Below are 72,089 nucleotides of genomic sequence, written 5' to 3'. Positions count from 1 at the left end.
TTCTTTTTCTGCCTAGTAATTGATGCTCAGAGCCTTGGGCTATGTTCTTTTTTTTTTCTTTTTTTTTTTTTGCTGCTTCTTGGATCAATAAGTGTTTGAGAGTCTCCATAATACTTCTTTGAACTCTAGTTCCTGCCTATGAGCTCCCATGCAAGTTTTCACAAACATGAAACCTCAATACACAATCATACAACTAGAACCACCACTTCTCTTAATCTTTTGCTTGCCTCAAAATAGAATTTTTTTACTCCTCAATCATTCTTTTTCAAAGAAATGTTCTCTGTTTGCATTTTCATAGGTATTGAGTGCAAGCAATTTCAAGAGTATGGTGTTATGACACATCAAACATCTTAGTTATTGAACTAAAAAGAAGTTATACTAAGCAGACAAACAGAGGTACAATATCACTTTCAATCATAGTAGTTTGAATACAAGACAATCACTCAACAATACAACCTTTTTGAGTTTATTTGCTTTACTCCTTGTCATCATCATTGTTGGTCTTTATATCCCTCTTTGTCTCTTTGGTTGATGATGCTTGATCCTTTTCAAGATTGAAGTGATCGCCTACAATGAATTTTGAAAGTTGCTTGTCCCCAAGCACTTGAGAGATGGTTAGCATGCATGTATGCTTGTGATCTTCTAGACATAAGTTGGTGTGGGGACACCAAACTTAGTTCCTTTCTTACTTTTATATGCAGTGGAATGAATACATGTAAGAAACATCAAGTACTTCTATTAAGGAAATAAAATCTAAATTAAAAGTAGCAATTGTTAAGTAATTTTTCTGATTGTTTGGAGCTAGTGACTAATCATGCAAAGGGTTAAAATGTGTCTTTAATGAAACTTTTTGGTGGAACACCAAACTTAGCACCTCACATTCACCTTTGAATTCTGTTGGTGTGTAACACCAAACTTAGCTCCTTGCAATGCAGATAAATATACTTAACTCTTTTATTGAATTAACTAAGAGAAGAAGACTACCTTTGGTTGGGTTGCCTCCCAACAAGCGCTTTTTTATCGTCATTAGCTTGACGGTTGTCCCTCTTTAGGGCGGATGATGATCATAGTGCCTTAATCCTTCCCCTCTCACCGTGAGCTTCCTTCCAGTATCATTCTTGGTGATTTCCACATGTTCAAGTGAGAGGATTTTGTTCACTGTGTAGTATCCAGAAAAGTGTGGAGATGTCTCTATTGGTTGGTAAGTTAGCATCACTTTATCCCCTGGTGAGAAGTCTTCAGTGGGGATTTTCTTGTTTCTCCATCCTCTTGGCATTTTCTTCTTGGGACTCTCTTCTTTTCCAGGAGATAGTTCAGGTTTTGGGATCTCAATTTTTGGACTGTCCTTGCTATGAATCTTAAATGCTGACTTTGATTGCAGCTTCTCCTCTATTCTTTGAGCTTGTTGCAGCACCTCCACCTCTTCATTTTCTTTCCAGCATGAGCTTGGAAGTGCCTCATCAGGTGCCTCTTTCAAGTTTGGATCTATGGAATCAATCTTCATACACTCTTCCTCTTGGGTGGAGTCTTGCAAATTCTTGAAGACATGGAATACTATATGCTCATCATGCACCCTTAGCATTAATTCTCCTTTTTCGACATCTATCAATGCCCTGGCAGTGGCTAAAAAGGGCCTCCCTAGAATAATGGGAGTGTTGTCATCTTCCTCTATGTCTAGGATGACAAAGTCAACTGGGAGGAAAAATTTGTCCACCTTTACTAATACATTCTCTACAACCCCAAGTGCTTGTTGAATAGATTTATCCGCCATTTGAAGGGCTATCTTTGTAGGTTTCAATTCATGAATCTGAAGCTTCCTCATCAAAGATAGAGGCATCAAATTTATGCTTGCACCAAGATCACAAAATGCTCTCTCAATCATCATGTTACCTATTGTGCAGGGGATGTGAAAGCTCCCTGGGTCTTTCATCTTCTTTGGCAACTTTTTCTGGATGATGGCACTACACTCCCTGGTCATCACAACCGTTTGTCCCTCTTTCAAGGATCTTTTCTTTGTTAACAATTCCTTCATGAACTTAGCATATAGGGGCATTTGTTCAAGTGCTTCAATGAAGGGGATGTTGATGTGTAGTGTCTTGAATATTTCCAAGAATTTGGAATATTGCTTCTCTTTGTTCTCTTCTTTAAACCTTTGAGGGTATGGGAGTATTGGTTGGTATGCTTTCACTGCCTCCTTCTTAGCTAATTTATCACTTTGTGTATAGGTTTCTTGCTCCTGCTTTTGTTCCTTCACCTCTTCTTTTAAGCCTTCTTTGATGTGCTCTTCCTGAGTAATGGCTTCTGTCTCCACTTTCTTCCCACTTCTCAGGGTGATTGCTTTACACTCCTCCCATTTTATGGCTTTTTCTGTGTCTCTAGGGTTGGGTATCGTATCACTTGGAAGAACATTGGTTGGTCGCTCTGCTTGTTTGGCTATTTGTCCCACTTGTCTCTCAATATTCTTCATGATGACCTCATGTTCCTTGTGTCCCTTAGCTAAGGCTTGAGTGGTTTGAGCAAGTGCTTGCAAGGTTGCTTCAAGACTTGAGATTCTAGTCTCATGATGGTCAATTGGGGATATGATGGGGGTTGATTGTTGTTGGAAGTTGTTGGGTGGATTAGTGTGGTAATTCTGTGTGTTGGATGTTGGTGCAGGGAAGTTGTTTTGGTGAGTTTGTGAGTTATTGTGAGGGTGTTGATATGTGTTTTGTGTTTTTCTATATTGGTTAGTGTTGTTGGCATGGTGGTTTTGGTTATTTGTGGTGCGGGTGTGATTGTGGTTGTTGTTCTTTTGCCAATGGTTTTCACCCCACTTTAGATTGGGATGATTTCTCCAAGATGAATTGTATGTATCACCATGAAATTCATCCTGAGAATTTGAAGTGTTCTGCATGTATTGAACTTGTTCTTGTGGTTGCTCAACCGTGGCCCCTTCACCTTGGCTCCATTCAAGTGATGGTTGATTTGTTGTGTTCACTAATGCTAGCTGGAAACCATCCATTCTCTTTGTCATCATTTCCATTTGTTGTTGGATTTGTTGGTGCATCAACTTGTTTTGTGCCAAGATAGCATCAACACCTTCAAGCTCCATTACACCTTTCTTTGGGGGTGGATTGTGCTGCCTCTCTGATGAGTAATAATATTGATTGTTTGCCACAATCTCAATGAGGTCTTGGGCCTCCTCGGCAGTTTTCATCATGTTGAGTGATCCTCCTGACGAGTAGTCAAGTCCCTTCCTTGCTTCTAGACTTAGGCCTTCATAGAAGTTTTGGAGTTTGACCCAATCACTAAACATGTCAGGTGGGCACCTTCTCATTAGTGCCTTGTACCTTTCCCAGGCTTCATATAATGACTCCCCATCCATTTGCTTAAAAGTCTGAACCTCTGTTTTCAACTTGATGATCTTTTGAGGTGGGTAGAACTTTGCTAGAAATCTTCTCATCACCTCATTCCAATCATTGAGGCTTTCCTTGGGGAATGACTCTAGCCATTGAGTGGCTTTGTCCCTCAAAGAGAATGGAAATAGTAACAACTTGTAGACATCTGGATGCACTCCATTTGTCTTCACTGTGTTGCATATCCTCAGAAAAACAGATAGATGTTGATTTGGGTCTTCAAGAGGTCCCCCTCCATAAGAGCAATTGTTCTGTACCAAAGTGATGAGCTGAGGTTTCAACTCAAAGTTATTGGCCTGAACTGGAGGAGTGGCAATACTACTCCCACAATGTCTTGGATCAGGGATGGTATAGGAGGATAGCACCCTTCTAGGTGGTCTATCATTGTTGTTGACCCCTCCAGGATTGTGCATCTCATCCTCCATGACTTGATCTTCTCCCTCTGAATCCTCTTCACCAACTATTCCCTTTCCTCTTTCTGCTCTCCTTATCCTTCGGCGGGTTCTCTCGTCCTCAGTATTGAGTCTATTAACTCCTGACATACACAAACAAAACCAAAATCACAAGTGAAATATTCTAGGACTAGAGTGAAATTGGAGTTAGTGAAACAAAGTATCAAACAGTTAGTGGGCTTAGCAAAAATAAGAAAAAAAATGCTTAATCTAAACCACCTTTTACTTAATCATTGTCAATCTTTCCAATCCCCGGCAACGGCGCCAAAAACTTGATACGTAAAAATTAGATTCCACGTATGACCGGCAAGTATACCGGGTCGTATCAAGTAATAAAACTCACAAAGAGTGAGGTCGATCCCACGGAGATTGGTAGATTAAGCAACTTTAGTTAAATGGTAGATTTAGTTAAGCGAATAAGATTTTGATTTTGTGATTAATGTAACTTTTGAACATAAGTGCAGGAATTTAAATTGCAAGGAATTTAAGAACAAGACAATAGAAATATAATGAAGGTAAATGACGGAAACTTAAATTGCAAGAAACTTAAATGACATCAAAAGTAAATTGCAATAAAATAAAGTGCTGAATTCTAAAGAGCATAAGAGTAAATAGCAAGAAATAAAGAAACAGAATGTAAATAACAAGAATAATAAATTGCAAGAGTGTAGAAGGGGATTGGAAATGGGTAATCAAATAACTAGAGCAAGAGAAATGAGAATTAATGATAGAGAAGATCATTAGGGATCAGAGATGCTAATTTTCATGAATTGATGTTAGTCAAATCTTCCTCAATCATGGGTATAGATCCATGGCAAGTGGTTGATTGAACCCCAATCTCTTGGTGATTCAATCTCTCTCAACATAGCCAATTGCCACTCTCGTGATCTAATTGTTCATGAGAAGAGATGAAGCTTAAGTCTAATCCAGCCACACAATTCCCAGAATCTCAACCATGGAGAGTTACATCTCACATACTAACCAAGGTATATTGATTGAGAGAATCATGAAAGGATGAACTCTAAACTGAATTATGTGGCTCATTTCTCAAATTCACCACACAATTCTCATAGATTAACCCCTCTCTCGATGGTGGTTGAATCTTTGAAGAACAAGAGTTTCCTCTTTGGATCAACCTCATGAATTGAGGAGAAAAGAGGAGTTCATCAATCCATTGTAACTAGCAGAGCTCTTCCCCCTAATGAATGTGGGGTTTAGTGAGTCATTGCTCCAATTTCAACAACAATTGCCATAAAAACAAAATTAAACAAAGTGTAAAAGAAAGATGAAGAAGAAGAAGAAAATGCTTTAAAACTTGAAAATGAAGAAGAAGAATTCCAATAGAAAACCAAAGATGAGCTTTCCGGGAGAGTGCCCGGAAGTTCTAACAAAAGCCAAAATAAAAGTGCTAAAAGTGTCTGAAAATTCTAAGTGTTAAAAAGTACTCAAAAGTGTAAAAAAGTCCCCTCAAAGTACAAACTCAATCTCTATTTATACTAGTCCTAAAGATCTTCAAGTGGGTTAGCAATGTGGGCTTTCTCATTGTTCAATTCTTGGCTCAATTGAAGAAGTTGTTAGCCTTTGTGATGAATAAGGGAAGCAAAGCAAGTTGGCACCAATTCTGGCCCATTGAGGGGCGTTGTTGGCAATAACTCAGGCCTTAGTGCACGTTGGCAACGTGCATGCCAATTTCCTGGAAGTGAGTTTGAGACTTGGGCGTTGCTAGCCCAAGTTGTTGCAAACAACTTGCTCTTCCTCTTCTTGGCTCTACTCTCATGCCTAATGTTGCCCAGAATTTGAGTATCTATCCTTTGCTTCAATATGGACTATCATACATCATTGGAAAGCTCTTGATGTCTTCTTTCCAACGCAACTGGAATCACTCAATTTGGATCTCTGTAGCTCAAGTTATGCTCCATTGAAGGGGACATGGTCAGGCTGCTAAAATCGCAGGCGTTTTTGGCAAAAACGCCTTTGTATTTCCACGTTGCCAACGTGCTCAGATTCTGAAGCTCTAAATGAAGCCATCTTTTGAAGCTTCAAATGAATGCCAACCCCATACTATGATATATGGTTGGAAAGCTCTGGATGTCTACTTTCAAATGCCGTTGGAATCACCTCATTTGGATCTTTGTAGCTCAAGATATACTCCATTGAAGGAGGTAAGGTCAGGCTGTCCAGCTCTCCAGCGTTGGCAACTTGGTTGGTGCCTTGTCTTGGCGTTGGCAACGTGAATGATGCATGTCCCTGGCGTTGGCAACGTGGCTGGTGCATGTTTTTGGCGTTGGCAACTTGCATGGCATGGCATATGGGCGTTTGGAACTTGGTTGGCACGCCATTGGGCGTTTGCAACGCGGTTGGTGCGCCATTGGGCGTTTGGCAGCCTGGTTGGTGCGCCAAGACTTGGTGCCAAAATTTGCTTGTGTGTGGCGTTAGCAACGCCAGATTCAAGTTGGCAACGCCAACTTTGCTTCTTCCAGGGCCAAGCTTGATAGTGTGGCGTTGTTAGCCTGCGTTGTCCTCAAACACGCCAATGCTTCCTAGCTCAAACAACGTGCTCGAGCTTCCATATTAGTGCCAAAATTGCTTGTGTGTGGCGTTGGCAACGCCACTCTCAAGTTGGCAACACCAACTTTGCTTCTTGTCTTCCTCCAGGGCCAAGTTCCTTGCTTGTGTCTTGTGTGTGTGGCGTTGGCAACTTGGTTCTAGAGTTGGCAACGCCAACCTTGCTTCCAGGGCCAAGTTTGCTTGCTTGTGGCTTGTGTGTGGCGTTGGCAACTTGGTTCTAGAGTTGGCAACGCCAACCTTGCTTCCAGGGCCAAGTTTGCTTGCTTGTGGCTTCTGGCGTTGCCAACTTGGTGTTCAAGTTGGCAACTTGCAATGCTTCATTTCCTTGCATTTGGGGCTTAAGTTTCCCTCTGATTTGAGCTTCCATTCCTTGCCACATTATGGACTATTGTATATCGTTGGAAAGCTCTTGATGTCAGCTTCTCAACGCAATTGGAATCATGTCAATTGGATCCTTGTGGTTCGAGATATTCATCCTTGAAGAGGGGAAGGTCAGGCTGCCATTTCTGCTGATCATGCACTAGCACGTTGCCAACTTGGTTTCCAAGTTGCCAACGTGCTACACCTCCTGGCAGCACCAATTTGGGCGTTGGCAACTTGGAAACCAAGTTGCCAACGTGCTCTCTCATCCTGGTTGCATCAATTGGGCGTTGCCAACTTGAGGATCAAGTTGGCAACATACATCTCCTTCTTGCTCCAAGATTTCCTTGCATCATGACCTTGTTGCTTCATAACCTATCATTAACCAAAGAATTTGCTTCAAAGTTTTGCCATTCTATGCAACAATTTTCAAGAGATTCATTCATGCTAATTCATTTGTCAACTCCTTGAATTCTTTGCACAAGTATGGCCAAATTCCACCTAGTTCTTGGTTCATGAATGCATGGAGAGAAAATTCACACAAATGCTTGTTTATCTCAAAGAAAGTGAATGAAATTAAGCTAAAACTACTTAAACTAACTAGCTAATATAGCAAAGATGCAAATGCATCAGTGGTTCCCATAACATCCAAGCCAGTGATGATAACATTGAATCTTTCAAACATTACATCAATTATTTTTCCTTCCTTCATTGAGAACATTTCGTACTCTTTATTTAGCATGTCCATTCTGGTTCTTTTGACTTGGATTATGCCTTCATGAGTAACTTGAAACTTGTCCCAGATTTTCTTTGCTGTTTTGCATCTTGATACCTTTCGGTATTATTCAAATCTGATTGCACAGTTGAGCATGTTAATAGCTTTAGCATTGAGCTCCATCTTCTTTTTGTCATCGTCATTCCAATTAGCCTCAGCCTTAGGAACAACTACACCATAGCTCTTGATATGGTTGGGACTTGTGGACCATTTAAGATTATCTTCTATATGTTGTAGTCTATTGACTGTGCAAAGATCTTCATTCTCTCCTTCTAGTAGCTGTAGTTCTTTCCATTGAAGAATGGAGGTCTATTATTAGATTGCCCTTCAGTCAGAGTATAGTCCACCAGATTTGAACCATTGTTGTTCGCCATCAGGATCTTTCCTTCAAGTTGCAAAGCTTGATCTCTGTGAGACCAAGCTCTGATACCAATTGATAGTTATCAGTGGCTAAGGGAAGGGAGGGGTTGAATCTTAGCTTCTTTTTCTGCTAAATAGTACTTTTGATTTTTCAAAGAAACTTAGGAGATATTTTTGCTTTTGTCTCGTAATAAGTTGAGAGACATTTTTATTTTGCCTCCTGAACAACAGAAACAGAAACAAAACAGAGAAGAAGAAGTAACACCAGATGTATCCTAGTTCAGCTACTCAGTGCAATGCAGCCTATATCCAGTTTTCATCACAACTATGATGGAATTTCACTATCTCTTTTTCAAGATTACAAACGCCAAGGCTTCCCTAGCAACTACCCAATCTTATCATGGATAAATTCAGATTCTAACTCAATCCAAATTTGATTAGGACTCAAACCTAACTTTCAACAGTAAAGTGCTAACCCAACTTGTAAGAAAATCTCCACAGGATCATGAAACAAAACAGAAAGATGTACAAAGCATATCTAAAACATCTTTTGGCTTTTTCTTTAATTTTACTCACTGCCTTTTTTTTCTCATTGGCTCTTTCTTACAAACCTCACCATGTTTGCCTTTTACTATGAGACTCAGACAGACAAAACTAAGAAAAAGAAATACTAAATGAACACCATGAAGGAGAAAAATTCAAACAACTCTGGATAGCTATGAGAGTGAACTCTGTGCTTTTCACTTACTCTCCTTGTCTTCAACCCTTGGTCGTTCATCCTTAATATAGAAGGGTGAAGCTTCCAAGGTTGAATCAAGTTTAACCCTAACACTATCTTCTTCTTCAACATCAGAGTTTGTTGCGGCTTCATCAGAGAGGAGAGAGAGAGCCGTGTCTGTTTCATGCATGTCAAATGTTTTCTCTCATCCTTTTTCTTCTAGCTTATTCCATACTTGTAACCTTGTGGATTTTCTTCTTGGTTCCTCAGCGTAGCACAAATAAGGAAATAAACTTTGGATGTGCTTTGACCGAGAGATACTAGCTACTTAGTTGTATCCCCTTTTCTTTGCTTTAATTTGGTAGATTTCTTTTTGCCTTTCAATATTCCATAGCCTCTGTGCTTTCCTTTTTTTTTTCTTTCTTCCTTTCTTGGATGAATGGGTGATGTGATAACGAAGCAAAGAGAGAGAGAGGAGAGAAACTTTCTGTGGAAGCTTCAAGATTTAATTGAAGTGAATTTCAAATTCCAGTTACCAAGGGTGAGAGAACCGTATGAAACTTGTGGTCTCTTTACTAGTTGGACTTGGTTTCTTTCTTTGGGCCCTTTTGTTTTCTTTCTCCAACCACTAGTTTGAATCAATTTGGTATAAGGCTGAATTTGTGCTTTGATTAAGATGGGCTTGCTTAATTGGGCCAAAACTTAAATTGCTTTTTTGCACACACTAAACCAAATTCATTACACAAACAATTGGTAGCAATTAATAATAATTTTAATAATATTTGTTCATCATTTTAATTGAATATTAGTTTTCAAACTCAACACTTTCCATTTCTGTTTTACACAGTTGTTCAAATGGTGTAATGATATTACCTGAACTTTGAACTCTCACAGAAGTTAGAGTTCACTATTCTTTTTGTGAGATTTTAGTCTTACTATCATTATTTTCAGGTTCTTCCTTGGTCATGTTCTTGGGATCTCAACAGTTCACATTACATGTATGCTGGACTTTAGGTCAGTACTGTAGTTTTGTATTCATGGGATGTAGGAACTTCAAATGCTAATCATTATATTTATCTATCTGTCCTGTAGAATGATTTTGTCTTGGTGTTTGATATATGACAAATTATAGGACCCATGAATTCTTTAGTTGGATTGACTAGCAACCCTGTTCATACTGTTCATTCTCTTCTGCAAACTTCATGTCTTCCTTTTATCTGCATCTGCCATTAGCCTTTTTTTAGTCCAACTGATGTTATGTATCAAAATTGTAACTGATCAATTTTGAAGGGAAGTTGTGAAATTTTTAATTTTTATTCTGTAATTGTTTTCTAAGCTATAATGAAGTCAGAAAAAAATAAAATTTTTCCAATGTTTACTCCATCTCTGTTCGTTTCGATGTTTCTTTTGTTAGTGTCAATTTTCCTTTCTGTTGGGTTTTGGAAATGCATTACTTTACCATAAATTAATACTCAAGTATGGGAAACTTCTGCATGTTTTACTGAGCATTTAAAGCTTGGTATGAGATAGTATATGATGAGTTATACCAAATTTATGCTACATAATATCTCGTGAGGAAATGTCTTCTTATGGAGTTCCATAGGTATTGGAATGAGCCCTATTTCAAGTCTTAGTTATTCTCTTCCTTATATATAGCATACATAGTCAATTTCATATCTCTTAAGTTTATTGATTCTAATCCTTATAAGTCTTAAATGGCACTTGCAATTTCTTTATGTAGATTTGAGAAATCTTTGTTAGCTGATAAGTTGAAAATTATATTATTTTCTTAATTAGAATTTCATGCATTCTGGTTGCAGGACTATTCTTAAATCAAGATTTAGTGTCTGCACTGTTTTTTATTGTGGAACAGAATCTTTGCAGACATGAAGAAAGAAAATAGTGTCACTTTGAAAGTTGGAGAGCTCCCTTGTCAATTGAATCGTGCTTGAGCTGCGGAATTTTGTGCATCAGGACAACTTCCACCACTAAAGGAACTAGCTGATGAGCGGATATTTTATACGCTTTTTGGGGTAATTTCATGTAAATTTTAGTATGTTTTAGTTAGTTCTTAGTATAATTTTATTAGTTTTTAGGCAAAATTCATATTTCTGGACTTTACTATGAGTTTGTGTATTTTTCTATAATTTCAGGTATTTTCTGGCTGAAATTGAGGGTGCTGAGTTAAAATCTGATTTAGGCTGAAAAAGGACTACTGATGCTGTTGGATTCTGATCTCCCTGCACTCGGAATGGATTTTTTGGAGATACAAGAGTCCAATTGGCGCGCTCTCAATTGGGTTGAAAAGTAGACATTCAGGGCTTTCCATCAATATATAATAGTCCATATTTTGCGTGAAGATAGATGATGTAAACTAGCGTTTAACGTCAGTTCTATGTTGCAGTCTAGCGTTCAGCGCCAGAAACAGGTTGCAAGTTGGAGCTCAATGCTAGAAATAGGTTACAACCTGGCGTTCAACTCTAGAAACTGCCCAGGCACGTGAGAAGCTTAACTCTCAGCCCCAGCACACACCAAGTGGGCCCCAGAAGTGGATTTCTGCACTATCCATCTTAGTTTACTCATTTTCTGTAAACCTAGGTTACTAGTTTAGTATTTAAACAATTTTTAGAGACTTATTTTGTATCTCATGACATTTTTAGATCTGCATTATATACCTTTTGATGGCATGAGACTCTAAACTCCATTGTTGGGGGTGAGGAGCTCTGCAGCGTCTCGACGAATTAATGCAATTATTTCTGTTTTCCATTCAAATACGCTTGTTCCTATCTAAGATGTTCATTTGCGCTTCACTATGAAGAAGGTGATGATCCGTGACACTCATCACCTTCCTCAATCCATGAACGTGTGCCTGAAAACCACCTCCGTTCTACATTAGATTGAATGAGTATCTCTTAGATTCCTTAATCAGAATCTTCGTGGTATAGGCTAGAATCCATTAGCAGCATCCTTGAGAATCTGAAAAGTCTAAACCTTGTCTGTGGTATTCCGAGTAGGATTCTGGGATTGGATGATTGTGACGAGCTTCAAACTCGCGAGTGTTGGTCGTAGTGACAGACGCAAAAGGATCAAGGGATCCTATTCCGGCATGATCGAGAACCAACAGATGAGTAGCCGTACTGTGATAGAGCATTTAGACCATTTTCACTGAGAGGATGGGAAGTAGCCATTGACAACGGTGATGCCCTACATACAACTTGCCATGGAAGGAGCCTTGCATTTATGAAAGTGAGAAAGCATTATGTTGCAGGAATTCAGAGGACAAAGCATCTCCAAAACTCCAACATATTCTCCATTATTGCGTAAAAATTATTTATTTTATGCCCTTTCACTTTTTACAATTAAAACTAAGAATCATTATTGATATTATATCCTGACTAAGAGTTACAGGATAACCATAGCTTGCTTCAAGCCAACAATCTCCGTGGGATTCGACCCTTACTCACGTAAGGTATTACTTGGATGACCCAGTGCACTTGCTGGTTAGTTGTGCGAAGTTGTGAAGAATTGTGATTTCCAATTTCGTGCACCACTAGAAAAGCAGGACAATCAGAAGCAGCTACATCTGTGAGCCAATCCAAAAAGAGCAGTTTCTAATAATGCTTGTCTTCAGCGCAAGAAGAGAGTTGTTCTTCAGGATGTTACCAATGTTTTCTATGAGAATACATATAGGAGCTGTTTCAATTCAACTAAAGTTCAGGTTCTTAACAAAAGTATTTTCTTGTTGGTTGGTTGATGCTGCATTCATGGAAAGTTTCTCAGTATCATTGTCCTTGATGAAGACTGATGTTTGTGTCTACTGCCAGGGTAAGAAGAGCAAGCTGGCTAAGGCTAGTCAAATCGATGTATCCAAAGTGGCGCCTTCTACTGCTGTGCAGCAACATGTGTGAGTTCACTGCAAAACAAAGAGTTTTTCGAAGCCAGGTCTTAAATCAGAAGATGCATCTTGTTCAATTAATACTAAGTGTGAAAGAGAGTGGCAAGGATGATAAAATTCATGCGTCAGGAATCTCTCCTCTGCCTTTGATTTCTCAGAAGAAAGGTTTTTGCTATCTTTTTTATCGCAGTCCAAGTCTATAATGTTTATATGTTACCCTGTATATTAAGTAGGATATGGTGTATGCATTGCTCAAGCCTCAAAATTCAAATACTCTAACTTTAGTGATTTTAGTTACCATATTGAATATTGTCTTTTTCATGTCTTTTTTTCTACCGTATACTTTTACTAACATTAAGGGCCAGTTTGGCTAAACTTTTTAAATAAGTTCTTTTGAAAAAGGAGCTTAAAATATAAGGACTTTTATTAATAACAACTTTTAAATAAGTTATTTTGTGTTTGAAAAGTTATTATAGAAGTCCTTATTTTAAAGTTGTGCATTGAATAGGAGTGATATAATAGCTTTTGAAAATAGGAGAAGTCACATTTTTTAACTTCTTCAAAAGCTCTTAAATAATTTTTTGGAAAGTTAAAAGTTTATCTAAAAAATTGTACCAAACACTATTAATGTAACTTTTTATAAGTCAAAAGTTAAAAAGTAGCTTATTGGTGTTTCCCAAACGGACCCTAAGGGATCCAGAGATCACTAACATAGATATGATAACAAAGATCCTCAGCTGTGTAGCCTTTATGCTGCTAATATCTATAACACCATGCGAGTTTATGAGGTTTGTGTTATAAATTTCATGCCACCATATGCAGCACTCTTCTGCTTTATGATAATTTCTAATTACCTTGGTGTTCTCATTTGTCTGTACGTCGCATACCAAATTTTCTGAAGGAATACTTGTAATATAATCACAAAAAGGTAGTGAATTGTGTATCGAAATGAACCTTGTACATCTTTGTACATCTTATTGCCTCTATCACCCTAAGAAACATTGCTCTTAATAGGCAGAAGATAGTTATAAACTTTATAATTGACATTATGAGTCTCATGACATTGTGAGTTTCCTGGATTCTAATAGTTTCATACAATTGGAATAATTAGCATAATTATTCTATCATATCATATGCCTTTCTTATATATATATATATATATATATATTGTCTTGAACTTGCTTGTCTAACATATTTTTATTTTCCAACTTTCAAGAAGGCCAAATCCTAACTTTGTGGACACAAAGCAACACGACATTACTCAAAATATGCGCCGGATACTAGTTGATTGGCTTGTAGAAGTTTGCATAATTTAATTTTTTTTCACATAATACAATGTTGGACTTTGAAGTGTAGCTAAAGATACTAGTGTTATAAATATCATAATGCTCGAAAAAAAATGTGAAAATATTAGAGATTTCATGAGTACAATAGAGATTTTAATTTACTTTGGAGGCATGTAACTTAACACATTCATGAGGAAAAAGAAAAGGAATGGATCTTTTTCTTTGTATTACATAAGCCAAATTGTGTTCTTTCTCCTTCCAATGTTACTTTTTTAGATTTTTGAGGAATACAGATTGGGACTAGACACTCTTTATTTCACTGGGTATCTTATAGATTGGTTTCTCTCCTGAAATTACATTACGTGCATGTCGTGAGTTCTCGAATTCAATGAAAACTTTTCATGACTTTGTATTTATATTCTTCAAATGAGCCCTTTTATCAGGATATTGAAATTGAGTTTTTCATTTAAGTTGATGCTGTTGTGATTCCAAATTTAGCCATTGGTGAAACATTCTTCTTATGCTAATTGACATCAATTATAACAAGTATTCTCAGTACTCTTGATTTTGCTATGTATGATTACTAATCTTGAAGAATTTTTATCAATTATTTTAATGTATTTGAAGATGTCAATTTGTCTTTTGTTTTTTTATGATTGAAGTAAGTATACAATACACTGAGATTTATAGTTGATGTATCAATATATTTTGTTTATGTTTTGAATTGACTTGCTTGTTTATGGTACTTTTCTTCTAGTTTGATAATACAATGAACTTATTTATTTTTTGAAATACTATGAATGATCGAATACAAGTTAGATGAAAATTTGTTTTGATTATGAAATTAAGTTTATTTTGCAATGGAAAATCTAAAAAAAATCCATTTGCATTTAGGGTTGTGAATGCTTTTCCAGGTTCCAATTACTGACAAAAAATTTATCGAAAAGTTTGACGTTGGTTATCGATAGAAAATCCGTTAACGCGAGGCTTTTACTAATAGACAAAATCCATTGATAATTAAAAATCCGTTTTTAATAAAGACTAAATTTATCTGTAATAAACAATTTTTTAGTAATGTTCAAATTTACTTTAGAGTTCAGAATTTTTCACATATGAAATCAATTGTTCAGATTGCTTCAAGTCGTTCTGAATGTGTCCCAAATATAAGAATTTTTTTGGGAAGATACTTACTGTTTTCTCATTATTCCTTCCTTCAATCCTTCTTATACATTTCAAATACATTACCCTTTCATAGAGCCGTTTTTTCCGACCTTAATGACTTTTAGCCGTTACAAGATTTTCACATTGAATTTCTTGTTATCGGATTCTCGGATAATTAAGCCTCTTTATTACGGCGGTTCTTCCATTGAAATCATATTTGATATATGGAGCTTTTTTATTCGTGTTATTTGGGTAGTATCTAGAATAAATATAGTACTGATCTCTCAAATTAAAGCACCAATAAAGTTTAGGTTTATTAGTGTTGTTCAAGGGTGGATATTATAATAGTCCCTTAATATTTGGAGTTTTAAAATTCCATATAATTTTAACAAAAAAACACTATTAAAATTTAAAATTTAATTTACTTTGCGTTGATTTAGGTTAACATTTAATGCATACTGATGAAATCAATAAACAATTAATATTTTTTTTAAAAAACTACAAACATATTAATTACAACTTATAAAATATATTTTTAATAAATGATAATTATAATTATTATAAAAAATTTAATATGCTCTATTAGTATATAAGTTATTTAATTAGTTAATAAAATTTAATTAATTAATAATTTTATATTTTATTTATTTTAATTATTTATTTAAAATGATAATTTATTTCATAAAGTTTATTTAATATACTATCTTCTTTTGTTCATTGAAAATAATGAATTTGTTCACCGACAAATTTATTCCTATTTCTGTACAATTTAAATCGTATTCGTATATTTTTATTTTTTTATTAATCTAATTTTATTCTCATATTTGAATTTTAAACTTTTAAAATTTTTTATTTAAAATTTAGATAGATATAATTTAAATTAATAATTTAATTTAATAAAAATAAACGTATTCGTATTATTTTTATTATCTTAAGCAAAAAATATCTCTAACTATATTTTCTAGGTAAGATTTATTAATCTTTTCAGATATTATGTACTTATATATACACTCTAATATTATTAATTTGAAAGATTACATATATCTATTTCTTTTGTTGAGATATTAAAAATCATGTTTAGCCGCTTTAAAAAAATAATACGAGAATATTTATTTAAAATAAGATGAATATATTTATTTAAAATTTAAAAATTTTAAATAAATTTATTCGTATTAATTTTAAAATAATATGAATATGCTTGTTTAAATAAAAAAATTTTAGAATAATAAGAGTATTATATCTTTTTAATTCTTTTTAATTTTTATTTTTATCATAATTTTATAATAATTTAATATCAATCTAAAAATAAAATAAATTTAAATTAAACCAAAAAAATTTAACCTAAATAGAATTTAATGCTAATTCTTTTCTCTTTCTTTAATAATTAAATGATGATTCTTCTCTCTCTTCTTAATTAAGAAGTACTAAAACTCCAAATACGTTAACTTTTGTTTAACTCTTTAAAAAAAATTTTAATACTCCAAATTTTTTAGGAGTATTAAATCAGGCGCCTTGTTCAAACTAGGTAAAGAAAACAATGTCTAAACCATGTAAACGAGATTTGTTAGGAACTTAGGATGGCCTTTTGATTGTTAATCTTATACAATAATTGGCTGTATTCTGCTAATTAAACGGGTGATCCAAAAGTTTTCTTGCAAAGGTGAAATTGATGTCAAAATTCAACAAATTCCATATTATTAATTATAACTACATGGCATGAATTCCTATTTCCCATCCTTGTTAAATAAAAAAATGTTATTTATACATTAAAATTAATTATTAAAATCAATTACGATATATATATATATATATATATATTGTTTAATTTATTTTTAATATATATTTTATGTTAGTAGTGGATTTTAATAGTTGATTTTAGTATCCAGTTACTATAGTTAAATTAAAGATAAAGCTAGCATAGGATTGGATTAGGATTAGCTTTTTTTACTTTATTATATGCAACTTTTCATTAGCATGCCCAAACGTCCAAAATACAATACCTCTCATACACTTTAATTTTACGCATTGCTAATTGCTATAGTTCACTTTCTGCTAGATCATTCGGTAGATAGGATTAGGAAAGAAAAAAGCACACCAAAACCCAACTCCTCATAGCCACCATCATCATTTCCATAAAATAATATTAATATCTATCTATATCTATATATATGTATATAATATATATCAACCCAACCTAATGAATTTTCACCGATTGTTATCTCCAATGTCAATGTCTCAACATTAAACAATAACCCATCTCCCAAATATGGATCTTTCCCATTCAACCATCTTCATCATCCTCTTCCTCACTTTCTTGCTTCTTCCATTTTCTTCAAGATCATCTTCCCATTACAGCACACTAGTCTACAAAACCTGTTCAAACAGAACCTCATTCAACAACAATAATAATCAATTATTGTTATCATCTCGGTCTTATTCACAAACACTCACTTCTCTGTTCAACCAACTCATTGCCCAGTCTTCCCAGTCCAAGTTCTTTAGAACCAAGGAACTCGCTTTAGACGAAAGCGCCGTCATCTCCGGCCTTTTCCAATGCAGAGAGGACATTGCCATAGAAGATTGTTTTAGCTGTGTGAACTCTCTTCCTCCTTACATTTCATCAAACACATTGTGCACCGGTTCCACGTCTGCAAGGGTACAACTTCAGGGTTGCCACATTCAATATAATACCGAAAATCTTTCAGCAGAGACAACAAATGGTGATGAAACTGAGGGCCGTAACAATGGTAATAGTAACAATAATCAATATATGGTTCACACATATTTTTTTAATTTTGTTTACCTTTTTACATGATGTGCGCGCTATCTAACATTTCTTACTTTGTGTCTTAATTTTTTGAAAAGTTTCCATTCCATTTCTAAAGTAGTGTCTATTCTTTGGATAACCTGAAAATACCTAAAATAATTGTTTAAAAATCTACTATAAATATTTTGATGTGTGTCTATTGACACGCCCTTTTTAATTTTGATTATTGATATAAATTCTTTAAAGTGAATATGTTTTGTGACTATTCTTTAAAGTACATTGACAACCATAAATGTTATTTGAAATAAAATTGTGAAAGTGACAGGTTTTATGATTTTATATATGGCAAAAAGGATAAATATTTTGTACATAAATACTCTAGTTATTACATATGTTTCGAGAGTTACTTGAAATTGGGTTGTATTTGGGTCTAGACGTGAGGTCTAAATTCCTTTTGAGACAGTGTTCGACTTCTTCTGGTATCGAGGTGCCACCGTCCGAGTTCCTCGTGAGGAGGTGAGGTTGTACCCGTAAGAAACTCCAATGATTAAGTTAGCAAGGATTTAAAGCAGATTTTTAGTAGATTGCGTCTTGAACATACTTGAGGAATGTCAATATATTAATAGTAGAATAGACAACCATCTTTTAGTGTAGTTCCACCTTTGATGGTGGATAGCCATTCCTTTTTTCTAGGAAAGTTATTGAGACCTCATTCTAGATAAATGAGAGATATCTTAGGAGTTAGTTACTTATTCATATAAGTAGAGCTGAGTTGTTGTTGTTGCATCTGACCTCTTTGAGGTCGGGTAGGTGTAGTGAAGGCGGATTTCTGTGTTGGGCCTTTATTTGTTTTGAGCCTGGCTTTATCTTTGGGCCAGGGTATAAACAGTGCCTCTAATTGAGTCCGAGCTTTACGAGGTTAGACTCGAGCATTTGTAGATTTGCCTAATCTTTGGGATGTGGTCACGCCATGTCGGGTATGCCGCCTTTTTAAGGTAAGTCGGGTGCTCGATGTATTTTTCAAAAATTCAAAACGTTGCATCTTTTCGTAGTACTGCACACGTTACCCTATGATTACCTTGATAACTGGTGCGGAATTTATAACCGACAAACTAACCGGCAAGTGCACCGGGTCGTACCAAGTAGTACCTCAAGTGAATGAGGGTCGATCCCACGAGGATTGATGTACTAAGCAACAATGGTTATGTGATATACTTAGTTAGACAAACAAAAATGGTGTTTGAGAGTTCAAAAAGCATTAAATAAGAAACTCAGAATATCAGAAGACAGGCAAATAAATAAGTTGAAAATAAAATATGGAGAAAGCAGTTAAGGCTTCAGAGTTATCTATTTTTTGGATTGACTTTTCTTATTAATTTATTTTAATCATGCAAGATTTAATTCCTGGAAAACTATATATGACTAAACCCTAATTCCTTAGACCTTTTTAGTCTCCTCTAAAATTCATCAACCGCCAATTCCTTGGTCAATTAATTCCAATTAGAGGGTGAAGATCAATTCTAGTTATATGCCACAGAAATCCTAATTACCCAAATATAAGAGGATTATATGTCATGTATCCCGTTAAATCTAGATAATTAGAAATTTAAGAGAATATATTTTCAAGCTGTTGTTTAAGTAAAGAGCTTTTCCTAGAACTAAATTAGAAAGAGGGTCATACTTCTGTTCCACCCAATTTCATAAAATAAGGAACGAAAACAATTCTTGAAATATAAATCAGTACATAAATTAAAATAGAAAAAAAACAAGAAACAAAATCAATCCATACAATAGACAGAGCTCCTAACCTTAACAGTGGAGGGTTAGTTGCTCATGGTTCAGAGTGGAAACTAGGATTCTCTTAGAAAAATTTGGAATGAGGTGGAATACTCCCCAGAAGAGAAGTTTCTTTTCTCTTTTATATCTAATCCTAATTAATTTAAAATCTAATTTCTAAAATTAAAATAATACCTTTTCCTATTTAAAAATAAATAAAATTTAAATTTAAATCAGAATTAATTAAAGATCTTCGCATTGTAACGTGAGGACCACTTGGCTTCACTAGGATCCACGCCTAACTTGGAGGAACCAACCAATCTTGCGTGTTGTTGTTGTGTCTTGCGCCTAACTTGAGAAATCTCAAGTTAGGCACAGCCTTGGCAGCGTGTTTGGAGAAGAAGTATGGACTATTAGAAATCGTTGAAAAGTTCTAAAAGTTAGCTTTTCAACGCCACTGAAACCATGTCAATTGGACCTTTGTAGCTCGAATTATTCAGGTTTGAGTGTAGAGAGGTCAGGGTTGACAGCATCATTCGCTTTCTTCTCTTTTTCTGTAGAAACTCCATCAAATCCATCAGAATACTACCTACTACTTAAAATAAACAAAATTGCACACGACTCAAAGTAGCCTCCATAGTGGCTAAAAGATAATTAATTCTTGATTAAACTCAACAAATTAAATACAAATTCACTAGGAAAAGATAGGAAAGATGCTCACGCATCACAACACCAAACTTGAATTGTTACTTGTCCTCAAGCAACCAAAACTAATATATGCTTAGGATGTGAATTTGCATGAGAATGAGAGTTCGATTAAGCTCATGTCTCTTCTTATAGTGGGGTTTACAACTGCAATCCTGAATAATTTTGGCATCTCACTCTCCTTTGAATCAGAAGGATGTTACTGTCATCTAGAATTAGAATTTGGATAATATTATGAATTTTCTAGTCTTTTAGACTTTAGTTTAATCCTTGAACACCGTAAAATTTACTTTAATTCTCTTTTCTTTGGTGCTTTGCACCTTTAGTCTTGCCGTGACTTTAAATGTTTTGTCTCAAGTTTTACTTGACACAAAAATACCACAAGCACTTGACTGGGAAACTCTTTCTAAGTTCTTATTGCTTATTCAGTTTCTCCCAGACAGTGGTGCTCAAAACCCTTGGCATACTCTGCTGAATGCATTTGGTCACGACTCTAAATATTCTGTCTCAAAGGTTACTTGAAACAAGAATATCACAAGCATATAACAAGGAAAACAACTCTTTGAGCTTTTGATTATTTCAGACTCTCTTGTCATTGATGCTCAGAGCCTTGGACCTTGCTTTTATGCTTATTTTGCTGTCTTTTTTGCTTCAAGGATTAAATTTTTGTTTATTTCAGAGAAGTCATAATAATTCTCTAAATCCATGTTCCTCAAACATCAACATCCCTTAATTCAACTTCAAATATGTTCTGTTTATGTCATTCATTCAGAGTTACAAATAACACCACCACAATTAAGTAAATATGATTACTCTTAAATATAAACTCAATTTCTCATACGATACATCACTTGTTTTTTTTATTCAAGCTCAGTGAGCAATAAATGAGGCAAATTTTTTTAACTAAAAGCAAATGACATAATGAAACTAAACTAAGAACTGAAAGTACTAAAGATCATGCAGGCAATCAAAGCAACAGAAAATAGAAGACAACAAAATAAGAACGGAAGAGAAATAGAATAAAAAGAACTCAACCACCTTAGTTATGCTGGTGGCCATCTCATTCCTCCATGAAAAATATTCATCTCCCTTTGGTGCTATTAAAATAAAGAGAAAAGGCCAAAAGCGAAGCGACAACACCAAACTTAAAAGTTTGCTTGTCCTCAAGCAAAGGAAATCTGAAAACAGGGTGTCAAAAATTCTTCTTAATTGCTCCTGTTCCTATTCTAATCATTCTGCATGACTAGAACACATGTAAAACAAGAAAAATTCTTAAAAAAAAGAGATAAAGTAATTTAAAATCAACACTAAAATAACTATAATGCTAAAATCAAAATAATTATAAAGTTAAAACCACAGTAACTGCAAAAACAAGGATACTAGTAGTTGGGTTGCCTCCCAACAAGCGCTTTTTTAATGTCACTAGCTTGACACTTGATTGTTGAATTTTCTTCCTCTTCTTCCAGTTGGTTAAAATGTCTCCAAGGGGGGAGAGGTGAAAATTAGTGGCCCCTGAAATAAATTCCTCCTAACAAGCTTTCTTTTATTGTGATTAGCTTGATTCACCTTGCTTGTTGGGGTAGAAGTTGGATTGTTCCAAAAATTTGGTGCGGAATTTATAACCCACAAACTAACCGGTAAGTGCACTGGGTCGTACCAAGTAGTACCTCAAGTGAATGAGGGTCGATCCCACGAGGATTGATGGACTAAGCAACAATGGTTAAGTGATTTACTTAATTAGGCAAATAGAAAATGGTGTTTGAGAGTTCAAAAAGCATTAAACAAGAAACTCAGAATATCAAAAGACAGGCAAATAAATAAGTTGGGAATAAAATATGGAGAAAGCAGTTAAGGTTTCAGAGTTATCTATTTTTCGGATTGACTTTTCTTATTAATTTATTTTAATCATGCAAGATTTAATTCCTGAAAAACTATATATGACTAAACCCTAATTCCTTAGACCTTTTTAGTCTCCTCTAAAATTCATCAACCGCCAATTTCTTGGTCAATTAATTCCAATTAGAGGGTGAAGATCAATTCTAGTTATATGCCACAGAAATCCTAATTACCCAAATATAAGAGGATTATATGTCATGTATCCCGTTAAATCCAGATAATTAGAAATTTAAGAGAATATGTTTTCAAGCTGTTCTTCAAGTAAAGAGTTTTTCCAAGAACTCAATTAGAAAGATGGTCATACTTCCGTTCCACCCAATTTCATAAAATAAGGAACGAAAACAATTTTTGAAATATAAATCATTACATAAATTAAAATAGAAAAAACAAGAAACAGAATCAATCCATACAATAGACAGAACTCCTAACCTTAACAGTGGAGGGCTAGTTGCTCATGGTTCAGAGTGAAAACTAGGATTCTCTTAGAAAAACTTGGAATGAGGTGGAATAATCCCCAGAAGAGAAGTTTCTTTTCTCTTTTATATCTAATCCTAATTAATTTAAAATCTAATTTCTAAAATTAAAATAATATCTTTTACTATTTTAAAAAAATAAAATTTAAATTTAAATAAGAATTAATTAAAGATCTTCACATTGTAACGTGGGGACCACTTGGCTTCACTAGGATCCACGCCTAACTTGGAGGAACCAACCAATCTTGCATGTTGTTGTTGTGTCTTACGCCTAACTTGAGAAGCTCACAGATACATCGTTGAAAAGAAGTATGAACTATTATACATCGTTGAAAAGCTCTAGAAGTTCGCTTTCCAACGCCACTAAAACCATGTCAATTGGACCTTTGTAGCTTGAGTTATTCAGGTTTGAGTGCAGAGAGGTCAGGGTTGACAACATCATTCGCCTTCTTCTCTTTTTCTGCAGAAACTCCATCAAATCCATCCGAATGCTACCTAAAATAAACAGAATTGTAGACAACTCAAAGTAGCCTCCATAGTGGCTAAAAGATAATTAATTCTTGATTAAACTCAACAAATTAAATGCAAATTCACTAGGAAAAGATAGGAAAGATGCTCACGTATCAATAACCGTGCACTATAAACGAGGGGGTGTGGAATTACTCTTTTTCTCCTAGTGCCTTATAAATACCCAAACTCATTTCTCTTTTCTCTTTTCTCTTTCCGCTCCTTCCTGAAATGTTTGCACTCTTTGTTTTCTCTCAGGTTTCTCCATAACTCCTTTTGCATTTTAAAATTTGAATTTCTGCTTGGAAATTTTTCTTTGTTCATTGGAGGTTCTTGGATTGTCCATGTCTTGCTGTTCAAGTGTCCTTTTCTTGCTTTTAATTCCTTTAAGGTTGGCGTTTTATCCCTTTGGAATTTCGGTTTCTACTTTTACGCTCTAGGTGATGCTTTTGCTTTATTATTTTTGTTGGCTTTGGCAATGTTTCTTTGTTTGCTTTGAAAAATGAAGTTTCAAAAACTTTGCTTCTTTCTTGACTTTGAACTTTTGTTGCTGCCGCTATGAATCTGAGTGTGGGGGGTTCTATTCTATGTTGCCCTCAAATGGTGTCTTTTTTGCGTTTTTGAAGATGGCGTCATTTTCACACTTGATAACGTGATTTGTTTGTTTTGCATACGAGAGGTTGTAACTTTCTTTTGTGTTTGATGAAGACGACCCGACATTTTGCAATTTTATCCGAATGCTTTTGTTTTCTCCAACTTGTCGTGATGAATTTCCCTTTGTTTTATTTGTAGGTATAGATTTTATGTCTTGTTCAGTAATTCACAACATATCTTCTAAAGTTCTGTCCGACCTGACCTGGGTAGATATATCTGTTCTTACTCCCATCCTTGATATTAATAAAATGTATGCCGAGACCTTTCGTATGCATCATAGGTTATGTTTGAGTCGGGAGAATAAGAGAAAATATGAGATTGTGGTTACTGACCCAGAAGAGAGGGTTGGTTTTCTCCGACTTGATAAGTCAGAACATCATTTTATATATGTGTATGATTGTTTTTTTAACAAAATTGGGAGTCAGCCTTCCTTTCTATGACTTTAAATCCAAGGTCCTTAGGATCTATAATGTTGCCCCTTCCCACCTTCATCCCAATTCTTGCAGTTTTCTTGAAATTTATCAACTTTTTTGTCAAAAACTTGACGTCTGTCCTTCTATTAAAGTTTTCTTTTACCTTTTTGTTTTTACAAAACTTTTTAGCTCTAAGAAATGGGGCTGAGTTTCCTTCCGAACTTTTCAAGGGAGGACATCTTTGCTATTTTTGATGATTCTTTTCATGACTTCAAAAAGTAATTTTTTTAAGATCCAATCTGTTGAAAGTGTTTGATCTTTCTTTCTGGATGTGAGGGATGAGCCTATTTTTAGTTTGTATTGGGAGGAGAATCTTGTAGTTGTTAAGTACGACTTGGATGACTTGGATGTAGTTGAGGAGAGTGTAGTCGCCTTATTTCAGGAGTGTTGAGGCTAAGCTCCCTACCTGGATATGAAGAAATTTTTAGAAAATCCAAGCAAATAACGTCCGAGCTAGGTAGCATTTCCTTTTAACTTTTTAAATACACTTTCTTGATTATTTTACTAGCTTGTCATAACCCGACTTTGATGCCTTACAGAAAAAATGGTTCCTAAGTCAATTGACACGAAAACTCTTTGGACTGCCAAGAAGAATATTATTGCTCATACTATCTAGTTAAAAGAAGTCGGCGAGTCAGGCAACCTTCCTTCTCTTTTCAAATCGGACTCGGGTGCCTCGACCTCCCCCAAAGTTACTCTTGATCCAACTCCTCCTCCTCTCACTCCTCCTTCAAACTCTGATAATTAAGCAATTCCCTCTCACCTCCTCCTCCCAAGCCTAATCCTAAAAAACGTAAGACTTTTGAGTTGGGAAACGTTTATGAAACTAGTTTTGATGGTATAGAGTTCTATGAGAAACACATCCTTCCACACAGCTTCATTAGTGTGGATGATGTTTCTATAAAGAACCATCTTCAAGTACTTGCCCGAGGTAGAATTCGGATGATTGGGGTAGCATCTGTTATATTGAGAGAGTTGGAGAAGACTCTCCTTGGTGCCACTCGGCACACTCTGGCCAACCTTCAAGCTTAAGTGGCGTCCTTGAGGGAGTCTAAAAAGGAGTTGGAGGGTGAAAATGAGGCACTTGTTTCCGACTTTGCCAGGGCTCGGGAGAGGGTGAAACAATCCAAGGCCGCCTGTGCCATGGTGGAGGGCTTGAAAAAGAAAGCTGAAAAAAGCTATGCCAGGGTCCTTGGGGAGAAGTTGGACTTAGTGGATGAGGTTGCCAAGTCATGGGAGAGAAGTATGCAGATTTGGAAGACACTATAGCTCAGGAAATGGACGAGCTGGCTGAAAATTTGAAGGCCCAATTCCTAGTAATAGTGCCCGAGGTAGACCTCTCTCGTTAGCCCTAACAATATTATGTTGAATGGGAAGATTGTCTCTGCACCAGAAGATGAGGATGATACTCCTATGCTCGATCCAAAGGCTTCTGAAGTCTGAGTTGAAGGAGCTCCTCGAGTGGACGATGAGCCTACTCCTTCTCAGCCAAAAATGCTCCTAACCTCCTCTGTACAATCTGAAAAATACTAACATGACCTTCAGCGAATAGATGCCTCCTCCTTAGTTTTAATTTCAAAGTATTTGGATGGCCCGACTTGTGGGTCTTTATGAACAATTTGGTTTTGTAATAGCAGTAGTTGGAACAATTTTTTCTTTTTTATTTCGCTATTTTAAGAACTTCTTCTCTATATAGTAGTAGCTTTTAATATGAATGATTGTTAAATCACCTCGTAGTTTAGTTCTCGATGACTTAATGAGTTTTTAGTCACTTGAAAACTTTTACTTCTAATTTTGTTAAGTCCCTTAAGACATCAGCCAAAGTAGCTCAGCTGTTTTGTTAAACTTTTTGTTTATAAGGTTACTGCTATTTCCCTTAATTGATTGTGCTCTAACTTTAAGTAGTCAGTTTTAACAAGTTACTTTTGTATTTCATTTTAGGCCCAACTCTTTAGATTGTAATGAGGTTGGACCACGATCTGCTTATATAACTTCTTACACTAATTTGTATTTCGTCGCTTCATCTTGCCGACCATTTAGGTCAGCCAATTATTTTTGTGATTTTTCGAACTTAAAATAGTGCAACTGAATGGAAAACTTTATGAAAAATGAACTATCATTAATAAAGAATGATTTACGTAAGTTTTGTTGCTTCTAAGAGTTTTGTATTTAGCCTTTAACCCTTGTTATGGTGCCTCATTAAAACCTTCTCTAGAAAAAACCTTCTCGGAAAAAAATCATGAACTCAGAAAAAAGAGTACACCAGGGAGTAAGACTCGCTTTCTAATTGTAGTGGCATTTTAAGTTACATACATGCCACGACCTTGGAAGATCATTACCCTTCAGGTCAGACATTTTGTAGTAACCTTCTTCTAGGACCTCAGTGATCTTATAAAATCCTTTCCAATGTGCAGCCAACTTTTCTTCACCAGACTTCTATGTTCTAATGTCATTTTGGATCGATATGAGGTCATTCATGGCAAAGCTTCTTTTGACGACTTTCTTGTTGTACCTTGTGACCATTCTTTGCTTCAAGGCTTCCTCCTTTATCCGAGCTTATTCTCGGACTTCTGGGAGGAGGTCAAGTTCTTTCTTTTGAGCTCAAATGTTTCCTACCTTATCGTAGAATCTAACCCTTGGAGATTCTTCATTGACTTCTATAGGTTTCATGACCACTATGCTTTAAGCAAGTCGAAAAGGAGATTCTCTTGCTGTTGAGTGGGGGGTTGTCCAATATACCCACAAAACTTGAGGATGTTCGTCCACTCATGCTCCCTTTATGTCTTGTAGTCGGCATTTTAATCCGGCCAAACTAACTTTATTCGCAACTTCTGCTTGTCCGTTGACTTGGGGGTGTTCCACTAACGTGAATTGGTGCTTAATCTTGAAGCTTGCCACCAAGCTTCTGAAGGCTGAGTTGGTGAACTAAGTTCCATTATCCGTGGTGATGGAGCGTAGAACTCCAAACCGGGTGACAATGTTCTTGTAGACGAAACTCTAACTTCTTTGAGTTGTGATGGTTGCCAAAGGTTCTGCCTCGATCCACTTAGTGAAATAATCAATACCCACTATGAGGTACTTTACTTGTTTGGGGCCTGTGGCAATGGCCTGCGGAGGTCTAAGTCCCATTTTGCAAATGGGCAAGGTGAAGTAATGGTGATGAACTATTCTGGGGGTGTCACGTGGAAGTTATCATGCTTTTGGTAGGGCCGAGCTTCTGTCACTTCTGTTGAACAGGTCATGAGCTCGGGTAGACAGCAAGCTTATGACACATAAGGTCAAGGTTCCCTGCCGTATCGGAGGCATTCCGTGCGAAGAGGTTGGAGTTTTGTTGTAAGAGTTTAATGAGGTCTACTTTTAATTCTTCCCTGATGTAGGCTCCTATACTTGTTATTTTCTCTGCCTCTTCAATTTTTTCACCAGGTTATGGTCATCGCTCTTCTCGTGTTCAAAACTGCCGAGCTCAATAATGTTAACTTCTTTACCCTTTATGCTTTCTCGTAAATTTAATCTCTTATTATAGTATTTTCATGCCAACCTCTGATCTCCTCTTATGGTGGCAATTTTCTAGGACGTCAAAATTTTCATGCAGAGATGAGGGGTGAAAACAACCACAGCTAGTCAGTTCAACATTGTCCAATCTATCAATGCATTGTAGGCTAATGCTACGTCGACCAAAATGTATTTGGTGCACGAAATTGTAATGCCAATATCAAAATCAATATTTCTTACAACTTCGCACAACTAACCAGCAAGTGCACTGGGTCATCCAAGTATTACCTTACGTGAGTAAGGGTCGAATCCCACGGAGATTATTGACTTGAAGCAAGCTATGGTTATTTTATTATTCTTAGTCAGGATATCAATTATAATTATCAGTTTGAATTACGAAAAATAAAAGAGCATAAAATAAATAATTGTTACTTAATAATGGAGAATATGTTGGAGTTTTGGAGATGCTTTGTCCTCTGAATCTCTGCAACATACTGCTTTCTTACTTTCAGAATTTGCAAGGCTCCTTCCATGGCAAGCTATATGTAGGGTGTCACCGTTGTCAATGGCTACTTCCCATCCTCTCAGTGAAAATGGTTCAAATGCTCTGTCACAGCACGACTAATCAGCTGTTGGTCCTCGATCATGTCGGAATAGAATCCATTGATTCTTTTGCGTTTGTCATCACGCCCAACACTCGCGAGTTTGAAGCTCGTCACAGTCATCCAATCCCAGAATCCTACTTGGAATACCACAGACAAGGTTTAGACTTTTCGGATTCTCATGAATGCCGCCATCAATTCCAGCTTATACCACGAAGATTCTGATTAAGGAATCTTAGAGATACTCATTCAATCTGATGTAGAACGGAGGTGGTTGTCAGACACACGTTCATGGGGTGAGGAAGGTGATGAATGTCACCGATCATCACCTCCTTCATAGTGAAGCGTGAATGAACATCTTAGATAGGAACAAGCATATTTGAATGAGAAACAGAAATAATTGCATTAATTCATCGAGACGCTGCAGAGCTCCTCACCCCCAACAGTGGGGTTTAGAGACTGATGCTGCCAAAAGGTACAAATTTTAGATCTAAAAATGTCATGAGGTATAAAATAAGTCTCTAAAAGTTGTTTAAATACTAAACTAGTAACCTAGGTTTACAGAGAATGAGTAAACTAAGATGGATAGTGCAGAAATCCACTTCTGGGGCCCACTTGGTGTGTGCTGGGGCTGAGACTTAAGCTTCTCACGTGCCTGGGCTGTTTCTGGAGTTGAACACCAAGTTGTAACGTGTTTCTGGCGTTCAACTCTGGTTCGTGACGTGTTTCTGGCGCTGGACGCTAGACTGCAACATGGAACTAGCGTTAAACGCCAGTTTACGTCGTCTATCTTCACGCAAAGTATGAACTATTATATATTTCTGGAAAGCCCTGGATGTCTACTTTCCAACCCAATTGATGGCTCGCCAATTGGACACCTGTAGCTCCAAAAAATTTATTCTGAGTGCAGGGAGATCAAAATCCAACAGCATCAGCAGTCCTTTTTCAGCCTAAATCAGATTTTTGCTCAGCTCCCTCAATTTCAGCCAGAAAATTTCTGAAATCACAGAAAAACACACAAACTCATAGTAAAGTCCAGAAATATGATTTTTGCTTAAAAACTAATAAAATTCTATTAAAAACTAATAAAAACATGCTAAAATCTACATGAAATTATCCCCAAAAAGCGTATAAAATATCCGCTCATCACAACACCAAACTTAAACTGTTGCTTGTCCTCAAGCAACTAGATAAATAAAATAAGATGAAAAGAAATTAAGAAGCAATAATATTTCAGAGTTTTAAATGGAGCTCAGATTCTTATTTAGATGGGCGGGGCTAGTAGCTTTTTTGACTTCCGAACAATTTTGGCTTCTCACTTTATCCTTTGAAATTCAGAATGATTGGCATCCATAGGAACTCTAAATTCAGATAGTATTATTGATTCTCCTAGTGTAGTATGTTGATTCTTGAACACAGTTACTTTATGAGTCTTGGCCGTGGCCCTAAGCACTTTTTTTTTCCAATATTACCACCGGATACATAAATGCCACAGACACATAATTGGGTGAACCTTTTTAGATTGTGAGTTAGCTTTGCTAAAGTCCCCAATTAGAGGTTTCCAGAGTTCTTAAGCACACTCTTTTGCCTTGGATTACGACTTTAACCACTCAGTCTCAAGCTTTTCACTTGGACTTGCATACCACAAGCACATGGTTAGGGACAACTTGATTTAGTCGCTTAGGCCTGGAAGTACTTCCTTGGGCCCTCCTATCCACTGATGCTCAAAGCCTTGGATCCTTTTCACCCTTGCCTTTTGGTTTTAAGGGCTATTGGCTTTTTTTTCTTTTTCTTGATCCAATGATTCCCTGTAATTTTTCTCTCTCTTTTTTTTTCACTGCTTTTTCTTGCTTCAAGAATCAAATTCATGATTTTTCAGATCATCAATAATATTTTTCGTGTTCCTCATTCTTTCAAGAGCCAACAATTTTAACATTCATGAAATTCAAGATAAAAAATATGCACTGTTCAAGCATTCATTCAGAAGACAAAAAGTATTGCCACCACATATAATTAATTATAATTTTTCTTATTAAGAACTCGAAAAATATAAATTACCTCTTTATTCTAAAAATCTACTATTTTATTCATGTTTGATGATGATGAGAAAAATAAATTATAACTTAATTGAAAATAAAATCAAAATAGATGTACTAATTACCACTACTCCTATAAATCTTGTAAGGTAAATTCCTATAACAACAACTATCTCAGAGTTAAAGCTAAAATTAGAACTTAACAACCTGTATTTTGGAAAGTGGATGTTCCTCTAGTTTGTGGAGTGCTTGGTCCTTCAAGAATTAATTTCTGACGCTTCAGTTCCCTTAAGTCACGCCCTTGCTCCTCTTGTTCCCTAAGCAATTTGGAAAGCATGCTATTTTGATTATTCTATTCTTCCTTTATTTGGTCCATAGCTTCTTGCAACTTGGAAACAGATGCCTCAAGATGATCCCAGTATTCAAATTGAGGGATTTCTGGGAGGAATTCCTGTGCTCTCCTCTTGATGGGGTCATCCTGCAACTATTGTTTTTCCATTGATATTTTAGTGATTGGCCGCTCAACTGAGATATACTCATTTATTCCCATCCTTACTTCGGCATCTTTACAAAGCATAGAAATTAGGCTTGGATAAGCCAACTTGGTGTCTTTGGATTTCTCGTTTGCTATTATGTAGAGTTCACACGAAATTAACTTATGAATTTCTACTTCTTTTCCCAACATAATGCAGTGAATCATCACTGCTCTTTTAACAGTGACTTCAGAACGGTTGCTAGTGGGTAATATGGAACGCCCAATGAAGTCCAGCCAGCCTCTGGCTACCAGTTTGAGATCCTCTCTCTTGAGTTGATTTGGGATACCCGTGGTGCTGGTGGTCCACCTGGCTCCAGGGATGCATATATCCTCTAGAATCTTGTCCAGGCCCTTGTTTGTTCTCATCATTCTCCTATTGAAGGAGTCTGGGTCATCTTTCAGCTGAGGCAGCTTAAAGATCTCCCTGATTTTGTCAGGGTGGATGTGAACAATCTTTCCTCTGACCAAGGTTCGATAGTCATAGAGGGAAGTTCCAGATATTCTCTGCCTGTCTGTTTGCCACAGATTAGCATAGAACTCCTGAACCATATTCCTTCCCACTTTTGTTTCAGGCTTAGCTAGGATTTCCCAGTTCCTGTTTCGAATTTGCTCTTGGATCTCCGGATATTCATCTTCTTTCAGATCGAACTTGACTTCCGGGATCACTGACCTTAGACCCATTATTTTGTAGTAATGGTCTGAATGTTCTTTGGTTAAGAACCTCCCTTGATTCCAAAGTGGTTTTGGAATATTCTCTTTCTTGCCTCTTGGAGTGGGTTGTTTTCCTTTAGGAGCCATGATCTTAGTGAGTATATTTTTGTGATCACGGATAAACACACCAAACTTAGAGGTTTGCTTGTCCTCAAGCAAAAGAAAAGAAAGGAGAGGGATAGAAGGAGAGCTAATGTCGAATGGTGGATGAGAAGAGGGAGGCCGAATGTGAATTTAAAAGGGAGGGGGTGGGTTTTCAAAAATTTTAAAAAGATAAGATAGAAGATATGATTTATAAAAAATAAATATGATAAGAAAAAGATATAATTTAAAATTAAAAAGTTGTGAATGATATTTGAAAAAGATAAATCTGAATTTTTAATTTGAAAAAGATTTTAAAAGATAATTGAGTTTTGAAAAATTTGAAAAAGAGTTGGATTGGATTGGAAAAAGATTTGTATTTATGTATTAAGATATATTTGATAGTTTTGAAAAAGGGATTTTAGAAATTAGGGTTTTTAGAAATTTTTTTTAAATTGAAGGATGACATTTTGAACATGTTTATGCAAAAAATCATGAATTGAAACATAAAAAATTAGAAAATTTGTGAAGAAAAATGAATTTTACCTCCTCCCCACCATCCTGGCGTTAAACGCCCAAACGATGCATGTTTTGGGCGTTTAACGCCCAATTGCTGCTTCTCCTGGGCGTTCAACGCCCAGCTGTTGCTTCTTTCTGGCGTTGAACGCCAGGAAGTCCTTTGTCACTGGGAATTTTTCTGAACGCCCAGGACGCTGTAATTCTGGCGTTAAACGCCCAGAAGGAGCTTCATTCTGGCGTTCAACGCCCAGAAGATGCTTCTTTCTGCCGTTTAACGCCCAGATGGCTATCCTTACTGGCGTTGAACGCCCAGTGGATGCTCCTTTTGGGCGTTCAATGCCCAAAATATTTCTTACTGGCTTTTTCACGCCAGTGAGCTTCCAAATTCCCGTGTAACTCTGTGAACTCAAGCAATTGCTATTCTACCTTGAAGATAACTGAGATATACCTGTAAAAATTAATTAATTAATAAATAAACTTTGTAACTGACTGGGTTGCCTCCCAGTTAGCGCTTTTTTATTGTCTTTAGCTGGACTATTACTGAGCTTTAATCAAGCCTCAGTTTTGAGCATTCTAGCTCAAAATTGCTTTCAAGATAATGTTTAACTCTCTGTCCATTAACAATGAACTTTTTGTTAGAATCATTATCCTGAAGCTCTACGTATCCAGATGGTGACACACTTGTAATCACATATGGTCCTCTCCACCGGGATTTCAATTTCCCGGGGAATAATCTGAGCCTAGAATTAAATAGCAGAACTTTCTGTCCAGGCTCAAAGACTCTGGATGACAGTTTCTTATCATGCCATCTTTTTGCATTCTCTTTGTAAATTTTTGCATTTTCAAAAGCCTTGAGTCTAAATTTCTCTAGCTCATTTAACTGGAGCAAACACTTTTCTCCAGCTAACTTGGCATCAAGGTTTAAGAATCTGGTCGCCCAGTAGGCCTTATGTTCCAGTTCTACTGGCAAGTGACATGCCTTTCCATACACAAGCTGTTATGGGGAGGTCCATATAGAGGTTTTTGAATGCTGTTCTGTATGCCCACAGAGCATCATCCAAGCTTCTTGCCCAATCCTTTTTACGGTTAATTACAGTCCGTTCTAGGATTCTTTTAAGTTCTCTGTTAGAGACTTCAGCTTGCCCATTTGTCTGTGGATGATATGGAGTGGCTACCCTGTGGCTAACTCCATAACGAACCAAAGCAGAGTAAAGCTGTTTATTGCAGAAATGAGTGCCCCATCACTGATTAGTACTCTAGGAGTGCCAAATCTGCTGAAGATGTGTTTCTGGAGGAATTTTAACACTGTCTTAGTGTCATTAGTGGGTGTTACAATAGCTTTCACCCATTTGGATACATAATCCACTGCCACCAGAATATAAGTGTTTGAGTATGATGGTGGGAAAGGCCCCATGAAGTCAATACCCCATACATCAAACAACTCAATCTCTAAGATCCCTTGTTGAGGCATGGCATAACTGTGGGGCAGATTACCAGATCTTTGGCAACTGTCACAATTAAGTACAAACACTCGGAAATCTTTATAGAGAGTAGGACAGTAGAAGCCACATTGGAGGACTCTTGTGGCCGCTCGCTCACTTCCAAAATGTCCTCCATATTGTGATCCATGGCAATGCTATAGGATCTTCTGCGCTTCATCTTTAGGCACACATCTACGGATTACTCCGTCTGCACATCTCTTGAAGAGATATGGCTCATCCCAAAGATAATACTTTGCATCCGTGATTAGCTTCTTTGATTGCTACCTACTGTATTCTTTGGGTATGAATCTCACTGCCTTGTAGTTTGCAATGTCTGCAAACCATGGCACTTCCTGGATGGCAAAGAGTTGCTCATCTGGAAAGTTTTCAGAGATCTCAGAAAGTGGGAGCGACGCCCCTTCTACTGGTTCTATTCGGGACAGGTGATCTGCTACTTGATTCTCTGTCCCTTTTCTGTCTCTTATTTCTATATCAAACTCTTGCAGAAGCAACACCCATCTTATGAGTCTGGGTTTTGAATCCTTCTTTGTGAGTAGGTATTTAAGAGCAGCATGGTCAGTGTACACAATCACTTTTGATCCTACTAAATAGGATCTGAACTTGTCAATGGCGTAAACCACTGCAAGTAGCTCTTTTTCTGTGGTTGTGTAGTTCTTTTGTGCGTCATTTAAAACACGACTGGCATAGTAAATGATGTGCAGAAGCTTGTCATGTCTTTGTCCCAACACTGCACCAATGGCATGGTCACTGGCATCACACATCAATTCAAAAGGTAATGTCCAGTTTGGTGCAGAGATGACTGGTGCTGTGACCAGCTTAGCTTTCAGAGTCTCAAATGCCTGCAGACACTCCTTATCAAAGATAAATTGCATGTCAGCAGCTAGCAGATTACTTAGAGATTTGGCAATTTTTGAAAAATCCTTTATAAACCTCCTATAGAATCCTGCATGCCCCAGAAAGCTTTTGATTGCCTTAACATTGGCTGGTGGTGGTAATTTTTCAATTACCTCTACCTTAGCTTGATCCACCTCTATTCCCCTGTTCGAGATTTTGTGCCCAAGGACAATTCCTTTAGTCACCAAAAAGTGACATTTCTCCCAGTTTAAAACTAGGTTAGTCTCTTGACACCTCTTTAGAACAAGTGCTAGATGGTCAAGACAGGAGCTGAATGAGTCTCCAAATACTAAAAAGTCATCCATGAAGACTTCCAGAAATTTTTCCACCATATCAGAGAAAATTGAGAGCATGCATCTTTGAAAGGTTGCAGGTGCATTGCACAGGCCAAATGGCATCCTTCTGTATGCAAATACTCCAGATGGTCATGTGAATGCCATTTTCTCTTGATCCTGGGGATCTACTGCAATTTAATTATAACCTGAATATCCATCCAGGAAGTAGTAGTATTCATGACTTGCTAGTCTTTCTAGCATCTGGTCTATGAATGGTAAAGGAAAATGATCCTTTCTGGTAGCTGTATTGAGCCTTCTATAATCAATACACAAACGCCACCCAGTAACTGTTCTTGTAGGAACCAGTTCATTTTTTTTCATTATGAACCACTGTCATGCCACCCTTCTTAGGGATGACTTGGACAGGGCTCACCCAGGGGCTATCAGAAATAGGATAAATGATCCCAGCCTCTAGTAATTTAGTGACCTCCTTCTGCACCACTTCCTTCATGGCTAGATTCTGCCGCCTTTGTGGTTGAACCACTGGCTTGGCGTCACCTTCCAATAGAATCTTGTGCATGTATCTGGCTGGGCTAATGCCCTTAAGATCACTGATGGTCCACCCAAGGGCTGTCTTGTGTGTCCTTAGCACTTGAATTAGTGCTTCCTCTTCCTGTGGCTCTAAGGTAGAGCTGATGATTACAGGAAAGGTATCACCTTCTCCCAGAAATGCATATTTTAGGGATGGTGGTAATGGTTTGAGCTCGGGTTAGGAGGTTTCTCCTCTTCTTGAGGGATTTTCAGAGGGTCTATCATTCTCTCTGATTCCTCCAGATCAGGCTGAATATCTTTAAAGATATCCTCTAGCTCTGATTCGAGACTCTTAGTCATATTGACCTCTTTTACCAGAGAGTCAATAATATCAACACTCATGCAGTCATTTGGGGTGTCTGGATGCTGCATAGCTTTGACAACATTCAACTTGAACTCTTCCTCATTGACTCTCAGGGTTATTTCCCCTTTTTGGACATCAATAAGGGTTCGGCCAATTGCTAGGAAAGGTCTTCCTAGAATGAGAGTTGCACTCTTGTGCTCCTCCATTTCCAGCACCACAAAGTCAGTAGGAAAGGCAAATGGCCCAACCTTGACAATCATGTCTTCAATCACGCCTGATGGGTATTTAATGGAGCCATCAGCAAGTTGGAGACATATCCGGGTTGGTTTGACTTCTTCAGTCAAACCAAGCCTTGTGATAATAGATGCATGTATTAGGTTGATACTTGCCCCAAGATCACATAGAGCTTGCTTGGTACAAGTACCCTCTAATGTGCATGGTATCATAAAGCTTCCGGGATGTTTAAGCTTCTCAGGTAAGCTTTTCAGAATGACTGCACTGCATTCTTCAGTGAGGTAAACTTTTTCAGTTTCCCTCCAATCCTTCTTATGACTTAAGATCTCTTTCATGAACTTATCATAAGAGGGTATTTGCTTAAGTGCCTCTGCAAACGGAATCTTTATTTCAAGAGTCCTGAGATATTCTGCAAAGCGGGTAAATTGCTTATCCTATTCTGCTTGGCGGAGTTTCTGATGATAAGGTATTTTGGCTTTGTATTCCTCAGCCTTAGTTGCTACAGGTTTATTGCCTACAGATGTAGGTTGAGAAGCCTTTTTAGAAGGGTTATTATCAGCGCTTGTATGTGTCTGATCCCCCACTGGCATTTGAATGCCAGGGGTGGAAGCTAGAGTGGCGTTAGACGCCAACTCCTCACCTGTTTCTGGCGTCTGGACGCCAGAACTATGCTTCCTTTGGGCGTTCAACGCCAATTCTTTGCTTGTTTCTGGCGTTGAACACCAGGACTGAACATGGTTTGGGCGTTCAGCGCCAGCTTCCCACCCATTTTCTGGCGTTTGAACGCCAGAATTATTTCTCTCTGGGTTCTTAATGTCCTCAGAGGGATTTTGGGTAGTTTGCTCATTTCTTGGCTTCCTACTATCTTGAAGTGATGTTTTTAATGTTTTTCCACTTCTTAATTGAACTGTGTGGCACTATCTATTATTTGTTTTGATAACTGCTGTTCTGTTTGCTTCAATTGCACTTTCATATTCATATTAGCCATTCTTGTTTCTTGTAACATCTCTTTGAATTCGGCTAACTGTTTTGTTAGAAAATCCAATTGCTGATTGAATTCTGTAACTTGTTCTGCAGGACTCATTTCAGTAGTTACTGTTTTAGCCTCTTCTTTCATGGAAGGTTCACTGCTTAGGTACAGATGCTGATTTCTGGCAACTGTATCAATGAGCTCTTGAGCTTCTTCTATTGTCTTCCTCATGTGTATAGATCCACCAACTGAGTGGTCTAGAGAAATCTGAGCTCTTTCTATAAGCCCATAGTAGAAGATGTCTAACTGCACCCACTCTGAAAATATTTCAGAGGGGCATTTTCTTAGCATCTCTCTGTATCTCTCCCAAGCATCATAGAGAGATTCATTATCCCCTTGTTTGAAGCCTTGGATGCTCAGCCTTAACTGTGTCACCCGTTTCGGAGGAAAATAGTGATTCAGGAATTTTTCCGACAGCTGTTTCCATGTCTTTATGCTGTCCTTAGGTTGGTTATTTAACCACCTCTTAGCTTGGTCTTTTACAGCAAATGGGAACAGTAATAGCCTGTAGACATCCTGATCTACCTCCTTATCATGTACTGTGTCAGTAATTTGTAAAAACTGTGCCAGAAACTCTGTAGGTTCTTCTTGTGGAAGATCGAAATACTGGCAACTTTGCTGCACCATGATAATGAGCTGAGGATTCAACTCAAAACTACTAACTCCAATGGAGGGTATACATATACTACTCCCATATGAAGCAGTAGTGGGGTTAGCATATGACCCCAGAGTCCTTCTAGACTGTTCATTTCCACTTATGTCCATGTTGGAGTAAAGGGGGTAATGTGGATTTAAATTTTTAGTTTATAAATAAATAAAAAAATGATTTTCGAAATAAAATAAAATAAAATAAAAACCAACATAAAAATAAGATAAAATAAGAAAATTAAAATAAAAAATTAATAAGAATTTGAAAATATTTTATGAAGATTTTCAAAAAAAATGAGGAGAGAGAAAATGGTTAGGATATTTTCGAAAAAGATATAATAATATTTTTTTTTCTTAAAAGGATAAGATTTGAAAAATTTTGAAATTGAAATCTGAATTTTTATAAAAAAATTTCGAAAAAGTAGCTTAAAAATAGTTAGAAAAGATATTTTTTTTTGAATTTTGAATTTTATGATGAAAGAGAAAAACACACAAAAGACACAAGACTTAAAATTTTTAGATCTAATGCTCATTGTTTTCGAAAATTTTGGAGGGAAAACACCAAGGAACACCAAACTTAAAAATTTTAAGATCAAAACATAAAGAAGACTCAAGAACACTTTGAAGATTCACAAAAACAACAAGAACAAAAGAAAGAACACCAAACTTAAAATTTTTAGAAAACTTCAATAAAATTTTCGAAAATTATAAAAAAGATTGACAAGAAAATACCAAACTTAAAGTTTGGCACAAGAATTAATCAAAGAAAAATTATTTTTGAAAAAGTTTTAAAAAGAAGATACCCAATTGCCAAGAACATAAGCCAACGCTCTAGCCAACTGAGCTATAAATGTAACGTGTTTTAAAGATGTATTATTTTTATAGATAAAAAATTTTTTGAAAACTAATGTTTTGAAAAAGCACAAGAAAAATAAGAAAAGACACAGAACAAGACAGACCAAAGATCAAATAAGAAAAATTGACAAGAACAATTTGAAGATCAAGGAAAAACAAAGAACACTAATTCGAAAATTTAAAGAAAAATACAAGATGTGCAATTGACACCAAACTTAGAACAAGACACTAAACTCACGAAAAAAAATTAAAAATTGATAAAGAAAAATAATATTTTTAAAAAATTTTTGAAAAAGAAATAAAGGACTCAGCATTTAATGACTCTATAGCAACAAAAATAAATTATTCCTAATCTAAGTAACAAAATAAACCTTTAGTTGTTCAAACTCAAACAATCCCCGATAACGGTGCCAAAAACTTGGTGCAAGAAATTGTAATGCCAATATCAAAATCAAGATTTCTTACAACTTCGCACAACTAACCAGCAAGTGCACTGGGTCGTCCAAGTAATACCTTACGTGAGTAAGGGTCGAATCCCACAGAGATTGTTGGCTTGAAGCAAGCTATGGTTATTTTATTATTCTTAGTCAGGATATCAATTATAATTATCAGTTTGAATTACGAAAAATAAAAGAGCATAAAATAAATAATTGTTACTTAATAATGGAGAATATGTTGGAGTTTTGGAGATGCTTTGTCCTCTGAATCTCTGCAACATACTGCTTTCTTACTTTCAGAATTTGCAAGGCTCCTTCCATGGAAAGCTATATGTAGGGTGTCATCGTTGTCAATGGCTTTTTCCCATCCTCTCAGTGAAAACGGTCCAAATGCTCTATCACAGCACGGCTAATCAGCTGTTGGTCCTCGATCATGTCGGAATAGAATCCATTGATTCTTTTGCGTTTGTCATCACGCCTAACACTCGCGAGTTTGAAGCTCGTCACAGTCATCCAATCCCAAAATCCTACTCGGAATACCACAGACAAGGTTTAGACTTTCCGGATTCTCATGAATGCCGCCATCAATTCCAGCTCATACCACGAAGATTCTGATTAAGGAATCTTAGAGATACTCATTCAATCTGATGTAGAACGGAGGTCGTTGTCAGGCACACGTTCATGGGGTGAGGAAGGTGATGAGTGTTACGGATCATCACTTCCTTCATAGTGAAGCGCAAATGAACATCTTAGATAGGAACAAGCATATTTGAATAAGAAACAGAAATAATTGCATTAATTCATCGAGATGCTGCAGAGCTCCTCACCCCCAACAATGGGGTTTAGAGACTCATGCTGCCAAAAGGCACAAATTTCAGATCTAAAAATGTCATGAGGTACAAAATAAGTCTCTAAAAGTTGTTTAAATACTAAACTAGTAACCTAGGTTTACAGAGAATGAGTAAACTAAGATGGATAGTGCAGAAATCCACTTCTGGGGCCCACTTGGTGTGTGCTGGGGCTGAGACTTAAGCTTCTCACGTGCCTGGGCTGTTTCTGGAGTTGAACGCCAAGTTGTAACGTGTTTCTGGTGTTCAACTCTGGTTCGTGACGTGTTTCTGGCGCTGGACGCTAGACTGCAACATGGAACTGGCGTTAAACGCCAGGTTACGTTGTCTATCTTCGCGCAAAGTATGGACTATTATATATTTCTGGAAATCCTTGGATGTCTACTTTCCAACCCAATTGAGGGCTCGCCAATTGGACTTCTGTAGCTCCAAAAAATTCATTCTGAGTGCAGGGAGGTCAGAATCCAACAGCATCAGCAGTCCTTTTTCAGCCTAAATCAGATTTTTGCTCAGCTCCCTCAATTTCAGCCAGAAAATTTCTGAAATCACAGAAAAATACGCACACTTATAGTAAAGTCCAGAAATATGATTTTTGCTTAAAAACTAATAAAATTCTATTAAAAACTAATAAAAACATGCTAAAATCTACATGAAATTACCCCCAAAAAGCGTATAAAATATCCGCTCATCAGTATTCTATGCTCAAAGTTCTGGACTTCAACCCTTTACCGAAAGTGGTATGCAAGCAGATGAAGCCAAGGGATTGAATAGATTATCGGGATAGGCTCGTAGTTCTTTCTCTTCTAACCGTAGCTTGTCAAAAGCAGGCTTGAATAAGATGTCGGCTGAGCTCCCCTGATCTACTAGAGTTATGTAGAGATTTGCATTGGCAAGTATCATTGTAATCACAACAAGATCGTCTTGCCCTGGGGTTATTCCTTGAGTGTCTTCTTTCGTGAATGAGATTGTGGGTAAGTTCAAAACTTCACATTCTTCATCAACTTGGTAGACTTCTTTTCGATGTCTTTTGTGAAAAGACTTGGTTACCCCTTCTCCTGCAAATTCTCCAACTATCATGTGGATGTGCCTACCAGGGGTTTGTGGTGGCAAATCTCGTCAACCCCTATCTTCGTCACCCTTCTTCCTTTTTTCTGAATCATCTGACCTTTCAGCGAGGTACCTCTCTAACCGACCTTCTCTGGCTAGTTTCTCTATCACATTTTTCAGATCACAACAATTATTGGTAGAATGCCCATATAGTTTATATTACTCACAATATTTTGTCCAACTTCCAACTTTCTTGTGGTTAATAGGACGAGGGGTTATAAGTTTTTCAGCGTGGCAGATTTTTCTATAAATGTCAACAAGAGAAACTCGGAGTGGGGTGTAGTTGTGATATCTTTGAAGCTTCTCTAAGTTGTATTCCTTTTTTTCTTCGCTTTTGTATCTTCGTCTTGAGCTTGGTAGGGAGGGTTTTTCCTTGGAACTGTCCCTCTAAGTCGGGAATTCTCCTCTATGCTAATGTACTTCTCCGCTAGTTCTTGTAGTTTATACAAAGGTCGGATGTCGCTTGATTATAGATTGAGAAAATGACCCTTCTCTAAGGCTGTTAAACAACCCCATTATCGCTACTTTTATGGGTAAATTTTGGATCTCCAAACAGGCTTTGTTGAATCACTCCGTGTAAACTCGAAGAGCTTTTTCAACTTCTTGTTTGACCCCCAATAGGCTAGGATCATGTTTGATTTTATCTTTCTGGATCGAAAAGCGGGTGAAAAAGTTTCTTGCTAGGTCGTCAAAACGAGTTACCGACATATGTGGTAGACTATCAAACCACTTCATCGCAGCGAGTTGCATTGGACACGTCAGCCAGGTACTTCTGACTTTTAAAATTACTGAGGTGGTGTCTCGGTTCAGTCGTTCCGTCGTAGATGTCCATGTCGGGGCTTTTGAAGTTCCTATGAACCCTAGCCTGTATGATCTCTTCAATGAATGGATCTTCTCCTCCAAGAGGTTTTCCTCCCGATCCGTCTGATTACTCAAAGTTCGAAGATCGACTTTTAGTTTTTAGGATTTTTCTTTCAGCTCTCTTTGTCGTTATACCTCTTTTCGCAAATCTCTTTCCATTTCTCTTTATCGCTTAATCTCCTGCTCAAGTTGCTCTAATCAGCCATAGTACCGGTGTACGAGTCCCATGATCTCGGTTGAATGCGGAGTCTTTTCATTTTCTGGTGGATGTACCTCTAAATGGATTCGCCGAGGTGGTGGATTTCTTGATGTACCTTCTCCATGGGGACCACTCGTTCTATCAGGCCGTGTGGGTATCATGAGCAATTGGTCATCGTTATGAGGTTCTAGTTCTGACTCTGATGCCGTGTATCCATCCTCGAACTGATTGTCTGCCATGATTAGGTGTAAACTTTTAGGTCCCCGACAACGGCGCCAATGTTCCAAGGGTTACCTGAAACTGGATTATATTTGGGCCTAGACGTGAGGTCCAGACTCCTTTTGAGGCAGTGTCCAACTTCTTCTGGTATCGAGATACCGCTGTTCGAGTTTCTCGTGAGGATGTGGAGGTGGTACCTACAAGGGACTCTGATACTTAAATTAGTGAGGGTTTAAAGGAGGTTTTTAGTAGATTAAGTCCAAAACATACCTGAGAAATGTCAGTGTATTTATAGTAGAATAGATAATTACCTTTTAGTGTAGTTCCACCTTTGATGGTGAATAGTCGTTCCCTTTTTCTAAGGAAGTTATTGAGATATCTCTTCTAGATAAATGGGAGATATCTTAGGAGTTAGTTACTTATTCAAATAAGTAGAGTTAAGTTATTGTCGTTGTGCCCGACTTATATGAGGTCGGATAGGTGTAGTGAAGACAAATTTTTATGTTGGGCCTAACTTTATTTTTAGGTTAGAGTATGAACAATATATAAATAAATTATTTTTATTAATAAACAAATCATTCATATATTTCTATTTTATATTTTGAATTGTATGATAATTAAGTAGGTCTTTATGAAAGAAAAATATTAAACAAGTCTTTAAAAAAATTTTTCCACGAAAGTATACGTTTAGGGTTGAGAAAAGAAGTGAAAAATAAGTAAAAAACTTGAATACTTACACTTATATAGGTTAGAAGTGTTAAAATTAAAGGATTTTCAGTTTAACCAAATCGATCTGAAATTGAATCAAATCATTTTATATAAAACAATTTTTTTTAAATAAAAAAAATTAAACTGAAGTTATAGTATTTTTTCAATTTATTAAAAATTAGTTTTTGTGATTTTGTTTGGTTAAAACCAATATATATATATATATATATATATATATATATATATACCACTATAAGAGCTTCCTCATTTTCGCAACTTGTAATGATTGCATCGACAGCTCTATATATATGGTCCTCTGTCCCCGGGTCGAGCTGAGGAAGGGGGCGGGGGCGGGCAACCTCATCTTCCTCCTCTGCTAAAATGTTGAGGTCCAACGATATATATATATATATATATATATATATATATATATATATATATATATATATATATATATATCGGTTTCTATGTTGAAAATTATTTTTTTTTTCAAACTAGTTTAAACTAATTTTATTTTTTGTGAACTGGTGCAAACTGGTATATCATATTATAAAATAGTTTAGTCACCAAAAAAAATATTATAAAATAGTTTAAAGCCAACTTACTATTTAAAAAAGTGGTTTGATGCAATTTTAATTTAATTTATGAATAAACTTAATCATGACAATTCCTAATTAAGTGTCAAGAAAAGGAACTGACTAATATTAGTTTAAATATAAGACAAAAACAAAATATTAATCACCTAAAATTTCTCTTAAATAAAATGTGTTTAGTGTCGTAATTTGTTAAAAGATATTTAAACTTACATTTTTAGTTGAAGTAGGCCAAAGGAGGAAAATAACAACGTTATGTTATTATCAATAATTGGCAGTACCAAGTACCGATTTCGAGCCTCAGGACGGAGAGAGGGGAGGACAAAACCAAACCGACCAAGAATTGGTAGTACGTGTGTGAGAAATAGGTTGTAGCACAATTTTTAAGTCTAATATTATAATATTATAATATTTGTAAGTGACAAGTCTAATGTTTAATATTTTTATTTAATTTTTAACATTTAGCCTAAGTTCTAATCTTATTTTTAATATTTGAAATATTTTTTTTATCTCAAATATTTTATTTTATTTTATTTTATTTAATTATTTGATCAAAATTATCTATTTTTAAAAATATTTATTATTTTTTTTATTATTCTATCACTTTCATTTTTAAATTTACTACAACTACTATCATAATTATTATAATTACAATTTTGTCACTACATAAAAAAATTATAATTTAGGAGATGACACTTTAAAAAAAATTAAGACGGTCAAAATAAATTAAATTTATTGGGTCAATCTGTTTACTCGTTTAAACGGACGAGCTTTTATCTCTAAATCAAACCCATTTACATTTTAGGTTAAACATGCTGAATTAGATTAACTCGAACAAATTGCAAAATAAACGGGTTAGCCTGTGAGTTTAACAGATGGTTTGTTTCACTCGTCCGCTTAAATAAGTATTGGAACTTCGAATCTCACCTTGTGCATGCAGCAATTCATTGGCCAATGACAAACTCTTAAATAAAACTCAAATTCACGATAAATTAATACTTGATCTATCAGGATGAAAGATACCTGAACAACTAAAATAATTACTTTGTTTAAGATTTTTTACAAAAAATAACTCTTTTATTAAAAAAAAGTTAGTCAAAATAATTTGATATTTTATCTAATTTTTTTAAAAAAATAAAGAAATAAATGGCCTAGTCCGTTTGACTTGTTGGACTAGTCATGAATTGTGCATGCTTGAAAATACAAACATGGGGAAAAAAAAGTAAACGAATTAAAAATAAAAATCCGTGAAAAAAAATAAACGGGTCATCTTATATAACTTGCAGGTTTAGGCGGGCCAGACCTAAACTCAGATTGTCCCATTAATAGCTTTAAAAAGATTTATTTTGACCAAAAAATTAAAATAAAATAAAATAAAACTTTTAAAATAAAAATAAGATGTTTTCGAAGGATAAAATTAAGATTTAGTCTAAAATATTAAGAATTAAATATTTTTTTATTTTTTTAAGAATAAAGTACTATTTTTATTTTAAAGATTCGGTCAAATCTTAATTTAGTTCCTATAATTTTAATTTTATTTTAGCCTCAAAAAATTTTAAATTAATTTAATATTGTCTCACAATTAAATTTAACACTAATAGTTAATTGAATAAATGACGTAAACGTTAACATTATTAATTTTTTTTTACTAATAACATTATTAATTAAGTCATATCTTTTTATTTTTATATTAAAAAAATATAATCAAAACCTTCTTAAAAGATTTTTCTTTTTTGTTCTTTTTCTCCTGAAAAATTCCAAGCCATGACAAATTTAACAAACAAAAAAAATGCATATTTACATTAAAAATCGATTTTACTTATATATTAAAATTAAATATTATTAATTTTTTAATATATAAATTATTCCTATTAAATTTAACAATAGACAACATTAAATTTATTTAAAATTTTTAAGATTATAATAAAATATTTAAAATGTTAAAAATCACAAAATTTAGTTCATACTCTAAGAATCAAAATAATTATTAAATTTTTTCTTTTTTAATTATCATATTTGTGTATGGAATCTTTGTATTCAGTACTTATTATACGTATAATTGTGCAAGATAGGTAACAATATTATCATTCATAAAGAGTGTGGAGAACCAATCAGTGATAACGAGACGTATTTCAAGTTCAGAGAGTTGATGGAGAATGCATTTGTGGCACTTGAAAATGAAATTGCAAAGAGTGAGGATAGATTCTGCAGAAGCAGTTACGAATGGGTGGAGTTGATGGCGCAGTGTGAGGGTGACTCGGACACTTGCGAGTGCAACGAGTGCGTCAGTGATGCGGTGCGTTTTGCTAAGGAAGAATGCTCTGCCTCCATTTCTGTTCGGATATATCTTGACAAGTGTTTTATAAGCTATTCATACCACTTGGGATCATATGAAAATCCTGAAATTCCTACCAACTCCCTCCCAGGTAATATATAATATTATAATTTGTAAGAAGGAATATTTTGTAAGTAATAAAATTTATTATTTTTTCTAACACTTTAAATATTAAATATTAAATATTAAATATTAAATTTAAATTTTAATAGCATAAAAATAAGATATTAATCAAATATTAATTAATATTAATAAAAATATTAATTTTTTAATATTTTTTATTCGTAATATATAATTATTTAAAGAAAAATTATACAATAGTGTTGAGATTTACTACTCATAAAGATTATTAGAATAATTTTTATGTAAAGATAATATTTAAAATATTTTTAAATAATTTAATATATTTTATGAAATTATTTGATATAATATATACTTATATCTCAATTATTATCATTCTATTATTATTGTTTACTTTATGAGAATCTTTTTCTATTATTTTTTTATAATTTTATTCTTATTAAAATAAAAATAAAAATTATTCATTTCAACAAAGACTAGTAATTCTGTTTATATATCTGTAACATCTTTATTATTATAATGTCACATTGTTGGCTGCGCCACTTTAATAGTAAGGATATTACGACGACTTCTATATACTTAATAATAAAATATGAACTTTTAACTCGAAACGGTATTGCTGTTTTCTTTAAAAAAGTTGGAAATACTTTTCTTCAAAATGTACATACATACAAACCAATCACAGCACTTTTATATATATATGATTTCTTATACAAGTAACTACAAATATTAAATTTGTATATATCATTAGAATCATGACTCATATCCCTATTACAAAAAATATAAGAATAAAGATGAAAAGTCTATTAAGAATAAGAACTTAATCACACGGATTCATCAGAAGAGTTTTAAAATTGTCATAAGAAGATATATAAAATAAAGTTGTTTTCAACCACGGTGACCATTTTCGAAAATCAACAATTAGTTGTCAAAAATTCAAATTCATATTTTAAATTTATAAAAGCCAATCAAACATAATATCCAAAAGACTTTACTACATACTAAAGAACCATTCTCATCAAACTTACAAAAATATATAACTTACCCATTTACGGCCTCCGGCCCAAACATAATCAAATCACGGCTTCCGGCCCAACATACACCGCAACGCATTCACCATAATTTGAATCAACCAGTCACAATGACAAGTAATGAAGTTCAAACATAATTACAGCAAATAAGGCAATTAGCAGTTAAACAGAAATATTCACATAGGTAAACTAAAGACAATTAAGCACACTCAACCGATGACAAATAAATGCAGTATGATGCATGCCTGTCCTACTGACCATGAGTTCACGTGTCGGTTAAATTGTCGAAATTTGACACATCCGGTAGCTAACACAAACATGGTCTCTTTGTTGCCCATCTCCAGAAGGAAAAATATTATGGTCTCAGAGGGAGAGTGTCTTGTCACCTTCTCATTGGAGGTATCATTCTGTCTCAGAAGAAAAGTGCCATATTACCTGTCTCAGAGGGAGAGTGTCCTATCACCTTGCAATCAAAGAGAATGTGGGCGGAACGGCCCACCACATCCCCAAGAGGAGCATTTCAAGCTTATCACAAGATGATCTTAGAGAGAGAGGGAGAGTGCCTTGTCACCTTCTCTTGGGATGTCAATCACACAAGTGGGACAAGACCACTGTCTTTGCCGATCAATAGTCATTTTAATCTTAAACACCAAGCAGAATAAGACCTCCATCCTTACCAATCAATAATTATTTTCAATCTCAAACACACAAGCGGGATAAGACCTTTATCCTTGCCAATCAATAATCATTTTTAATCTCATTACTTTAAATTCATTAAAATCCTTAAGTCATAACTCTTTAATTAGAATTAATCAAATAAACTCACTTTTGATTTTACTAAGTTCTCCAAAACAATTTCTAGTTTCAATTTTAAATTTAAGACATTCTCAAAAGGTCTCGAAACCCATTTCATTTTCACCAAATCAAGTTCAAATATTTTAACTCTTCTAAAACTTTTCAGAACAAAAAGCTTCAATCAAATTAACCAACTTCAATTCCTTTTTCAAGCTCAAAACATAATCCGTTTTCATAATTAATTAAACTCAAATAATATCACATAGATGCACATTTAAAATAGACCTTTTTCCAAATTCATTCTGTTCTTGTATGAATACCTGGAGAGAGAGCTCAGTCTCTGGGAGTCGGCGCCGAGCTATTACTTTCGGTGCCGACCTTCAAGTCTTGTGATGATCCGAGCTTTCCTCCAAGAGTGTGTCCAATTGCGTAGAGCTTTTAGCAAGAAACAGGAGGGAGTGTACCTGCAAAGGCACTCCGAAACTTAAGTTAGTATTGAGAATTCAATGTGTTGTTTAGATGGGAGATCATACCTTTTTGTAGGTGAAAATGTATCAGTCTGTTATGATTCTCCTTTATTACCTGTATTAAAGGGCAATAAATGAGGTGAAACGTTAGGCTAGACGTTTCACTTTTGTGAATCAATCCGTTAAGCTGAGTTGTAACGTAAGTGACCGATTTAATGATGGAAACGCCGATTTAATGATTGAATTGCCGAACTATAACGTCGTCTTTATGAGTAATGATCTGAATAGTGCCGAGCTATGAGCGATAATGCCGATTTATGATGTTGAATTTGTAACGACCGGATCATAGCCCCCAAGCTTGGCCTGAGAGATTGTTTTAATGAAGCAGGTTGAGCTTTTAATGAAGTATAAATCGATCATTTGAGCTGGTGTATAAGTCAGTTTTTGGGGAGTTCGGCAGGGGATTATGCGTTGTAGCCCCCAGTTCAATCTGCTTTGTTAAACAGTTTTTAATGGATAAGTAGTGCTATAAATAGAGGAGAGAGAAAAATTTAATGCGTGCTGCAGGCTTTGCGTGTTCCCAATGCTGGTGATGGCGTTTGATATGATTGATTGGGTTGTTTTTCGAGAACCATTTTTAGTGGGAAGTTAATTCTTTTTTGGAGTCCAAGGGGTGTTTGTATTTGGTTCTAAGTTTCGTGCGTATCAGTTACATTTAGGAAAAAAGAATGAGCAAAAGAGGTACGTTTTTCTTCTCTTCATCTCTGTAACTTCCCTTCTTCTTCTTTATTATTGAAAATGGGTTTCGAAAAAGATAAGGAAGGAAAAGTTGATTGGTCATATGATTGGGTGGGTGATGATGTGAGGAAGCGATGCTCACTGTTTTTGGATGAAGAATCTGTGAAAGAGATAGATAAGAGTAAAATAGCGAGGGGTGGTTCGGGGGTTTTGTTTGAGCTACGTCCTTGTGCTCTTAGCGATCGTGTTTTTCATAGGGAGGAAGGGTTTGAGTTTTTCTATATGTATAGCTGTGTGTTGGAGGAATTAAAGGTGAGGTTGCCGTTCAGTGATTTTGAGTGTCAGGTTTTGAGGCAGCTTAACTGTGCGCCTTCGCAACTGTATCCTAATGGATAGGCATTTTTGCGAGGTTTTAAAATTTTGATGGATTTTCTGGAGGAGGCTCCTTCTGTGGAGTTGTTCTTTTCTTTCTTTCAAGCAAAGGGTGTCTGGAAAGGGGGATGGGTGAATTTGAATAGTTCCCCAAGGTTTGCTATTTTTAAGCTATATAAGTCGTCCTTTAAAGACTTTAAGGAGATGTTCTTGAAGGTCACCAGTGCTGAAGGGCAGTTTCCATTTTATGTTGATGAGCATTTAGGGGAGAGATTTCCACTTTGGTGGTGTTCGGAGCCTCAGAATATTTTGGGACCGGAGATCATTAGTTCAAGGAATGAATGTATCATTGAATACTTAGTGGAGGTTATTGACCGAAAAGAGTTATTGTCGGTGTTTGATTTGCTGAAATGGGAGGAAGATAGGCAGGCTGTGGTAGAGTATTTAGGTGAGTTTGGTTTACATTGTTTGTGTTTATGGGTTTTGAACTATAGCTCTGATGTATATGTTTTTTATGGTTGCAGGTGAAAAGTATCCAGGGGTGTCGGCGTCTACTCTAAGAGCTCGGGTGAAGAGCAAAAATATTGATAAAGAGGGTTCTACTTCTAAAGTAGAGAAGGCTGTGGGTGTTGGCGAAGTTAATCAGCCGAAACCTGGGAGAAGAAAGGTCATTGCGAGGAAAAGGAAGACAAGTGTTGTTGATTTATCGGAAGGTTCCGAGGATGATGGTGGTGAAGTTCCTTTTGAGGAGATTCAGAGTTTTTTCAAAAGTCAACAGAGATTGCATGATGTTACTGATCAGAGTGATGGGTCATCGTTGTGGGGGAAGGACTACCCCTATATGACTGTTGCCGATGATATTTGTCAAAATTTGTCTGATGTCACGTTGGCTGAGGAAGTTGGCGATGTTACCATAGATCGGTATATGCAGGTACTTGTATTTTTTGAAGTTACTTTTGGAGTTTGATACATATTGGGAATACTGAGGGTAGTGCTGTTTTTTATTGATTTGCAGGTAATTGGGTTTAGGCTTGCCAGTTTAGGGCGTAGCCGAGAGAAGAAGCATCGAAGGGTTGCCGAGGTTAAGCAAGATCCGTGTTTGAAGGAAGAGCTGGAATTAAAAGGTAAAAGGATTGCTGAATTGGAGGGCAAGCTATCAGAGATGGAGAAAGAGCTGAAGGAGATCAAGGAGAACTATTCGAAGGAAGTGGAGGATGTTAAGAAGAAGGAAGCCGATCTTTCTAGCATGAGTGCGAGGGTGATAGAGCTGTCGGCGAAGTTAAAGGATGTTGAGAAGCAGAGGAGAACTGAGATTCTTGATTCATTCGTGGAAGGTTTTGAGCGGGCTTGCCAGCAAGCTAAGTTTCTCGCTCTTGGTGTTGATTTGTCTCAGATGGATCCGGGGAAGATTGTTCAGGATGGAACCATGGTGGAAGATGATGGTGATGTTGAAGGGGAGGCTGAAAATGTTTGATAAGAAATTGTTATAGTTTTTTGTTTGGAAACTATGTTTCTTCTGTGTTGGGGTTTTGGTGTTTTGTGAATTATGCTTTGTCTCTGTGTGTTGAAAAATAAACCTTGATATTTATGCTGTTTCTGCATGTTTTGACAAGGATACGATAATGTTATGTGTGTTTTTCTAGTTTTGTGACTGATGGCATTGATGCCAAACGTTTTTAGGTGAAATTTTGAGATGGTGAAATACCATGGAATTTAATGGAAATGTGGTAGGATGGCTGAGTAAGTCTAGTTTGGATGCTAATTTGTAGGCTTTAGAGTATCTGTGTTAGTGACATGTATTGATTTGGTATGTGATTTTGAATAATCGAATTATGGTTAAGATAGGATTTTGTATGTATGATTGGTCACTGACTTAGGTCAGATAATGATTTAATGGTCGGAGTCCGAGTTGGATCGGATATTTGTCTGATATAATGAGCGAAATCCGGGTTGGATTGGATATTTATCTGATATAATGATCTGAGTCCGAGTAAGATCGGAGATTTATCTGATATAATGATCGGAATCCGAGTTGGATCAGATATTTGTCTGATATAATGATTGGAATCCGAGTAAGATCGGATATTTATATGGTATAATGATCGGAATCCGAATTGGATCGGATATTTGTCTGATATAATGATCTGAATCCGAGTTGGATCGGATATTTGTATGATATAATGATCTGAATCTGAGTTGGATCGGATATTTATCTGATATAACGGTCTGAATCCGAGTTGGATCAGACATATGTCTGTTTTGGATGATTTTATCTGGATTTTGATAAAAATTGGTTTTTGAGTTTTGACAAATTGAAAAGTATAGAATGCAAATAATATTGACTGGATAAGGGAATTTATTAATGTAAGACCTTTGAATTTAAAGGCCCAGGTAGGCTAGCCTCGTTAAAACCTCTCCAAGCAAAACCCTTATGGGGAAAAATCTTGGTAGTAGGAAAAAGAGTACTTGCCTGTCCCTGGTATTAGCTGTAATATAACTTTAGGGAAGATACATTCCAAGTGTTAGGGAGATCTTTACCCTCTAATGTTTGTAGGCGATAGGGTCCATTGCCGATTATTTCTGTGACTCTGTAAGGGCCCTCCCAATTAGCTGCTAGTTTGCCATGTGCTGGTGGTTTCCTAGCTTGTTCTGTTTTTCTGAGTACAAGGTCGTGGACTTGGAAAGATCTTGGTTGAATTATTTGGTTATATCTACGGGTAATGCGTTGTTGCATTGCTAAATGTTTCATTGTTGCGGATGACCGGAGTTCTTCAATGAGAGCAAGTTCGGTTTGCCGAGCTGTGTCTTGTGTAGTTAGGTCGGCCAATTCTGTGCGTAATGATGATTGGGAGATCTCCACAGGTATCATTGCGTCTGAACCGTAGACTAAGCGGAAAGGTGTTTCCTTTGTGGTTGAGTGAATTGTTGTATTGTACCCCCATATGATCTCTGGGATAAGCTCGGCCCATAGATCTTTTGCATCGTCCAGTTTCTTCCTTAGAGCGTGTAATATTACTTTATTTGCGGCTTCAGCTAACCCATTTGTTTGTGGGTGTTCTACTGATGAGAAGTGCTGTTTGATTTTTAAGTTCTGCAAAAATGATGTGAATTTTTGATCGGCAAACTGGCGACCATTATCAGTGATAATGTGCCGAGGAATGCCAAATCGACAGATAATGTATTTCTAAACAAAGGAAAGCATTTGTTGTGATGTAATCTTGGCTAGAGGTTGTGCCTCTATCCATTTGGAAAAATAATCAATTGCTACTACAAGGAATTTTACCTGTCCTGCGGCTGTGGAGAAAGGTCCGAGGATATCAATTCCCCATTGGTTGAACGGCCAGGTAACCTCGGGACAGTGTAAGAGTTCGGCCGGGAGATGTGTTATCGGACTGTGTTTTTGGCAATTGTTATAGCTTTGCACTTTTGTGTGACAATCTTTTCTGATAGTCGGCCAGTAAAATCCAGCTCTGAGGATTTTAGAATACAGGCTTCGGGCTCCGAGGTGTGTTTCACAGATCCCTTCATGTGCCTCACCAAGCGCAAGCTCTGCTTCTGTTCTACAAAGACATCTAAGCAGAGGACGAGAGAATCCTCGTTTATATAGGCAATTATTATAAATTGTGAAAAAGGAGGCTTGTCGGCGGAATTGTCGGGTATTTTCGACGTCGCCTGGCAAGATCCCTGTTTGGAGATACTGTATGTATGGAGATATCCAGTCTGCTTCCTGTGTTACACTTAAGACATGGCTTAGTTCAATGCTCGGCTTAAGTAGTGTTGATTGATAAAGTGAGGATCTATTTGGTTGAGTGCTGGCGAGTTTAGACAGAATGTCGGCTCGGCCATTACTCTCTCTTGGGATGTGGTGTATTTCGTATTTGGAGAATTTTGAAAGGAGATCGCGTACGACACCCAGATATTTTGAGAGCAAAGTGTCTTTTACTTGGTATAGACTATTTACCTGTTGGACGACAAGTAAGGAGTCGCAATATACCTTAAGTTCAGTGATGTTAAGGTCGGCTGCAAGTCTAAGGCCGGCAATTAATGCTTCATACTCACTTTGATTGTTGCTTGCTTTAAATGAGAAGTTGAGGGAATGTTCGATGACGTTGCCCTGGCCATCATCAAGTATAATACCTGCCCCACACCCGTGTGGGTTGGATGATCCGTCGACGTATAAAGACCATTCGATGTAATCTTCAGTTATATTGGGTACTGAGAACTCGGCGATAAATTCGGCCAAAAACTGTGATTTGATGGATGCTCGGCCCTCGTATTTGATATCGAATTCGGACAGCTCCACCGACCATTTTACTAGTCGGCCAGCCAGCTCAGGCTTCTGCAGCACTTGTCGTAATGGTTGATCTGTTCTAACATGGATCTCGTGGCTCTGAAAGTATGGCCGGAGTCTTCTGGCTGAGAAGACAAGGGATAGTGCCAGTTTCTCAATGCTCGGATAACGAAGCTCGGCGTTCTGTAAGGTCTTGCTTATGAAGTAGATTGGGAACTGTTTCTTCTCCCTTTCTGCAACAAGAGTGGAGCTTATAGCCCAGTTAGTGACAGACAAATATAAGAATAATGACTCCCCTTGTAGGGGTGTGTGTAAAATTGGTGGTTTTGAAAGAGTTTCTTTTAAAGTTGTAAATGCTTGTTCACATTCATCAGTCCATTGGAAAGCTTTTTTTGTTTTTAAAGATTGGAAAAAACATGAAGATTTAGAAGCTAGGCAAGGTAAGAATCTAGAAAGTGCAGCAAGTCTCCCTGTTAACCGCTGGATTTCTTTGATAGTTCGTGGGCTTGTCATGTCTAAAATAGCTCGGCATTTTTCAGGGTTGGCCTCAATACCTCGGCTAGTGAGCATGAAGCCGAGGAATTTACCGCTCTGAACCCTGAATGCACACTTTTCAGGGTTTAGCCGCATGTTGTATTTTCTTAGCTGTCCGAAGATTTCTGTGAGGTCCTCAAGGTGATTATTGCCGATCTTTGTCTTGGCGACCATATCGTCAACGTAGACCTTAATGTTCTTGCCAATTTGTTTGGTGAAGACTTTGTCCATTAGACATTGATATGTTGCACCTGCATTCTTAAGGCCAAATGGCATGACTTTATAACAATAATTTCCATATTCAGTAATAAAGGCTGTCTTGTTTTGATCGGATGGATGCATTTGGATCTGGTTATAACCAGAATATGCATCCATAAAGCTGAGTTTCTCAAAACCAGAGGCATTATTGACTAAACAATCAATAGAGGGTAAAGGGTATGAATCTTTGGGGCATGCTTTGTTGAGATCGGTGAAATCAACACACATGCGCCATTTACCGTTATGTTTTTTAACCATGACGACGTTTGCCAGCCATGTTGTGAATCTGATTTCTCAGATGAAGCCCGCGCTGATGAGCTTCTTGGTTTCTTCTAGGGAGGCTTGCTTTCGATCGTGCCCGAGATTTCTCTTTTTCTGTGCTACAGGTCGGAGAGATGGATCTAATGCTAACTTGTGTGATATGATGGATGGATCGATGCCTGGCATATCCGCTGGGGTCCACGCAAACAGGTCGGCATTTTGTTGTAAGAATGCTCAGAACGAAGATTTTTCTGCTGAAGATAATGTTGATCCGACGTATGTGAACTTATCCGTGCTTTCTGTGAAATAGATTTTATCTAGGTCTTCTGTTGGAGTCGGCCTTTCCAATGTTCCTGCTCTAGGATCGAGGTCGGCCAGCATGTGTTGGTTGTTTGTGTTGCCGATATTGTGGACCTGGGCTTTAGTGTTACGGCGAGGTCTTTTGAGGCTATTGTTGTAGCACTCCCTGGCCTCTTGGGCATCACTATGAATGGTTGCAATTGTGTTGTCCTGCAAAGGGAACTTAATGCAAAGATAAATTGTAGATACTATAGCGCTGAACCTATTTAAGAAAGGTCGGCTAAGTATAATATTATAGGGATTGAAGCAATCAACAACTAAGTATTGAATGTCTGAAGTTTTCGACAAAGGGAACTTACCGAGTGTGGTTTGTAACCACACAGAGCCCATAACCGGGACTCGCTCACCTGAGAATCCTACCAAGTCACCAGTGGAAGGTCGGATGATGTTATCGCTCAGTTTTATTTTCTGGAAGGTCGAATAAAATAGAACGTCGGCGCTACTGCCTGGGTCGAGCAATACCTTTTTAATGAGGAGATCTCCAAGCTGTAGGGAGATTACGACTGGGTCATCCAGATTTGTTACGATGTTGTCGTGATCGGCTGTCTGGAATGTTATCTGCGGAGATGTAGGTGGCGACTGTTGTTGACTTTGGTCGGCGTTGATGGAAAGGATAGCTCGGTAAGGTCTTTTCCTTGCCGAACTTGTGGCTCCTCCACCTGTAAAACCTCCGGAAATACAGTTAATTGTACGTGTTGGTAGTTCGGGATGGTTATTGTTCGGTCGGTCTCTGTCTCGGTTATGTTGTGTAGCCGAGCTTTGGTCTCTTGGAGCAGGTGCTCGCCGCTGCATTTGGCCGCTGATGAATTTATCCAGATGACCTTGCCGAGCTAATCGCTCCAGCAGGTCTTTAGCGATGATGCAGTCGTCGGTATTGTGTCCGTGCTTCTGGTGGAAAGAGCAGTATTTTGATCGGTCAGTGCCTTTTGAATCTGGGTAATTACCAGTTTTTCGTGGTGGCTTGATTAACTTCGAATTCAAGATTTCCTTGATGATGTCATCGCGCTTGGTGTTGAATTTGGTGTAGGTCTCAGATCGTGGGATTGGTTTGAAATTCTTCTTGCTGTCCCGTGGCTTGTCGTCGTCTTTATAGTGGGGCTTTTCTATTTTTCGAGCTTGTCGGAGCTCTTCGATGTCAATCTGTCCTTTAGCTTTTTCACGGAATTTGGCCATAGTTTTTGGTTTGGCCACAGCAATAGTTTCTTGGAACTTTCCTGGTCTTAATCCACTTTTTATGGCATGTAGTTCTACCTCGGGGTGGAGGTTGGGTATGCTTATGGCTATCTTTGTGAAGCGCGTCATGTAGTCCTTGAGGCTTTCGTGCTGGCCTTGCTTGACTGTGTTCAGGTAATCGGAGTCGTGGAGGTAGATGGCAGATCCAGCAAAGTGCTCCTCAAAGGGTTTTGATATGTCTCGGAATCGAGAAATGGAACCTGCGGGCAAAGAACAAAACCAATCAAGTGCAGGATCGTCTAAATAGGATGGAAAACAACGACATAAAACTTTATCAGATGCACCATTTACTATCATTATGGAGGTGAACTTTTTGATGTATTTCTTCGGATCACCTAACCCATCATAGGGAGTTAGGGTGGTCGGCAGAGTAAACCTTCGAGGCAGCACGAAGTTCATCACCTCCGCTGTGAATGGTCCAGGGGAGCTTTCCTGATCATCATTTTCGATGTTTTTCTGAGTATCCTCATTATGTTCGGGCCGCTCCCCTTCCTGTCGAGCAGTGTCTGAGACATGTGTTGGGCTTGACTGCTGCTCGGCTTCTTCTGTCCGTTCTTGTCTATCATTGTTTTCGGTTCGAGTGTTATTCAAGTTGGCGATTTGATTTGCCATTCTTTGGTTCTCCTCAGCCACGACTTGCCGCAACTCAGTCACCATCCAGAGCAATTCGGATGGCGAGGGTGGAGGTTGTTCAGCCATGACTTCAAGACGGGAACCTTGAGGCCGATAATTTAGAGAGAGAGAGGTTTATATTTTCGGCCCCACGGTGGGCGCCAATTGTTCTTGTATGGATACCTGGAGAGAGAGCTCAGTCTCTGGGAGTCGGCGCCGAGCTATTACTTTCGGTGCCGACCTTCAAGTCTTGTGATGATCCGAGCTTTCCTCCAAGAGTGTGTCCAATTGCGTAGAGCTTTTAGCAAGAAACAGGGGGGAGTGTATCTGCAAAGGCACTTCGAAGCTTAAGTTAGTATTAAGAATTCAATGTGTTGTTTAGATGGGAGATCATACCTTTTTGTAGGTGAAAATGTATCAGTCTGTTATGATTCTCCTTTATTACCTGTATTAAAGGGCAATAAATGAGGTGAAACGTTAGGCCAGACGTTTCACTTTTGTGAATCAATCCGTTAAGCTGAGTTGTAACGTAAGTGGCCGATTTAATGATGGAAACGCCGATTTAATGATTGAATTGCCGAACTATAACGTCATCTTTATGAGTAATGATCTGAATAGTGCCGAGCTATGAGCGATAATGCCGATTTATGATGTTGAATTTGTAACGACCGGATCACATTCTTTTGAAACAAGTTAAATTCTCATTTCATCATTTTCTCAAGTCTTTTTTCTTTAAAACCAATGCCACTTTCTTAAGGTCATTTCTCTTTTGTAAAATCTCATTTTCACTTAACAAAAACCCTAACAATACTTAAAAATCGTTTCTAGTTTAAACCTCTTTCGTAAGACTCGAAAATCATTTATTCTCAAATCAATCGCTTAATTACTTTAAATAAGGATTTATCAATTGAAGTTTTCCATGAATTGAATCTTGCATGATTAAGGTAATCGGTAAGAATCGTTAATTCAAAAAAATAAATAACTCTGAAACCTTAACTGTTTTGTCACATACTTTTTACAACCCATTTACCATTTGCTTTCTAAATTCCTAAATTACTGTTTAATGTATTGGAACCCAAAACATTCCTTTGTTCTTGTCTGACTAAGCAAATCACTCAATTATTGTTAGTCCGTTAATTCTCGTGGGATAAACCCTCACTCACTTGAGATATTACTTGGTACGATCTGGTACACTTGCCGGTTCAGTTGTGGTTTTCTAAACTAGCACTGGAAGCCTAAGAACTTTCCAGCCTCCACTACGAAGGTGTATTTGAAGGGTTCAATTTCATCCCATGCTTCCTTACTTTGGAGAATACCTCAAAGAGGTCAGACAAAAGAGTAAGGTCATGCTTGGTCTTGACGAACATGTCGTTCATATATACTTCCATGAGTTTTTCTAGGTGAGAGAAAAACATCTTATTCATCAGTTGTTAGTTGTAACTCCAGCATTCTTTAATCCGAAAGGCATTACTATGTAACAATAGTTAGCCTTGGGAGTGATGAAAAAAAGACTTTTCCTATTCTAGTTTATACATCAGAATTTGATTATATCCCGAGTATGCATCCATAAAGGACAAATACCTGTACCCTGAAGCTGAGTCAACCAGATAATCAATGCTAGGGAGAAGGTATGGATCCTCAGGGTAAGCTTTGTTGAAGTTGGTGTAATCAACACATATCCTCTATTTTCTGTTCTCTTTTTTACTAGAATCACGTTACCTAGCCACAAAGGATACTTTATCCCTCTTATGAATTTGACTTCTAACAAAGCTTGCACATGTTCTTCCATGACCTGTGTCCTTTCAGGTCCGAGCTTTCGCCGCTTTTGTTGAACAGGTCGAGAATCCATAAACGGCGAGCTTGTGAGACATGAGGTCGGGGTCTATACCAGGCATATCAGAGGCTTTCCAAGCAAAGAGGTCGGAGTTCCTTTGCAAGAGATCAACGAGCTATGCCTTTAGACCTTCTTCCATGGCCCCTATACTTGTTGTCTTTTCGGCATGATCCATGATTTGTACCTTTTCTATCTTTCCTTTAGGCTGGGGACGTAATTCTTCTCGAATTCAGACACCGCCGAGCTCAATAGTGTTAACTTCTTTGCCATCAGTACTGCCTCTTAAATTAAGCCTTTTATTGTATCAATTTTTTGCCAATTTTTTATCTCCCTTTATGGTACTGATTCCTTTTGTAGTTGAAAATTTCATACATAGGTGGGGTGTAGAGACAGTTGCCGCTAGTCGGTTTCAAGTAGACTGTCCTATTAGGGCATTATAAGTGGACATGATGTTGACAACAATGTAGTCGACGCTTAACGTTCTTGACCTCGTGCCTTTAGTAAAAGGGGTGTATAATGAGATAAAGGTCGGATCAGCGTGTCTCCCAACCCAAAATGGTTGTCTGGATACGCCTTCAAATTCTTTTCTTCTAGCCTAAGCTTGTCGAAAGTGGGCTTAAACAGTATGTCCGCCGAACTCCCTTGGTCCACCAAAATTCTATGGAGATTTTCATTAGCAAGGATCATTGTTATTATTATTAGGTCGTCGTGTCCAGGTGTCACCCCTTGTGCATCCTCTTTGGTGAACGAGATCGTGGGTAAATAAAAAATTCTGTTGTCTTCCCCGACTTGGTATACTTCTTTAAGATGCCTTTTACGTGAGAATTTAGAGATTCCTCATCTGCAAACCCTCCATTTATCATGTGTAAGTTTCTCTCAATAGTTTACGGGGTCGGTCTCACCGTACTACGTCAACATAATCTCTTTTCCTTTTTCTTTTGTCATCTTACGTCATGGCCAGGTATCTTTCTAACCGACCTTCCCTAGCCAACGTTTCTATGACATTCTTTAAGTCATAACAATCATTTGTAGAATGCTTGTATAGCTTGTGGTACTCGCAATATTCTGTCCAACTTCTGACTTTTTGTGTTTGATAGGCCAAAGAGGTTAAAAATTTTTGGTGTGACATATCTCTTTGTAAACATTTACAAGAGAAACTCAAAGTGAGGTGTAGTTGTGATATCTTCGAGACTTTTCCGACTTGTACTTCTCTTTTTTCTTAGCTTCCTTCTCCTTGTCCCGAGCTTGGTACGACAAGTTTGGCCTTGGAAGAGGCTCTCTAAGTCGGAAATTCTCCTCCATGTTGATGTACTTTTCTTTTCGTTCTTGCACTTCATACAAGGAAGTCGGGTGTCGCATGGATATGGATTAGGAGAATGACCCTTCTTTAAAGCCATTAACCAAACTCATTATTACCGCTTCAGGGGGTAAATTTTGTATATTCAAGCAGGCTTTGTTGAATCTTTCTATATAATCTCAAAATGTCTCTCCGATTTCTTGTTTGACCTCAAGCAGGTTTGGAGCGTGCTTAACTTTGTCTTTATGAATTGAAATTGGGTAAGAAACTTCCTTGCCAGGTCATTAAAGCAGGTTACTGACTTAGGTGGAAAGTTGCCAAATTATTTCATTACTGCGTTAATCAATATTGTGGAGAAGGCCTTGCAACGAGTTGCATCGCAAGCATTAGCTAGCTACATCCGACTTTTGAAGTTACTGAGGTGATGTCTTGGGCCATACATTCCATCATAGATATCTATGTCGGGAGTCTTGAAATTTCTAAGAACCTTGCTCGCATGATCTCCTCAACAAATGGATCTTCCCCTCCAAGAGAACTTTCCTCCCAATCTGCTCGATTGGAGCGTCTTCGAAGGTAAGCTTCCAACTTCGAAAGCTTCTTCTCCAGTTCTTTCGTTGTCTTACTTCTTTTCGTAGTTCTCTATCTGCTTCTCGTTGTCGTTCAGCCTCCTACTTGAGTTGCTCCAATCGACCGCGATGTCCATGAGCCAACCCTAATATCTCCATTGGATGGGGAGGTTCTTCATCTTTAGGTGGGTGGACTTCTAAGTGAATCCGTTACAAATGATGGTTTCCTGGCGTTCCCTCCCCGTGGGGGGGGGGGGCATTTATTCTCTCCCTTGGTCGAGGTAATGCAAGCGTCAGGTCATTGTTGTGAGGCTCTGGATCTAACTCAGATGCCATATGACCGTCTTCATACTGGTTGTCTGCCATACGTAGGTGAAGTAGACTTCTAGGTCCCCATCAACGATGCCAATATTCTGAGAGTTACCTGAAACTAGGTTGCTTTTGGGTCTAGGTGTGTGGTCCAGACTCTTTTTGAGGCATTGTCTGACTTTTATATGTGCTGAGGTACCGCCGTTCGAGTTCCTCGTGAGGAGGTGGGGGTGATTGACGATCGGATTTCCTATCGGTAAAAAATTTCACAAGAATATAATCGCATTATAAGTATAGCTTCTAAACCAACAGAAAATCCTTTCGTACAAACGTTTGGTTGTCACAAGTAACAAACCCAATAAAATTTATAAACCGAAGTATTCAAACCTTGGGTCGTCTTCTCAAGGAATTGCAGGGAAGTATGATTTATTATTGGTTATGGAAAATAGTATTTTGGATTTTGAAAGGGTTTTGAACAAGAGAAATAGATTGCAGGAATTAATAAATTAATAACTAATAAAACTCTTGGCAAGGTGTGAAAACTGGAAGTCCTATCCTAGTTATCCTTATCAATGGTGATGAAAATTATATTTTTGCTACCACTCAATCAACCTCTAACTATGAAGGTAAGTCAAGTGGGTAAATCAATTTAACACCTAAAGTCCTAGTCAACTCCTGAGGAAAGACTAGAGTTATAGGAATATAAATCAATCAGCAAAGATATCAATTATCAATCACGATGAGTTTGACAACTCAAGAGTTACCAATTAATCAACCAAAGCCAAAAGGAAAAAATCTAAATTATTTATATAATAAATAGAAGAGAGCAATCATGAGTCTAAAGTACCTCAAATTATATTAATTAAGAAAATCATAACATGAATGGTCCATAAGCCAATTTGGCAACATAAGTAATTAACAAATAAAAGCATTAGAGTAACTAAAAGTAGAAGAGAAATATAAAGTAAAAGGAATATTAAACCTGTGACTGAAGAAGAAATCCTAAAATAAGAGAAATTCTAAATCCTAAATTCTAAATCCTAAGAGAGAGGAGAGAGCATCTCTCTCTAAAAACCACATCTAAATTATAAAAAGTGAATTACGAGTTGTCTCTCTTCATTCCTCTACTTTGCAGCCTTTAATCTTTGTTTTCTGGGCCAAGAACTGGGTCAAAAACAGCCCAGAAATTGCTATTTCAACACGCTGATTTTCGTCACTACGATGTGTCCGCGTAGAGCACGCATTCACGTTGCCTAGATGTACAGCCACTATGAAAAATTATATATCAAATCGAAGCTCCGGACGTTAACTTTCTAACGCAACTGAGACCGCATCATTTGGACCTCTGTAGCTCAAGTTATGGTCATTTTAGTGCGAGAGGGTCAGGTTGACAGATTTGCAGTTCCTTCAACTTCTTGTATTCCTTCCACTTTTGCATGCTTCCTTTCCATCATCTAAGCCATTCCTACCCTGTAATCTCTGAAATCACTTAACACACATATCACGGCATCTAATGGTAAGAAGAGAGGATTAATATTAGCAAATATAAGGCCAAAAAAACATGTTTTCAATCATAGCACAAAATCTGGACGGAAAACGTAAACTTATGCAATTAGTATGAATAAGTGTATAAAAGAGTGATAAAATCCACTCAATTAAGCACAAGATAAACCATAAAATAGTGGTTTATCAATCTCCCCACACTTAAACATTAGCATGTCCTCATACTAAGCTCAAGAGAAGCTATAAAGGAGTGAAGAGGAATGATAGAGAGTATGCAATGCAACCTATCTATGTGAATGCAACTACATGCAAAATGTTTCTACCTACTTGGTTAAAAGTAAATAAGTTCTCCAAGACAAATATGAATCAAATTCCACTAATTCAAATTAAACAATAAAAGACAAGTAAACTTGTAAGAAGATAGCTCATGAAAGCAGGGATCATAGAATCAAGCATTGAACCCTCACTGGTAGTGTATTTCACTCTAGTCTCTCAAGTGTATAGGGTAATTCACTCTACTCTTCTCTAATTATGCTTTCTAAACTTTGTTCTTCATCTAACCAATCAACAAATATTTAGCATACCAATGCAAATATCATGAGGTCTTTTCAGGGTTGTAATGGGGCCGAGGTAAAGGTAAGAATGTATATATAAGGCTAAGTGAGCTAACAAAGTGAATCCTTGATCAGTCTAAGATCTCACCTAACATATACATACTTTACATAATTTAAAATGCTTTACCTAGCTACCTGACGTTAGGATTTTTGCCAGTAAAGAATTTCATAAAAACAGTCGCGTTGTAGATATAGTCTCTAAACTGACAGAAATCCCTTCGTACAAACGTTTTGGTTGTCACAAGTAACAAACACCTTTTAAAATTGATAACCGAGTATTTAAACCTCGGGTCGTCTTCTCAAGGAATTGCAGGGAGGTATGTTCTTATTATTGGTTATGAAAAAGTGTGTTTGGGGTTTTGGATTAAGGTAAAAGGTTAGTTGGGCAGTGGGCACAGGTATATTTTCAAAGCAATAAAAGTAAATGAATGACTGTAAAATAAACTCTTGGCAAGGTGTAAGAACTGGATCTCCTATCCTAGTTATCCTTATCAATTGTGATGAGAATTGGATTTTTCTCCCACTTTGTTAACCTCTAACTATGAAGGTAAGTTAAGTGGATGAATTAATTCTAATTCTCAACTAACAATGAGTTTGATAACTCAAGAGTCACCAATTATTTAACCAAGACCAAAAGGAAAGAAAATTGTATCTACTAGAGTAACAATATCCTCAGATTAGGAATAATAAAAAGAAATAATCATAAACTGAAATACCTCAAATAACATTAATTTAAAAGAGTAATCTGTAACATGGAACATTTCATAAATTTAATTGGAAAAATAAATAAAAAGAAACATTGAACCTGAATTGAGAGTTACTCTTAAGAACCAAGAGAAGTCCTAAATCCTAGTTTCTAAATATCCTATAAAGAAAACGAAAACTTATAATAATATAAAATTGAATTGAATTGTATTAGGAATTGAATTGAATTTCAGTATTTAAAATATTTATCAAATAAATTGAAATTTTATAGTAAATATCTTTAATCTTTATTAATATAATATTATATTTAAATAATAAATATATTTATTTATTAAATTATATAAAATAACTTAAAAAAATTATTTTCCAATTAAATTTTTCTTCAATTAAAATTTGTTTACTTCTGTTTGCAAAATAAAAAAGTAGAAGTCCGAAAATATATAATAAGTTGAAACAAAAAGCAATACACATACCTGAAATTCCCAAAGCATACACATACGAATAAATGCACAAAACATATATAAATTGAAACATAAGCAAGGGGAGGAATACACTTACGTTAAATTCACAAAACATATACATACCTTATGCTTTAGTCGGTGAAGCAGTAAAGAGAAGGAGGATGGAGGTGCCGTGGAAGACGTGTATGTTAAAATGTAGGAAACTTTGAAAGTGAATGTGTAAAAAGAAAAGAATTAGGTTATACGAATATTTTGGACATTTTATGTTTTATATGAAATTTTAATAGAATAAAATTTTAAATCACATTCAATTGGATAGGAATTTATTTTAGAAAAAAATAGTAGAATTGAATTAAATTTTATTTAAATTAATTTTATCTTTTTTATTTCAAACATTGTATAATTCAATTCAATTTTCATGAAAATTGAATTTTAGGAGGTTTCTAAACACCATATAAGTGGTGATTGATTTTTGAAGTCTATGTAGATTTTTTTAATATGAATATATAAAAATGATAGAGTAATTATATAAATCAATTTCTAAAATTTTTAAAATTGAACATTTTAATTTCTCATGTTTTAAAATATATAAAATAGCCCGTAACATTTACTTCTGTTAGATAATACAATTTTTATTTGTTAGTCACCAACAATGACGGTTGAGTAGAACATTGACTCGCGCACGTGATCATTAAATGATCATATGTGCAATCAGGATAAATCTATCCATAGGATGAAGTATAAAATAACCTCCAAAGAGTTTAATAAATATCAAAATAGTCCCAAATAAAATTTTAAAAGGTTTAATTACTCTGTCGGTCCTTATAGTTTCGTAAAATTTTTAATTAGTTCTCTATACTTTTTTTCCTTCTAATTGAGTTCTTGCACTAAATTTTTTTAATTGGGTCTCTATACTTTTTTTTCTTTTATTTGTGTCACTGCATCAATATTTTTTTTAATTAGGTCCCTATTCAATTAAACCAATTACTGTGAAAAAGGACTTAATTGAAAAAAAAATTGGTGCAGGGACCAAATTAAAAGAAAAAAATATATAAGAACCTAATTGAAAATTTTGCAAAACTATGAGGACCAACAAAATAATTAAACTTTTTAAAATGGTGCCTTCAAATTACTTATATATAATTATTTCTTAATCAATAAAGTTTTATTTCTAAAACTTTATATTTATTTATTCCAAATTTTATTATTTATATATACTGAATTTTTTTATATTTTTTAAAATCCTAAATTATAAATTAATTTTGAAAAGATCCTATTTTTTTTAAAAGAATAATTTAAAATAAATATACTTACGGTTATTTTTAATTATACAAGATATTCATTTAATTTGAGGATACCATATTTTATAGTCATTTTTTAATGATGAAGAAGAAAATATGCTATTGTTGTTTGAAAAGATAGAAAAACTCTCATTTAATATAAAAATTTTCACATAAACAATTAAAAATATAAAATATTATTTGTGCAAATACGTATGAAAGTAACACTTTGGAACTTACATGCAATGCAAACCAACTTATTTATAAAGTTGAATTTGTAATTTTTTGTCAATATCTTAAAAATTTAGGTATATAAATAATGATATTTATAATACAATGACCTCTTAGATTTATTTATTATTATTATAGTTTCTATATCACATCTATATAGATATCATAAGTTAATAATCAAATAATATTATTTTTTATGATATTTTATTTTAGAGTTAATAAATAAAATTATCTTTTAATATATATTTTGTTATTTTTTTATATTATTTATTTTTAATAATATTTTATTATTTGGTTAATAAAAATATTATAAGATGTTGATTTTTAAAAAAGACCAGATAACAAATATTTGAATGGACTATTTTAAAATTTTTTGAATGTTTTAGAAATTGTTTTGAAAATTTTTAAATTTTTTGAAGATTATTTTATATTTTATTTTGGAGATTAATTAGTTTAACTGACACATATAAATATTTAATGGTTACGTGTGTGAATTAATATTCCACATCAACAATAATTATTAGTAATTAATAAAGAGAAACTATACTGTATTATTTAATAAAAATAAATGTTATAAATTATTTTATATATTTTAAAATTTAAAAGACTAAAATATCTAATTTTAAAAGTTTCAGAAAGTTGATAATTATTTAAAATGATATTTTAAATAAAAATTCATGTAAATAAATCATATAGAAAAAGAATCTTAAGCTACAAGTTCAACGTCTAAAGAGAAATAGCAACTAAGCATATATAGGTGGTGGATAAGCATTTTTTTTATTACTAATCTTAATATTTTTTTATTACTAATCTTAATATTTTCATTACTAATCTTAATATTTTTTTTTCCAACAGTTGAATGAAACAAGAATAAACATTTAAAATATATAATAAAATCATTTAAAAAATCTAATTTTACTATGGTATACTTTCATCGTATCAGTAGCACTAACTACTAAGAATATCTAGTTGGGAAAAGAAAAGAATATTGAGAATATGGATATGTGGTAATACATCTCTTCTTTATTGAACTCATAATATTAGTAACTATGAATCATGGACAATTTTTTGATTTTGTTGTGTCCGATTTTGGATATGGTACTCATTAATATTTATTTAATATGTGTATTTTTTATATTTAAATTGTGTTTTAATAAAAAATAATTTTTATTAAATATATTTGAACATACTTAAATACCATCATATGTTAGTATGTTTAATTTTATTCTTAATATATATTCTTAAAATGAGTTTATAAATAATATATATTATTAATCATTAAAATAAAAATTATTTTAAATATTTTATATAATTAAAAAATATTAAAAATAATAAAAATATTAATTTATATTTTAATATCAATAAAATACTAAAATATTATTATTATTTATCTAAAAAAATACTTCATATTTTATATATATAATGTGTTTCCGTATCTTATAAAAATTTGTCGTGTTATATCCTATGTTTGTGTTAGTCTCTATACATCATAGATTAGTAATGAAATATGTTCATTACCCATAATAATCTTTGCACTGATCTATTAATATGATTTTATGAATACACAGGATCGCGCAGTAACAGCCATAACACCCCAAAGTTAGCAGCAATAGTTGCTGGAGGGGCTGCAGTTCTATTCTTGGGTTTTATTTTCATCTCTTTGCTTAACTCTCGGCTTAAAAAGAACGATTATGAATAGTATAAACAAAAATTCGTGAGACTAAGAGGATAATTTTGCATGCATAAGAGCCTTAGCTTCTTCGCTTTATTTATGTTATTATGACTGTATGTATTATTAACGTTATTGATGGTGGAAAGAAAAAGGAAGCAAACATCCATGACAACATAACAAATTACAACTAGGTTTTGATCTGTAAGTTGACCTGAAGATGATGTTACTAATAATTTTAGTTTCCTAACAATTTGTAATAAAATTATTTGATAAAAACAATATATGATTAAAATAATTTTGTAATAATTGATAATCTTATTTTAAAAATTATCGTTATATTAAATTTTAAAATAAAATATAATTTTAACTTTCTAATAAATTTAATTATATATATCATTACCATTATCATTATATTATTCTATTACGGGTCACATTCTAGTACCAAAAATATTGACGTGGCACGTTCTAATGCTAGTATACATGTTTTTTTCTTTTGAACTTATTTTAGAAAAGTATACTTTTTTTTAAAATTGAATAAAATTAGCATTTAATAAATAATTATACTAATTATCAACTATTTTAATTATAAATCATTCTAATTTTAATTATACTAATGGTCAATCATTCTAATTATCAATTTTTCTAATATAATGGTCAATCATAAATAATTAGTATTTATATGATATTTACGTTTATAACTCTGTTATGCACGTGTGCATTAATAACACATATATTGATTGAACATTTCATAATTAATTTCATGAGACTAAGTGTTATATATAGTGTTTTTTTTTATCGTTCATGAATCTAAGTTTTAGAGCCAAACTATTTTGTTAAATTTTTTAGTTTGTTATTTGTAATGACCCGACTTCTAGCATATCATCATGAATGCTAGACATCAGATATTACTATTCAATTGACCTTAGGACTATTTGGTAAGCTATGAGACATACTCTTTTGAGGATCTAAAAGGGTCTTATATACCTAGGATTTAACCTTTTGGTTTTAAGACTCTAGCCTACTCTCATAGTGGGGATAACCTTGAGGAAAACGTGATTGCGCTCACTAAATTTTAAGGATCTCCTCTTCTTATTGTTGTAGCTCTTTTGTTGGCTTTGCGTCGTTAGAATCTTCTCGTGAATCCTCCTTATCTATTCAGTTGTTTCCTGGATCAATTCTGGTCTCAAACTACTAGATTTCTTTCCTTCGTACTAGCAAAGCAGGGATTGACAATTATGTCCATAGGATGCTTCGTATGGTGTTATTTCGATACTCTCATGGTAGCTATTCTTGTAGGCAAACATAAGACCCAGATTTTTTAAAATTAAATAGTAAGTTATTTATAATTTACTATATTCGTTGATACTTTTATTTAAAGAAAATTATTGTCCTAAAAATAGTTAAATTATATTTCATTATGTTTTAAGTTTACAATTTATAAATCTTAATAGAGAGTTTTATACAATTTAAAATTGAATAGTTAAAGGTTTTGATTAATTTTATAAACTAAGACAATTTTAATAAAGAGTTTTATATTGTGTGTGTATAAACCTCTATTACCCAACTCACACACGTACTCCCCCAACTGGTTACCTCTCAGTGAGTCACGCTCATTCTTCTTACCGCCTCACCCACTGCCAACCCTCCCTAGTTATACACACAATACAACCAAAAAAAAAAAAAAAACACACACACACACACGTAGAGAGAAAGAAACGAAAGAAAGGGAGAGGCTCGCCGCCATCGGGGCTAGGTGCCACCGCTCCAATCACCGTCGCTGTCGTGGAGAAGAGAGACGGAGAGAGAAGCATAACCGCGAAGAGAGAGATTGACAGAGACGCTCACGCCATTCATCCTCGTCGCTTCCATGCGTTGCCGCCACCGTCATTAGTTCCATTGCCATCGAGCTTGAAGGAAAAACGGAGAGCGACACTGAGAGAGCAGCGAAGATCTGCAACTGGCCAAGACAGAGGGGGGAGTCGAAGGACACGTTGGTGGGTGCTCTCCTTGCCACTGCCGTGGGAGCTCGCTACTACTGTGAAGATGAACCAAGGCATGCATTCTTGCTCTTGGTTTCTGTTCATACCCTGGGTTGAGCTGTCCGACCCAGGATGTTCTACAGACAAAGCGACCGACCTCTTCAGGCTAGGACAACCCGGCTTCTTCTTAAAGAGCTCAGCCAAGTCATAGGAAAGCCTAATAAAAGGGCCCAAGCAGAGGAACACGACCCGAATCCAAGGGCAGCCTAAGCCTATAGAGATAAAGGCGGTTCCCTTAAAGATAGGATGACCTCGCTCGAAGATAAAGATAAGATAAGATAACTAACTTATCTTATCTAAGAAGGTCACTCTACGCCATTATAAATACACTGGGGCACCCAGGTATAACTCATACTCTGATTCTACTCAATACCTGCTTAATACCCTTGCTAACTTAAGCATCGGAGTCCCTTGCAGGTACCCCCCACCCTCCGGGGACGAAGAAATCAGCATTATCACCAAGTCTCACACGTCGGACACCGCGACTCCAAACACCCCCGTAAGATCGGACTCAGCAGCTCTGATCAATATAAAAGATCTCGTTCGAGATCGACCTCTAGTTTCAGGTAACCCTCAGAACATTGGCGCCGTTGCCGGAGAACCTGGAAGTCATCCCATTACCATGGCGGACGACCATGACAACGATCACACCTCAGATCTTGAAGAAAGAACGCCGCACAAAAATGTGGGCACAACACCAAAGGATACTTCTCAAATCAATGATAAAAACTCCCCAAACGAGGGAGCCCTGGAGGCATTCCAAAGTCGGTTAAAGAAACTCGAGGAAGATGCTCTACGTCAACGAGAGGCCGAAAAGGATCTACAAAGAGAAATAAGATGACACCGGGAATTGGAGAACAAACTCCTAAAACTTGAGGCCGATGTCAAGACTAAAGCCAGCCATTCCACCCCCGAAGATAGCACCCGCAAGGAACCAGATCCATTCACCAGGGAGATCATGAAAACAAGGATCCCAAAAGACTTCAAACTCCAAGACATGACCTTGTACGACGGCACAACGGATCCCAGCCATCATCTCAGCAACTTCAGAAGCAGAATGTACCTCACCGATGCCTCAAATGCAGTTCGTTGCAAAGCCTTTCCAACCACTTTAACAAAAACAACAATTAGATGGTTCGACAACCTCCCTCCTAGGTCCATCTCAAGTTTCGATGACTTGGCTAAAAAGTTCATGGCCAGATTCTCCATCCAAAAGGACAAAGCAAAACATGCTCCGAGCTTACTAGGAATTAGACAAGGGGAGCGGGAAACCCTGCGAAATTACATGGAGAGATTCAACAAGACATGCATGGATATACAAAACCTCCTAACAGAAGCTGCCATCATGAGTCTCATTAACGGTCTGCGAGAAGGGCCTTTCAGTCAATCCATATCAAAGAAGTATCCCACATCTCTGAATGAGGTGCAGGAGCGAGCAGAAAAGTACATCAACATGGAGGAAAACTCCCGACTAGGAGAGACTTCAAAACCAGGGTTCACCCCTCGGGATAAAGACAAAGATTCCAGAAAAAAAGAAGATCGACATGGAGAAAAAATAAAAAGTACCACAATTACACCCCTCTTCGGGTGTCTCTTGTGGATGTCTATAGAGAAGATTGCAACACAGAAAAAATACCACCAGCTCGACCACTCAAAGGCAAAAAAGGAGGAGGAAACCGGGCTGAATACTGTGAATATCATCGGATCCGCGGACACTCCACCAATGAGTGTTTTGATTTAAAAAACGTCATAGAAAAGCTCGTAAGAGAAGGAAGGTTAGATCGATACCTGGCCACCCACAAAGATGAACAAAGGAAAAGAAGAAGATCACAAGATGTCGGACCTACTATGCGATCATCCCGGACACCAGAAAGACACGTCCACATGATACATGGCGGATTCGCCGGAGGAGGAATCTCCAAGTCATCCCGCAAAAGACACCTCATATATCACGTTGTAGAAAGGAAGGAAGCACTCGACATCCCGGTGATCACTTTTACCAAAGAAGACGCATCCGACATCACATCAGGACATGACGATCCCATGGTCATCACAATCATACTGGCAAACGCAAATCTCCATCGCACACTGATAGAACAGGGGAGCTCTGCCGATATCTTATTCAAAACCGCCTTCGACAAACTCGGCTTGGAAGAAAAAAAACTCAGAGCATATCCGGACAGCCTGTTCGGGTTAGGAGATACCCCAGACCAACCAATGGGATACATTCCGCTCCACAAAACTTTTGGAAAGGGAAGTCAGTCAAGAACACTCAAAATAGACTACATCGTCGTTGACGTAAGTTCAGCCTACAATGCTCTAATAGGTCGGACAAACGTTAAACCAACTCGGCGCAATAGTCTCGACTCCGCATCTATGCATGAAATTCCCAACTGCAGAAGGAATAGCCACAGTAAAGGCAGACCAGAGAATGGTGCACCGCTGTTACAATGAAAGTCTAAACCTCAGAGGCAGAGGTGAAGAATTCCACACAATCGAGCTTGGTGGAGCTCAGAGGCGGGAAGAGCTTCGCCCACAACTTGAAGGAGAAATAGAGAAAATCCAGATCGGAAACACCCCATACCAAATAACCAACATCGGCACACTCCTAAAAAGGGACACAAGAGAATCACTAATACAGTTCCTACGCGATAATGTTGACCTCTTTGCGTGGAAGGCCGCAGACATGCCAGGTATAGATCCCAAAC

At 36.2% G+C, this 72,089-nt stretch overlaps 1 protein-coding gene across 1 annotated transcript; it reads left to right on the top strand.

The window, feature by feature from the left end:
• The first annotated feature begins 17,210 nt into the window (after nucleotides 1-17,210).
• Nucleotides 17,211-67,502, top strand: LOC130948435 (plasmodesmata-located protein 3-like). The gene is made up of 3 exons (XM_057877159.1): nucleotides 17,211-17,717; nucleotides 45,575-45,928; nucleotides 67,239-67,502. Exons 1-3 carry the CDS (start codon nucleotides 17,237-17,239, stop codon nucleotides 67,367-67,369), a joined length of 966 nt encoding a protein of 321 aa, XP_057733142.1. The 5' UTR covers nucleotides 17,211-17,236; the 3' UTR covers nucleotides 67,370-67,502.
• Nucleotides 67,503-72,089: the final 4,587 nt, after the last annotated feature.

Source organism: Arachis stenosperma, chromosome 9, assembly GCF_014773155.1.
Source record: "Arachis stenosperma cultivar V10309 chromosome 9, arast.V10309.gnm1.PFL2, whole genome shotgun sequence".
Lineage (NCBI taxonomy): Eukaryota > Viridiplantae > Streptophyta > Magnoliopsida > Fabales > Fabaceae > Arachis > Arachis stenosperma.
Note: the sequence above shows the minus strand (reverse complement) of the source record. Positions and strands in the feature narration are given on the sequence as shown.

What these genes read in the sequence shown, in the direction of transcription:
- LOC130948435 (XM_057877159.1), top strand. Translation starts at nt 17,237, where the DNA reads ATGGATCTTTCCCATTCAACCATCTTCATCATCCTCTTCCTCACTTTC. An exon ending in AACTGAGGGCCGTAACAATG is followed by an intron (nt 17,718 to 45,574) that starts GTAATAGTAACA and finishes TGTGCAAGATAG; the next exon opens with GTAACAATATTATCATTCAT. An exon ending in TCCTACCAACTCCCTCCCAG is followed by an intron (nt 45,929 to 67,238) that starts GTAATATATAAT and finishes ATGAATACACAG; the next exon opens with GATCGCGCAGTAACAGCCAT.